A 72089-nucleotide genomic window follows, 5' to 3' on the forward strand; every position below is an offset into this window, starting at 1 on the left:
TTACTCAAGAAGCAAAAGAAAAAGAAGAGAAAGAACAATCTCTGCAACAGCTCAATCAACATTTGTCCGAATTCTGCACCACTCTTCATTCTTTACCTCCAAATAATTATTTAAATGAAGATCCTCCTACAGATGATACACAAGATAGAACCCCATTCACGCTTACACTGTCTATTACAAACCGCATTATACGCATATGGAATGAAAAGCTTAAAGCCAGAAAATTTTCTTTCTGGAATATGATTAAAAACAACCACAAGGCAGAAATTTATGAACGGTGGTTAAATTCTACACCAATAATTTTGCCTCATAAATTCCAAATTAAACGCATTTCAAACGAACAGGACCAACAAAGACAATTAAGGGAGAAACTAACACTGGAAAAAATTAAGACAGAAATAGAACTCCTTAAGCTTAGAGCGCTAAGCAATGAACAGAAATTTAAAAACCTAGATGAGGAAATCTACAACAAATTAAAGGAACATTTAGATGGTCATCGCTTGGAAAGTGTTTTTAAACTTGCGAAGCTGAAGAAACCAATTCCCTACAACGCTGGGAAAGACAAGCCAATTTATTTATTAACTACGAAACACAGTTTAACATAGAAAACGCATCTGATAACTCCTTCTAGAAGAAAAATAGACCAAAAACATACACAGAAATGACCCCACACTTATCTAACACAAACCACAGACGATCTAGGGGACACAACTCCATCGACCTGACCTCTCTTACACCCCAAAATAACTTTCAAACAACAATCAGGAATTCAGTCCACAATAGAAAATCTAGACGTAATCCTCAAGGCATCCTACATACAAATCAAAGGTTCCATCGAAACCTCCAGACTAACCTAAACTTTTGGGAAGCAATACCTACCAATCTACCCCCATCATCTCAGAGTCAATGGAAGAATTTACGTCCGAGACTTAACTCTCAACATGGTTACTTCAATCATTCAACTAGACACAACCTAACTAGACAACATAACTTCTCCTTCCACCCACATTTCAATATCAAAAATAAATTTAACCCAAACCACATCAACCATAGTCAATATAACAACCCTCAGTACAACCATAATCTAGTCCGCTATACAGTCACGCCACCACAAGCATACTACCACAGACACACTTTACACCCATTTTCTCCCCAGCAAACCAAACACAATACAGATTTTCCACAACAATCCACCTACTACAACCAAAATCAGAGAAACAGAGATGTGAAATGGAACAAAATGTTCAAGAACAACCGAAAATAATCAACTTATCAAAGAAAAAGTATTACACAAACTAAAATTCTAGCAAGAGGTTTAAAGTTTACTCCAACCCCTCGCAGATCGAACCCGAATGAAATTAAGGATAACACTATGGATTTCTGCCGAAATTACGCCTCACAGAAGCACTTCACAACTACACCTGCGAAGATGACTCAGTAGTAAAAAAACAAAAGTGAATACTGTCCTACAAAAGGCAGAAATAAAGTACCTGATGCTTTTTGTGAACACAGTACCCTGCTTGTGAAACCCACCGTTTGAGCAACTTCCTCGACATCTTACTCAAACCGTTTCTAAAATATGTGAAAAGCTTCATCAGGGATGACTTAGACATGCTAAACCACCTCCCGAAGACAATAAATGAAGGAACCCTGTCAGTATCATTCGATGTGGTAAATTTGTACACCAATATCCCACAAAATTATGGTATAGAAGCGATCAGCTCCTAGCTAGAAAAATACCCAGAAGAGATCCCAGGACGCATTAACCACAGATTCATAATCGAAGCACTCAAATTCAGCCTACTGAACAACTATTTCATGTTCGATACAGTTTACTATCGACAAAAATGTAGAATTGCAATGGGAACCCGAGCTGCTTCAGTGATTGCGAACCTTGTAATGGGTTACCTAGAGCTTAAAATATATCAATCATCACTACAAAAATATAGCACTTCATTTCATTGCTATTTAAAGGAGAACTGGAAGAGGTATTTGGACGATTGCTTTATACTTTGGAAAGATAGCATGAACAAACTCCTCGATTTCAAAACAATGCTTAACAATATTAATAGCAACATACAATTCACCATGGAGCACAGCAGTAAACAACTCCCTTTTCTTGACATCCTAATTAAAATAGTCAATAACCACATCGAAACAGACATCTTCTATAAACCCACAGATTCTAAACAATACCTATTATTCAACTCATGCCTCCCCAAACACATAAAAATTAATATACCTTATAATCTAGCAAAAAGAATATGTACTATAGCTTCGGACACCTATACTCAGGAATGAAGACTCCTTGAACTCAGATCAATACTAATCAAAAGACATTACCCAATATCATTAATAAATGATGGCATTAAACGAGCTATGGAAATAGATATACGAACATTAAGGGAAATCAACCGAAATACCAAACCAGACTTAAAAATACTCCCATACATCTCCACACATAACCCTAGAAACAATGTAGCCTTCAACATTATCATCCAAAATCTTCCCATCCTCACAGGAGATAAAACAATGAACAAAATTTTAGGCTCACACAAAATTATCAAGAGCAAAATGCAACCTAAATCATTGAAAAAAATATTAACCAGCACAAGACTATATCCATTAACAACAGAACCAAAAGTGAAAAAATGTGGTCGACCTAACTGTGGTACATGCCCCCACTTTTTGAGGGTTCAGAATTCCACTTTAAACAAGCTGAAATATTTAAGAACAAATCAAATTTCGCCTGTGCCTTGGAAAATTCAATCTATGCCATTACATGCTTAGGGTGTGGTAATAACTACATTGGCCAAACAGGAATATCACTCCGTCAAAGAACCACTCTCTACAAAGAACAAATCCGCCACCCACAATACAGACAGATACAGGTTAGTGAACACATAGAAAGGTGTTCTAGGAATCTTAACCATAATTTCCTAATTTTCCCCTTCTATCAATGTTCACAGAACACCTCAGTACAAGAAAGAATGAATAAAGAGGCAACTTTCATCAATAAATATTTTCCACAACTCAATATGAACACATAACATAATACAGAACGCTACTAACCTTTCAATTAATACCACTAACCCCCATACATTCCATACACCATTCACATTACAGATTTATATCTACCCTAATTGCACCAAATCCAGAACTACTTACCTCCCTTACATATAATCGTTTCACTCAGGGACTAGCAGACCTGACACAGTTCATTAATCGGTGTGCATTCAAAGTAATGATTAGTAAATTCACGAAACCGGTATGCTTTTGAATATCTTTAACAATTCACAATAATGACTTTTATTAGTTTTATTCCTACCTCAGTTCATCTAATTGTATATATCTATCGTTACTTTTCATAAAAAGGCCTTTACTTTTTTTGATTTCCAAAGTGCATTTTCGCCTATTTTTCTTCTAACTTTCCCCTTACATTTCCACGTGTACTTTCTATTTTCTTTTTGTAATATATTTCTATTATATACATCGTATGATCGTATTAGATTTCTCTTTCATCTGGCTCATATATATATATATATATATATAGATAACAAAGTTGGTTTGTGAAAGCACGTGGTTGAATATATAGAAAATAGTAAAAAGTGAAAAAACTACAGAAGGCTTAAATGTTAAAAAATATATATTTGCGTCAATATGTCTGAAGAATATTAAAAAAATTTTTGAAGAATATTAAAAAAAATTTTTTTCTCTTATAATGACATAATTTAGAAGAAAGATCGGTTTCGCGTTTAGCTTTTCAAATTTCTTGCGAGAAATTTCGCAAGAAATTTGAAAAGCTAAACGCGAAACCGATCTTTCTTCTAAATTATGTCATTATAAGAGAAAAAAAACTTTTTTAATATTCTTCAAAAATTTTTTTAATATTCTTCAGACATATTGACGCAAATATATATTTTTTAACATTTAAGCCTTCAGTAGATTTTCACTTTTTACTATTTTCTATATATATATATATATATATATATATATATATATATATATATATATATACATATATATTTAATTAGAGGTTGTTAACTTCATGAAGGGATGGTTTCGTCCAAGGAAATACTGGTTCAATACCAAGTATTTTGGAGGAATGAATTTTATTAAAATAATAGCTATATATAAAAACGTATAGTTTATATTCATTCAAAAGAAGAAAATGGATATTGGGAAGTTAATATTTGTTTATTATTAACGCCAAATTAGTCATCTTCACTTACAGAAGCGGTTGTAAGTGAAGATGACCAATTAAATTTTATATATACGAGGGGCGTTCAATAAGTAATGCCTCTGACCCACTTCCTATAGCAGTAGAGCAACGAAACCTGGCACAGTTATTAGACTTTGTCTACATAGGAAACACCCAGAGTTACGCATTTCTCCCTTAGTTTGATGCAGCTCTGGATACCGTTTTTGTAGAAGACCCCAGCTTGGTCCTCCAACCACGACGTGACTTCAGAAATCAAGGCTGCATCATCTGGGAAATGCTTTCCTTTCAAAAACAACTTCATGGCTAGGAAGAGGTGAAAATCAGAGGGTGCAAGGTCAGGAGAGTAGGGGGGATGGGGGTGGAGTTCATAGCCGCACGCCTGTGCTTCTGATCTGGCGACAAGCGAGTTGTGGACCGGAGCGTTGTCCTGCAGGAGGAGGATGCCTTTGCTGACCTTGCCCCGCCTCTTGATTTTGATAGCTTCTCTTAAATTCCTCAAAAGTGAAGCATAATAGGCTCCTGTAATTGTGGTACCTTTTGCCAGGAAATCTGTCATCACTACTCCGTCCTGGTCCCAGAAGACTGTGAGCATGGCCTTGCCTGCGGAGGGCTGCACCCTTGCCTTCTTTGGAGGAGGTGAGTCACGGTGCTTCCACTGCATTGACTGGTCTTTGGTCTCTGGATCATAATGATGGACCCAGGTTTCATCCTGTGTAATCAGTCTTTTGAAAAATTTTGACTCATCTTCTTGGCACATCTCCAAATTCATCCTCGTGCACTCGACGCGTACTTGCTTCTGGAAAGGTGTGAGCAGCCTGGAAATCCATCTTGCAGACACCTTTTGCATATCCAAATGGTCATGAATGATAGTTTCCACAGACCCGGTACCAATCTTGACCTCATGGGCTATTTGGCGAATAGTTATGCGTCGATCTTCCAAAATGGCAGCCTCAACTTGACAGACAGATGCCTCATTAATGGCAGAAGGGGGCGAACAGATCTGGGAGCTGTTTCCACAGAGTTCCGACCATGTTTGAATTCACGATGCCAGCGTTTTACAAGGTCATATGATGGGGCATCATCACCATAAGTTACTTTCATTTCATCAAAAGTCTTCCGTGGTGTGCGTCCTTTCAAATACAAAAACCGGATCACTGCTCGACATTCAACAGGCTCCATTTCATACTTGACTCAGTTCAAACACCTGTAAATCAGAAATCGCAATTAGTCCAGAGCTGTAATTTGCCACTTAATCTATAGAGATATAAATAATTGCACATGCAAAATTCCAGCTAGATCAAATAATTGCAAGTGGGTCAGGAGCATTACTTATTGAACGTCCCTCGTACATATAATCCAGATGAAAGAGAAATCTAATACGATCATCATCTAACAGTTAAATGTAACAACAAACTATCTGAAGGAAAAGAAGCATGCTGATCAATCAGGTTAATATATATAAAATAGATATATCTGAGAAAACATAACTGGATTTCTCAGCAGGACAACTAAACTTAAGCTGTGGCATGTAGCTATATATCATCGAGATCCCGCTGTAAAACGGCTTTTCTTGGCGAGTGAAATTATATTTCTGTTCTGAAAACACAAAGATGATAAGTAATGTGGGGTTTTAAACGTTTTCATTAAACTGCCGTTAACTAAATAGTCTCCAACATACTAGGGTGTGTTTATTGCTTTATATTACTAATTTGGAACTTCAGCGTGGCCGCATGCGCAAAAGAGGAGATTTGTCTCCAAACCAAGCTTTGAAAATCTTCTTTGTTCGGATGGCATATTTAACTTCCTGGTTAAACCAGGGTCATCCAGCGTCACACAGAGCCGTCTTCGTCCACAACATGTAATTATAAAAGAACCGTAAGTAGGATTCTTTAGTCTGTGCCAACTGGCAGAAAACCTAGGGGTAAGCCAAGAACGAAACGGTTGGATAATATCCATATTCTCAGTTGGTCATGCATGTGAATTCAACCGGAAAATGTAATGACAGCCGTCTGACAAGACTCTGGAAGCGGTGCTTGGGGACTCTACCCTCACGAACCATTCTCCGCGGAGAAATATATGAATGGATGGAACTTGAGCGTTCTACAGCTTTTCTGAAAGTCTTTGGCCACGTTGTAATGGTAACCATGACTTGATACCTTTTATTAGTAGCAGTTACAATAAATTTGTACCGCAATAAATTTATCTCTGTTGGTAGTCTTCGAGATGTCGTTAAACTAGTTCTGTTCACACAGTCCCTTTAACGGCTCGTGATCATTCTAAAATTATGATTGGCCCTCTCATGGCTATTTTGACGGCACAACTTCATATTTTTTGACCAACCGACTCTGTCTTTTTGGTTTGTGAAAGTGAAGGAACAATTTGCAATCTGGTATATTACTAGGGAAGAGGAAATTTGCCTATTTTATTGCAAACCAATTTGAATACTAGTGGAGTTGGCTAATAAGTTCTTGAAAGGATTACAACAAGCGTCGAGGCAGCCAAGTTGACTTCTAAGTTTCTCTGACTTATTTTACAATTTCCCTGACTTGCTTTACAAAATAGCTGACTTAACAACTAGTATTCAAAATCTATAACAACTTTGAGCACATAACGCCACCTAACATTTATCAAATTTTCCCCCTTTGGTACCATAAGAAATTTAGTAATCAAGCTAAAGAGTGCAATCATACATGTACATCACTAATGACGATACATGACAGGAACAAGGAACAAATTGCCAATTTCATTTCACCGAAATCTGTTCAGAGATAAGCTTCATTTTGTTAACCAAAGAAACTAGACTCCTACTTTAAATATATAGGTCGTCAACAGAAGCTCAATCATAATTTTCAGTAGATTTCTCATAACGCTAGATTTAGGACTCCGCCAATTTTTCCGCTGGATTGGTTTTAATAAACAATTATGAAGACAACCCTAAAATTATATTAAGCAAAATTAATTAAATATTGACTACAATGAAGTGAACTCGATTTTTAACAATATTGTGGTAACTCCGAACATGCCTTGGTTTTAATTAGACCTTATCAGCGATTATCTGATAACTAGAGAAATAATTTTTATAAATGAACAGTGAGTACTATAATAACTTAAAAGATAGTGTGTAGAGAGCTTAATGCCAGCTAATATAACTATTAGCACGTATAACAAATGTCTTAGGTGCCAACGTACTATGATCTACTGCCGTACAAACACTGTACTACATTTTCTTCCACCAACAACTGACTTTCAATACTGTGATTCAGATTCACCTTTTTCTTTGAAAGAATATCACTATTTTTTCAAAGTTAGCCAATTGGCTCACACGTTCGTCTAAAATTATTCTGATGCCTGAGACTACTGAGAAATAGTTTCATCGTTAGCGTATTTCATGGCATAAAAGACACACAGGTATATAAGACGCGCCTCAATTTTAGCAGTGCATATTAAGGAAAAAAAGTTCTTACTACACTAGAGCATGTAATATAGACCCAACTTTGCATATAGGACCCGGGGTGGTTTTTGAGACATTTGGGGGCGGACGTGCATCTAATATGCCATAATATACAGTGTTTGCTACGTGTTGGATTTCTCGTTTCAATGTGCTATCAACTACAACTGTGGAAGCACTCCGTCGGTTACGACGACGAGGGTTCCGGTTGATCCGAATCAACGGAACAGCCTGCTCGTGAAATTAACGTGTAAGTGGCTGAGCACTCCACAGACACGTGTACCGTTAACGTAGTTCTCGGGGATATTCAGCGTGACACAGAGAGTGACAAGGCCGGCCCTTTGAAATACAGGTACAACAGAAACAGGAAGAAAGTTGTGGTGAAAGAGTACAGCAGGGATCACCACCATCCCCTGCCGGAGCCTCGTGGAGCTTTAGGTGTTTTCGCTCAATAAACACTCACAACGCCCGGTCTGGGAATCGAAACCGCGATCCTATGACCGCGAGTCTGCTGCCCTAACCACTGGGCCATTGCGCCTCCACCTACAACTACAGAGTGTGGTACCTAATATGAATCTACACCTTGCAGTATTCTTAGGTTGTAAATTCACGCTAACAACCTATCGTAATACCACCAATGATTTTATTAGATATTTTAATCACCAACACAGAGCTCTTCCTAAATCTGCCAAAACCCAACGAAATAGATTATATCACTGCTATTAATTTTGCTTGTTATTCGCACTGCCATTTTAGCTTTTACATCAGAACTGGTTTGCGACACCAACCTGTCCTCCAGGTAAAAGTTTTATATCTGACACCAAAATTAATTAAACTGACCAGACCAGCTACGTATTCCAGCAAGTGGAATATACGTCAAATGCGACAGGCTGAACCACAAAAGACGTCACAGAAGCTCTGCACCAACAGGACCTTGCTAAATGTTCCTGAGTTTTTACCTTAAAACAACTACCATAACAGTATCCGTACGCCAGACCAATCAAAGTACTCAAGCATACAAATTAAAAACTGTGGACTTATTCATCTGCTATGATACCGTTTCTCTGGTCACTGGCAAAACACTTCGTTTCGGAAGACAGATACGCTTTCATGCGTAGCTATGTTGCAATGTTGTAGTCAACTGCGATGCGATCACTTTCCAGATCGCTCTTATTGATAGGCAGGATTATATTTTTCTTATTAAAGTTCAAGAAAAAAGCAATTATGTTATTAGTGTATTGATTTCACTGCCTTTAATTTAATTGTTACAAAACAATTTAGTGACTAGTTGACTGAATATTGCTTTACATTTGTAACTAACCTCTAATTACTTCTACTTATTTTTTAGCATTTCTGGCGACACGCTGTACATAACACACATCTTGATTCATTTCTCATAAGCTGAAATTGGTCATGTCCATGCAAAGTAGTCACATAATACATCTTTTTTGTAAATATTAGAAGCAAATATGAGGTACGGTTCCGTTGCGACATTTTAAATGATATACTGAATTTAATCGACTATACACGTCTCCTTATCATCATCATCATTGTTCGACCGTGGTCGAGACAATGGAATTTACCATGCTACGCCAGACTTCGCGGTCCATCATGGCATTACGGAGGTCCTGTTGCTGGATGCCTGTATCCCTGGAGATTACATCAGGGTAGGAGAGTGTGCGCCCTCTGGTATTGCGAGTAGATGGCTTCCAGAGGAGAAGAGTAGAAATTACCTCTTTTTCAGCTCTACAACAATGTCCAGCAAACTGAACTCTCTTACCTTTCACAAGAGATGACACAGACGGTAGTTTCCCATATATTTGCATTTTGGTTGGATGCCGCTTCCACGAGAGATTTTGAGCTCTCATAAGGAGGCGAGTGTAGGTTCCATCCAACCGCCTCTCAAGCTTCTTTGATAACGTCCAGGTTTCTGAGCCATATAGTAGAATTGGTTCGACTGTGGCTTTGAAGATTTCAAGTTTGAAGTCTCTACTTAGATTTGATCACCAGATCTTATGCACGTCTCCTTAAAGCATGTTCTGAGTTCAAATTCCGTCAAGTCGAATTTTACTTTTCATCCTTCTGAGCTTGATAAAATAAAGTACCAGTCAGAAATAAGTGTCGATATAATCAGCAATATTTCGCTCCTAAAATGTGTAACTTTGTCCTTCCTGTAGTACTATCGATAACTTTTCTTTCCGTTTAAAGAGAGATGCAGAGTTTGATTCTTATAGGAATTCGTTGAAACACTTATTATGATGATTCTGAGTTCAAATTCTACCAACTGTTGTGAAGACCATCTGAATTGTAAGAAAAGATACAACCATATTAAAAAAACGATTCCGTTATCTGTACAGCAAACAAGTATACTAAACATGTCTTTTCTAGTGTAAGAAGTAAACCACACTTTATAACACCAGTAAAATTTAAACCAGTTGACAGCTGTGTAAGTTACGTAGGTGAAACAATAATAGATGTGAGGATTGTAAAATATAACACACGTGTTCTAAGAAACAAAGCTAATCGTCAACACTCTAACTCGGTTGAAATTGTTATAATTACAATGAAGTCAATGCAGCTAAGTAATAAAGGGAAAATAATGAAGCATACATTCATATTCTTATCACAATTTGTCAGATTCGTTCAATATATTTTCATTTACTTATTTTTAAAGCTTTATGGGTACATAAGTAAAGAATACGTGCGCAAACGCGCGCGCACACAGACTCACGCACACGCACACACATATATGATTGATCGTTAGCCACTACACACATTTTTTCTCTCCTTGTTTTTTCTATGTCCCTTTCTGTAGAAGAGCGTAGGCTCGAAACATAAAAGACTTTTTCTATTCCTGAGCGTTATACTAATACATCTGCTTGTTTTGTACACCACCTGTTTTCGTCTTTTGTTTTTTTCGCAAACTCTCCATATATATATATATATATATATATATATATATATAAGGTCATTCCATAAGTTCTGTCCGAATTTTGAATAAAGAACTAAGTGATCAAATGTTATATTTAATTGAAATTTAATCATTAATGTACTTTCCCTGATTATCTATGACTTTCTTCCATCTATTTACAAGCTTTTTAATCCCTTCAATGTAAAACTCTTTTGGTTTCAAAGCGAAGAACTCTGAAATGTCAGTTTCGACCTCCTCCTGGTTTGCGAAAGTTATGTCCCCCAAATGATTCTGTAAACTACGAAACAAATGGTAGTTTGAAGGAGCAAGGTCGGGAGAATAAGGTGGATGAGGAATTTTTTCCCAACCAAGCGCCTTGATCTTTTTTTGATGTCATCTTTGCAGTGTGGGGTCGTGTATTGTCCTGATGAAACATCACTCCTTTTCGATTCACTAAAGCGGGTCTTTTTTTCTTCAAAGTTTGGTTCAAATGCTCTAATTGCTGACAGTAGACTTGAGTATTGATTGTTGCATTAGGTGGTAACAATTCAAAGTGAATTACTCCATTGCAATCCCACCAGATAGAAAGAGGATCCTTTTTTTTCCATGAAGTCCCTTTCTCAGTTGTGGTTGAGCTTTTTCCCTCTTACCAAGCCACGACGTTTAACATTTCGATAGAAGATTCATTTTTCGTCACCAGTCACAACTCTATCTAAAAAGGGTGAAATGAGTTCGCGAGAATGGAGAGAAGAGCAGATGTCAGCTCAGGATTTGCGATTGCTTTCGGGCAATTCATGAGGTACCCATTTTCCAAGTTTAGGAACCTTTCCAAGTTGTTGAAGATGACGATGAACAGTTGTATGGTTTGAACTAAGCTTTATTGCCAATTCTTCAACTGATAATGCAGGATTTTCTTCAAGTAATGTCTCAAGGAGCTTATCATCAAACTCAATCTTCAAGGCAGAAATCTTCATCTTCAAGGTAGAAATCTACACTTCTGAAATTTACAAACCATCTTCTGCAAGTTCTTTAATTCAAGCATTCTTTCCCATAAACTGAGTGTATGTTTGAAGACGCTTCCACTGCAGAGTTTCCTTTTTTGTACTCATAAAGCTTTATGTGCCTTAAATGCTCTTTGGATACTTCCATGTTAGAAAGGGTTTTGATCAGAGAAATTTTAATTTATCTGTTGTGTCTGGGGAGAGTCATTTTCTTTTTGTACCTTATAATATAACACACTCACCAGCAAAATTTCCACTTTTTTCAATAGTCTTGACTCTCAAGACTATTGAAAAGTTGTAAGACGCAACGAAAATTTTAGGAAAATAAAAATAAGAAAAAGTGGAAATTTTGCCGGTGTGTGTGTTATATTATAAGGTACAAAAAGAAAATGACTCTCCCTGGACACAACAGAATATGCTTCAACACACGAACTCATATAAAGAATCTTGCAAACCAAATCCAAAAACGAATTTTAATTATATTATTCTGTAAAATAATATTTGATTAGTTTAAATGTACACAAATGCATAAAAATATTTTTCAATTTCATTAGATATTCTAAAATTCTATTAAATTTCATTCAATTTTTAAAAAGGCAAAATCAGACAGAACTTATGGGATGACCTGATAACTCAAGGACTGACATAGTAAACATAATAGAAGGTATTCTACATCTTTCCCTAAAACATACCATTACATGCGGAACCGACTGTTTAAATCTATGTTAACTCATGTGATCTCCGTTGATATACAGTATGATTAACGCTAATATATATATATATATATATATATATATTATATATATATATATAGGTCATTCCATAAGTTCTGTCCGAATTTTGAATAAAGAACTAAGTGATCAAATGTTATATTAATTGAAATTTAATCATTAATGTACTTTCCCTGATTATCTATGACTTTCTTCCATCTATTTACAAGCTTTTTAATCCCTTCAATGTAAAACTCTTTTGGTTTCAAAGCGAAGAACTCTGAAATGTCAGTTTCGACCTCCTCCTGGTTTGCGAAAGTTATGTCCCCCAAATGATTCTGTAAACTACGAAACAAATGGTAGTTTGAAGGAGCAAGGTCGGGAGAATAAGGTGGATGAGGAATTTTTTCCCAACCAAGCGCCTTGATCTTTTTTTGATGTCATCTTTGCAGTGTGGGGTCGTGTATTGTCCTGATGAAACATCACTCCTTTTCGATTCACTAAAGCGGGTCTTTTTTTCTTCAAAGTTTGGTTCAAATGCTCTAATTGCTGACAGTAGACTTGAGTATTGATTGTTGCATTAGGTGGTAACAATTCAAAGTGAATTACTCCATTGCAATCCCACCAGATAGAAAGAGGATCCTTTTTTTTCCATGAAGTCCCTTTCTCAGTTGTGGTTGAGCTTTTTCCCTCTTACCAAGCCACGACGTTTAACATTTCGATAGAAGATTCATTTTTCGTCACCAGTCACAACTCTATCTAAAAAGGGTGAAATGAGTTCGCGAGAATGGAGAGAAGAGCAGATGTCAGCTCAGGATTTGCGATTGCTTTCGGGCAATTCATGAGGTACCCATTTTCCAAGTTTAGGAACCTTTCCAAGTTGTTGAAGATGACGATGAACAGTTGTATGGTTTGAACTAAGCTTTATTGCCAATTCTTCAACTGATAATGCAGGATTTTCTTCAAGTAATGTCTCAAGGAGCTTATCATCAAACTCAATCTTCAAGGCAGAAATCTTCATCTTCAAGGTAGAAATCTACACTTCTGAAATTTACAAACCATCTTCTGCAAGTTCTTTAATTCAAGCATTCTTTCCCATAAACTGAGTGTATGTTTGAAGACGCTTCCACTGCAGAGTTTCCTTTTTTGTACTCATAAAGCTTTATGTGCCTTAAATGCTCTTTGGATACTTCCATGTTAGAAAGGGTTTTGATCAGAGAAATTTTAATTTATCTGTTGTGTCTGGGGAGAGTCATTTTCTTTTTGTACCTTATAATATAACACACTCACCAGCAAAATTTCCACTTTTTTCAATAGTCTTGACTCTCAAGACTATTGAAAAGTTGTAAGACGCAACGAAAATTTTAGGAAAATAAAAATAAGAAAAAGTGGAAATTTTGCCGGTGTGTGTGTTATATTATAAGGTACAAAAAGAAAATGACTCTCCCTGGACACAACAGAATATGCTTCAACACACGAACTCATATAAAGAATCTTGCAAACCAAATCCAAAAACGAAATTTTAATTATATTATTCTGTAAAATAATATTTGATTAGTTTAAATGTACACAAATGCATAAAAATATTTTTCAATTTCATTAGATATTCTAAAATTCTATTAAATTTCATTCAATTTTTAAAAAGGCAAAATCAGACAGAACTTATGGGATGACCTGATAACTCAAGGACTGACATAGTAAACATAATAGAAGGTATTCTACATCTTTCCCTAAAACATACCATTACATGCGGAACCGACTGTTTAAATCTATGTTAACTCATGTGATCTCCGTTGATATACAGTATGATTAACGCTATATATATATATATATATATATATATATATATATATATATATATTTCTTCAACTCTTAAAATAATAATTATATTCATGGCAGTGTGACTAGATACAGAACTAATATTTTAAGTGAGAGGAAGTTTACTAAAGACAAATAGTGAAAACACTTCAACCGAAGACTGAAAAAATCTTTAGTTCTTCGCTTGTGAGGAATTTACTATTGGCTTGTTACATACTGTATTATATATCTATCATTCTTTACACTTTCCTAAGTCGAACCCTGACAAGGGAACATTAAAACAGAATAAGATTAACAGAAATGCTATTATACAACTTCAAATGTTTCTATTATACTTCCTTCAAACGTATGCCTTTATACGTCTTCGAAATGTAATACGCGTATCACATTCCAAGAAATGGAGTTTGCACGGAAACTGTTCTGAAAAGATATTTGTTTCTTGATTTGAGAAAATTGATATTTTGCACTTTAAATTATTTTCTTAGCCTTGACCAGAGTGTATGGATCCGTTTTTAGGAACATAATCTCGTTTTGTTGACTGAAATATATTTAAAAAAGGAAAAGACATACATTTTAACTTCAACTGAATCGATCGTGTTGGTACATGAACATGTACACAGTAAAATATTCAAAAGCTAAAGCGCTAAATTTGCATAAGTTACCACCGAGAAAATTTTACACTTTATCTTTCCTGTTTTTCTAGTAATATGACCGTAGTAGATATATTTTACATGTTTATTCTATATTACTTACAGATGCAGACATTTCCGATAGTTTTCCTTTCACTTGCAGTCCCTGTCACTTATATCTTTACAGCAAACATTTCTTCAGGTATATTTTAATATTCTTAAACTCCTAACCTTTTATCTATATCACTGAACAAGCCATTATCGAAACCGACATACGAAACCGTAATAACTCTCTCCCCTTATCTGTCCTTCAATTGCCCACTCTGATATTTAAAAATTTCCAGATATTGCATTGAATTTTTAAGGAACTGGAAATAAATAAACGGATCTTTACCATTTGACCGAAAGATATAAAAAATAATTTTTTGTAACTAAACACTTTCAAACTTCGAACACTGGTATATATGTGTCATATAAAACATCTTTAACACTTAGCAGTTTTTGAGAAAAACTTATATTTACGAAGTAATTTCGCGTTAAAGTTGTCCTATTTCGGTAATTTCAACCAATCAATGATGTGTATTCGGCTGAATAAAATTACTGCAGTTGTTTGTCAACAAGAACTTCCGGCGATGTATATTTCGTTTGTCACTGTTATTTATGACAACCCTAAACCTAAAACCCTAACACCTTAAAGTTAAAACCAGTATAAACGCACGAACGATGTCATAAATAATTTGTATTTCAGAACAGGATAAATTTGTAATATTTTACGCCTTAATAAGGTGGCCAGTTGGTAGAATCGTTAGCACGCCGGGCAAAATGCTGAGTAGTATTTTGTCAGTTTTTACGGTCTAAGTTCAAATTCTACCGAGGTCGACTTTGCCTTTCATCCTTTCTGGGTCGATAAAATAAATACTAGTTGAGCTCTTGGGTCGATGTAATCGGTTAATCCGCTCCCATGAAATTGCAGGCTTTGTGCCAAAATTTGAAACCAATATTACTTCTGCCTCTTCCGGTTCTTAAGGTTGATGTCAACTTTACTTGTCAACTTTTCAGGATCAATAAAATAAAGTACCAGTCAAGTATTGGGTAGAGAGAGGATGATGCAGTCGACTTGCCCTTTCCTCTCAAAATTGCTGGCTTTGTGCTAAAATTAGAAAGAAGTATTATTCTTCTGCTTTTTCCAGATCTTTACGACCAGCATTCAAATTTCACAGAGGTTGATTTTACCTATCATTCTTTCGTGCTCGATCAAATAAGTACCAGTTGAGCACTGGGATCACTGCAATCGATTAACTTCCTCTCGCTAAAATTACTAGCATTGTGCCGTAGTTAGAAACAATATTACTTAGCTGTTTGTAACTAAGGTTGTGCAGCTTTCAAATAATTTCATGCTACTATTTGGTGGAGGGGCGATGCAATCATGCAATTTCTGCAATGCATGTGACATGTAATATGACAAGTAGAAAATACTTGAGGTTTAAATCTTGAGTCTTACTGTAGACTAATTGTAATGTTTTGCGTAATAAATTTAATTCAACATCAAAACATGACATGGCTCACGGTTTCATTTAGCAGATTCCATGTTGCCGCAAGCAATGGAGTTATAAAAAAAATTAATATTACGCAAACAAAGAATTGTACCCAGGAATTCTTTGCTGAATTCGGACGCAACTCAGCTACTCGATAGATATGTCTCCCTTGGAACAAAGTCACTGAATTATTCTTGCCTTTTGTACGTTCTGCACCTCCTCTTGAACGGCTACACAAGACTTTACTAAAAAAATCTCTTTAACTGTTGACTATCTATAAAGTAAGTTTTCTTTTATGTCTGTAAATACGTTTTAACAATAATTTTCTAAGTCTCTGCAGCTCTAACCTAATTTACAATACACTCTTTCCCCACCTTTATTTTAACTTTTCTATAATTTTTTTTTTGTTATGATTGTTACGCGTCATAACCCTCTTGATTTTTCTCCTCGTTCCCTCTAATATATTATTTACTTAACACCCAAAAATCGAATTTTCACCGCAATTTCAAGTAGAGTAAATCTCAAACTAAACTAAATGCTAATCCACATCTCCAAACAGAGAAAAACGTTTCTCTTTTTACAGAATGTAATGGCTGTTATTTGGACGGAAAATGCTTTTGTAATCATACGATAGGCCTTTTTAGAACACTGTATGAATGTAGGGAAGTAATGTGCATTGGAAAATCATACAGAATTTTAAAGTGGTGTAAGTAAAAATCTAAAATGTTTCCTCCACATAATTCCTATTCCAAACATTTTTATGTTGTCAATAAACTTTATGTAGTTAAAAAAAATCAATTAATTAATAATACCTTTTCAATGAAGAGGGGAATAAAGGGACCTTTTGAAATTGTTTTGCTCACTACATTCATCAGCTCTCGCTTAACTATTGTATTTTATACAGAAGCTAAGTAACTTCTCTCAATTTTTATACAACGTGATCTTGTCATCTCGTGAATTTTTCTTGTACATCAACATAGTGAGCCTTTATTGCTGAATCTTGCAAGTGCTGGAAAGACTATGCTTCACAGAAACGGCTGAGTAAAAGTGAAACGTGCTCAATGTTGTCAGATTAAATCATGTTTTCGGTCCTTCATTCCATGTGTTATTCAAATTTTAATTAAACTTTCTGAGTAGTTTCCCTTACTTTGACCGGTTTGTATTATCACCAGTCTTTGAGACTGATTCCATTTTCATTGCAAAGGTAATTTTAATTCGTTGAAATTTTTGTTTCATTACATTATGTCAACTCTCACTCATTTACATTACCACTATTTTCGTTTTTATATGTAACTAGCTTAAGGTGACCCGCTCTACGTGCGTGTAAGAGTGTGGTTGTTACTTTCTGTTGCTTCCATTTTATCCCCACATTCTCCCTCTCCCTCTTTGCTTCTCTCTCCTTTCTCTCTCACTTTCCCACTCTCTTACTCTTCCTTTCTCTCGGACTCTCCCTAGTTTTCTCTTACTCTCTATCTTTCTCTATCTATCTGTTTCCCATTTATAAACAAAAGATCTTGAGTAAGTTGAGAAAGAAAATATTTTGAAAGATCAATCATAAATCTCAGGCAGTGACAACGGAAAGGTCTGCTTCAAGGCAGACAGCAAAACACTAACATTTAAAAGGGACAGACGAACTTGCGAGCTGAACAAAAATTAAAAAAATATTGGAAAGCAAAGTTTGAAGGATAGAATCTGAGGATAGTAGAGTCAACATGGCTGACATTTCTTAACGACGGACAGCAACGAAGTGGCAGTGTAACGGCTGGCGTAAAATTTTGAACTTGATGTAAAAGAAAATTCCTAAATACCAAGTCTTGAAGCGATTCTTTCTCACGACAGTAGACTCGCCAATGCAAGCATTCAAAACTTCTTCATGATGGACGGCAACACATTGAAGATTTAAAGGCAGGAGCAAATTTTTTAGCCTGATGTAACAGAATTCCTAGACACCCGCTCCTGTAAATTTTAATCCCTTTCCAGCCCCATATAGACCCCTTTTCACATTTGGGTTAATATAAACCTATTTCTTTCAGGTTTACTCGGGCCACATTTTGTAAGATGAGGAATTTTGTCCTAGAGGTTACTTTTCATTTGAGGAAAAAAATAGTTGCCATGCAAACTCGCCAGCACTTTTAACATAGGTGTGCATATTTTCAGCTCAACCGACCACATAATGCACACATTATATATGTATGTATGTATATATACATATATACGCATTATATATATATATGTACATTTATACGCATTATATATATGTACATTTATACGCGTTGTATATATATATATATATATACATATATACGCATTAAATATATATATATGTACATTTATACGCATTATATATATATATATATATACATACATATATACGCATTATATATATATATATATATACATACATATATACGCATTATATATATATATGTACATTTATACGCATTATATATATATATATATACATTTATACGCATTATATATATATACATACATTTATACGCATTATATATATATACATTTATACGCATTATATATATACGTATATATATATAAATACAGATATATACACTTTGTATATATACATTATATATACATATTTATATATAGAACACACACACACATATATATATATATATATATAAATTAACCCAATAAATATCTGATTCATAATATTTGTTCTCGTGATTGTGTGGTGGTTGTGGCGATAATAAAACTGTCTATGAATGCAGACAGACGTAGAGAGAGAGAGTGACAGCGCTGGCGAAGGTAGTGGAGGAAAGATAGACGCTATTAAACGACGTTATAGAGAGAAAGTGAAAGGAAGGGAGGAGAGAGAGAGAGATGGAGGGAGACAGGCAAATAATAGAATGAGAGTAGACTTGTGGTGGTGGCGAGAAAGTGAAAGGAAGGGGGAAAGAGAGCGAGAGAGAGAGGGGGAGGAAGACAGACACATAAAAGAATGAGAGTAGACTTGTCAAAGTGTGCGTTTTTTGCCCTAGCAGCGACACCTTTTAAGATAGGGATTTCTAACCTAGCCTACTCGCATCCTCACCTCATTTTACATGTTCCTGTAAATTTTGGAGTCAATCCGACGGGATCTAGTGCCCTTCAACCCGTTCTCAATGCCAAAACCAGACAAACAAACTTTTTGCATTTGGGAATTATAATATAGAGATTTCTAGAATAGTTCTTGTATCCTATGATTTTAATAACAAATATCTGACTTCCTTCTCGCATTGTATTCTACTTTTGTGAAATTGTTTTATAACCATTTCTTGCACTTATAACTGAAATACATGTGTCAGTGGATGAAGTTCCTATAAGCTCGAAATTTACTAAGAGAAAATTTAGGAGGAAAATAGTTCTCGATCGAAAATACTGTACAAAATGTTTTGTTTGAATACTTGTATTTTTGTAACAGAAGAGAATTCCTTACATGTACACCGCCAATTTATTCACAGGAGAAGAGACTGAAGTAATAAGTACAGAATAGACAAAGAGATCCACTATTAAAGAAAAATAATACCACTTTAACTTCAAGATGGCGGCCAGGATGAAGTCAGGTTGTCTGTGGACAATGTAACACAGAAGTCGTCGTGTGTGGTGCGAAGGTAGTGTAGAAGGACCGCAATAGCACGATACAGATATAGCGATAAATAGGAACAACGAAAAGGCTTTTCGTGATCAGGTTAACCAACAAGTCCTCTTTCAAAATCTAAGAAAGACATAACATCACAGCATTAGCAAGGCACGCATGGTGTTCAAGAAAAATATTTGTCAACTGTGGAAGCACTCCGTCGGTTACGACGACGAGGGTTCCGGTTGATCCGAATCAACGGAACAGCCTGCTCGTGAAATTAACGTGTAAGTGGCTGAGCACTCCACAGACACGTGTACCCTTAACGTAGTTCTCGGGGATATTCAGCGTGACACAGAGAGTGACAAGGCCGGCCCTTTGAAATACAGGTACAACAGAAACAGGAAGTAAGAGTGAGAGAAAGTTGTGGTGAAAGAGTACAGCAGGGATCACCACCATCCCCTGCCGGAGCCTCGTGGAGCTTTTAGGTGTTTTCGCTCAATAAACACTCACAACGCCCGGTCTGGGAATCGAAACTGCGATCCTATGACCGCGAGTCCGCTGCCCTAACCACTGGGCCATTGCGCCTCCACATTTGTCAACTAGAGACTGCTGAAAACGTGCTGACCGTATTTCAATAACAGCAGGAGTTGCAAGCTATTTGGCAAAAAAGAATTATCCTGAACATTTCGCTACACCCTGGAACATTTCTGAACTCTAAAAGCGAAATTTATTCTCTCATGCCCTCATGACTAGAAGAATATTTTATGTAATTGGTCGAGCCCAATTACACTAATCACTGCTGGTTACCCCTTTTCATGTTTATTATAGCCTTTTTATATTCATCCTTTCTTACATACTGTGGTTCACATTCTTTCCTCCCCTCTGATCATTGTTGTAGAACTATATACTTCCTCTTCCCCTATATCTCTTTCACCTTTCGCCTTCCTACCCTCCTTCATATCTGTCTTACTCTCAATCGCTCCTTATGTCACTTCCTTGCTCTCTCGTTATTTTTAAATATTTCCCCAAAATAACAAATACACACAGGCATATATTTAACATTCCTCCACAAACTGGTAAATTACAACCACCCCCCACGTCCCTCATATTTCCTTTCCGATTCCTCTCTTTCATCCTCTCCCTTTATTCCCACTCCGCTCATATATATATATATATATATATATATACATATATATATATATACATATATATATATATATACATATATATATATATATACACACACATTTATACTTTTACTTGTTTCAGTCATTTGACTGCGGCCATGCTGGAGCACCGCCTTTAGTCGAGCAAATCGACCCCGGGACTTATTCTTTGTAAGCCCAGTATTTATTCTATCGGTCTCCTTTGCCGAACCGCTAAGTAACGGGGACGTAAACACACCACCATCGGTTGTCAAGCAATGCTAGGGGGACAAACACAGACACACAAACACACATTATATATATATATATATGTATATATATATATATATATTTATTATACATACATATATACGACAGGCTTCTTTCAGTTTCCGTCTACCAAATCCACTCACAAGGCATTGGTCGGCCCGGGGTTATAGCAGAAGACACTTGCCCAAGATGCCACGCAGTACGACTGAACCCGGAACCATGTGGCTGGTTAGCAAGCTACTTACCACACAGCCACTGTGTATCGAAGACACTGTACATCAGGCTTACAGGATGTAAGTTTGACTTCATAGGCCAATCTGGGGAAAATAAGTCTGGAAAGGCTAAACCCTGAATCGCATATTGCTGAGATTTTTCGATTGGGTTTTAGGATGTGACAAGGTTCATTCTAATTTTTACTACAATCAAGAACTCCGAGTTGTTGACCGAAAACTTTTCTTTCGATCCTTCAGTTCAAAATAGTCCAAACTATATATTTCCGACTGGTCATGTCTAATGATTATTTAATAGAAGCTTAACTATTTGTGGAATATTTGGTCGTATGTGAACCTTAATTTAATAATACTATATAAAATGAGCGCGTGTCTGTTAAGTGAAATCAGTAAAAATATGCATTTCAAGTATGATGATTAATTTTAATTTGCTTTTCAGATTGTAAAGACAATCGAGATAATTGCTTGGAACATGGAGAACATCGTCCTGGTGTTTTAAACAATCAGTGTGTCATGTTTACTTGTATAGTATGGCGTAAAATTCCACGAATGGGTGTACGGCGAAATTTTGGTGAGTAAACTTTAATATTTGACTGTTTGTGCATATACAGTTAAGTTTCACACACACACATACACGGGTAAAATCCAAGCTACATATGTTTCTTAGCAAGCTGATCCCTGATCGTACTCTCTCCACTTTTTGTTTTCTATAACAGTTACAGGCTGCTTGAAGCTTACAAACTTCCTACACTTAGATTGCGGAATCTTGCCCTAATATATATATATATATATATATATATATATATATATATATCACGTGACCGACCAGACAATCAGATGTTGTTACACATCGTTCGCATTGTTTTAGCCTTCAAATGATGCCACCTCGCTGGCTAAGCGAGCAGGCCAACAGAAGAAAGAGTGGTGAAAGAGTACAGCAGGGATCACCACCACCCCCTGCTGGAGCTTCGTGGACCTTTTAGGTGTTTTCGCTCAATAAACACTCACAACGCCCGGTCTGGGAATCGAAACCACGATCCTACGACCGCTGCCCTAACCACTGGGCCATTGCGCCTCCATATATATATATATATATATATATATATGTATGTGTGTGTGTGTGTGTACATACATATACACACGCGCTTGGCTTCTCCACAGCGTCTGTCTATCAAATTCACTTGCAAGGGATGTAGGAGAAAATCCTTGCCCAACGTGCCATGTGGTTGCAAAGTGAACTTCTTAATCCCACACCCATGCCTATGCTTAATTTATAGATAGATAGATAGATAGATATAATAATTCAACGTCTGTTGTCCATGCTGACATCGTTTGACCAGGGCTGGTAAGCTGAGGGTATACACGAAAGTCCAGTCTGATTTGGTATGGTTTCTACGGCTGGATGCCCTTCCTGACGCCAACCACTCCAAGAGTGTACTGGGTGCTTTTACGTGCCACCGAAACTGGTGTCAGTTGCATGACACCAGTATCTGCCACGACGATTTCGCTTGGATCGATGGGTCTTCTCAAGCACGGTATATTGCCAAAAGTCTCGGTCATTTGCCATTGCCTCCGTAAGGCCCAACGCTCGAAAGGTACCAGTACCGTGACATCATCTACGATGTGTTTAAAGTGTGTGAGACATTACTAGTATTGTTAGAGATCTATATTTATGTCACGTTAAAGTCTTATATTTCAAGATCGCACACTTTATCAAGTATAATGTTGCGTATATTTGGGATTATACTTAATCGAAGAAATAAAGCCAAATAAAACTGAAATAACAGAAGCTCTGCTGTACCAAAGTAGAAACATTGGTAAGGTTAGTGCCTCATAGTTGCTTTTGTACTCTTTAGTTTATCATAGGAATTATATTAGAAAACGCTCTTGAATTTGTTTTTTAAAACTGGTTAAAAATAATCTTCTTGGATCAAAATAGAACAAAATATAAGCTGATTGCATATAAGCCGATGACCAGTGGAAACCATTAAGCATACAATGGTCGCAGATAATCTCTAAACTGAAAAAGCATCTTGGTCATCCCATGAGAACAGTAAATCTCTTTAAAGTCGGATACAGTGGATTACAAAAACCATTGCATGAAATTCGCTGTCAAAGATGAACGTCATATCCATGCAGGCCATAACTAGCGTGGATTAATGAGTTGAACCGCAGTTACCAGTTGAACAGTGGCAATCTATTATTACATCAAACCCTGTACTTCTTTAATAATACTTTCTATTATAGGCACAAGGCCTGAAATTTGGGGGGGAGGGGTAAGTCAATTATATCAACCCCAGTGCTCAAAAAGTACTTAATTTATCGACTCTGAAAGGATGAAAGGCAAAGTCGACCTCGGCGGAATTTGAACTCAGAACGTGACAGCAGACGAAATACCACTAAGCATTTCGCCTGGCGTGCTAACGATTCTGCCAGCTCGCCACCTTGTACTTCTTTAATAAATTCCATTAACTGTGATGATCTCCATTGATTTCAAAATGAAGGTTAAGGAAATCTTCAGTATGTCCATTGAAGCATAAAGTGTCAAGTGTTTCATTGCAGTTAAGCATCATCCCTGCAAAAATGTGTGTATTGTATAAAAAAAAGAGATAGCTACACCAGAATTGTTTTTTTTCTTCACATTTCTAAGCTCTAGGTGAGCTAATGATTCTCTGTAGGATTATCATCATGTAGTCAGCGGGCTGGCAGAAACGTTAGCACGCCTAGCGAAATGCTTATCGGTATTTCGTCTGCTGCTACGTTCTGAGTTCAAATTTCGCCGAGGTCGACTTTGCCTTTCATCCTTTCGGGGTCGATTAAATAAGTACCAGTTACGCACTGGGGTCGATATAATCGACTTAATCCGTTTGTCTTTTCTTGTTTGTCTTTCCTTGTCTTTCCTCTCTGTGTTTAGCCCTTTGTGGGTAGTAAAGAAATAGGTATTTCGTCCGTCGCTACTTTCCGAGTTGAAATTCCGCCGAGGTCGACTTTGCCTTTCATTCTTTCGGAGTTGATAAATTAAGTACCACTGAGAGGGGGGGATGAAAGTTTATCTTTTGGCTACTGGGGGTCGATGTAATTGATTCATTGCTTCCCCCAAAATGGCTGCCCACGTGGAAAAATTTGAAACCATTATTATGAAGGCGGTGAGCTGGCAGAATCATTAGCGTACCGGGCAAAATGTTAAGCGGCATTTCGTCCGTCATTATATTCTGAGTTCAAATTCCACCGAAGTTGACTGTGCTCGTCGTCATTTCGAGCTCGACCAAATAAATATCATTTGAGTACTGGGGGGGGGGGGGGGTCGATGTAATCGACAATCCCCTCCCCCAAATTTCAGGCCTCTTTTTTTTTTATTTTTTGTCTGATGAACAAGTTAAATAAATATGACATCGATTATTGATCTATTTTAGTTTGCACGTTGGAGCATGTTTACTCATATTGGAAAAATTCAACCCACAAGGAAATCGATCAATGTTAAATGGAAATTCGATGTTCTATACTCTGATGTTAATAAAATATATGTCAATAATACATTATTAGTGGCTGAAATGTGTGATGCAAGTTGCGCACATGTATATTCTTGCTTGAAACTTGTTATAGTGACTAAAACTCTGCTTATCATGTATACATCTACACTCACACTCTCGTTCCCTTATTTAAAATTTCACATATATATATATATATATATATATATATGAGCAAAACGACCCCCACCCACCCGTCCAATGGACGGTGCTGAATCATATCTGGTGAATAAAAAGCAATCAGTGTTTTCTTTTCATTAAAAAATAATTAAGTATGCCTTTATTTCAATAAAATTTTTGGTTTTGTTAAACAAAGTTAAGGCAAAAAAAAAAACCTTCTTGAGAAACCAAATAGTCTTTCCTTCCTTCATTCCAAGTTTGAAGAAAATATCTCTTTTGCATCTTACTTTTTTGGTCTCTTAAATATACTGCATTTTGTGGCATTATTTCAAGCCAGCCGGCTTTTTTGCGCAAACTGCACGTGCATTTTTCTCGCGTATGCGTAGCATCGATCGCAACAGCTGATGTACTTGCGCGTACAAATGCACGTTCCCATGGCTTTATCAATCGCATTCTCACCTGGAATCGATTTTGGTAATTTTTTCAAGACTTACACACGCCCTGATACCTTCGGTATCTACATATCAAATTTGAGAGCAATCGGATGGAGGATGCCCGAGATCCTAGAAGACACACAGACAGAACGGATTTTATATAATTATATATATAAACACTAAAACTGGCCTGCCAAAAACAATACATTTCTCCAAAATGATTATTTTTCTATTTGAAAAGAGGAATATCATAGGGTCACTAAATTATACAAGGTAATAATCTTTTGTTTTCCTTTGACATCACCTTGCATATTTTGCCTCACTTTTCTCCCTCTATCACCACTGTCCTCCCTTATACTCACCACCATTCCTTCCATGTCACCAATTCCTTCACATGCATCTGCAACCATCTCATTTACTGCAGCTTCTCTTTTAGCTTTTCCCCTTGGACAAACTAGTCAATATATGATGATATACACAATTTTGTTAACAGAACCCAATCTCAATTTTAGCATACGTTCAATTGTTTGATCTGGATATTAATTTTAATCTTGCTTATAGGAAATTAATATTAATTTACTTCAATTTTATTAACGTAATGGAGAAAATTTATGTTTTTATTTGAGCAATATCTCCTTCCCCATTAAGCAAATTTATGCACTGTGATACATGTCAAAAGATCATGTGGAATTCAATACGTCTATCTACATCACACATTCAGAATTCAAATCCTATTACACTCAACTTTACTCTCTCTTTACTCTTTTACTTGTTTCAGTCATTTGACTGCGGCCATGCTGGAGCACCGCCTTTAGTCGAGCAAATCGACCCCGGGACTTATTCTTTGTAAGCCCAGTACTTATTCTATCGGTCTCTTTTGCCGAACCGCTAAGTGACAGAGACGTAAACACACCAGCATCGGTTGTCAAGCAATGCTTGGGGGACAAACACAGACACACAAACACACACACACATATATATATATATATATATATATATTATACACACATATATATACGACAGGCTTCTTTCAGTTTCCGTCTACCAAATCCACTCACAAGGCATTGGTCGGCCCGGGGCTATAGCAGAAGACACTTGCCCAAGATGCCACGCAGTGGGACTGAACCCGCAACCATGTGGTTGGTTAGCAAGCTACTTACCACATAGCCACTCCTGCGCCTATAGTCACTATTTATCTTTTTGATGAAGGAATTACATCGGTTGAATTTTTTTTTTTTTTTTAGTAATCTTTTAATTTGGGGACATACAAAATTGAAAATGAAAGAAAACAAAGTAAGGAATGTAGAAAACTAAACTTCGCTATGCAAAGTAAGTGCAATGAGCAAATGAATGCTTAAATGACTAAGTAAATGCTTGTTATGATTTAAGTGGAATACTTCTGGTTGAAATACTTGAAACTTTATATTACAACCCACCTAGCAGCCAGTTATTAAAAATTACAAAAATTACTTTTTAAAATTTATATCAATAGTTTTAACCCCTTCAGCGAATAAGTCTGAATTCTTGACACAGATTCAAAACAAAAAGCATATGTTGTTTAGCCCCAGCTTAACTCTGATTGAGACAATCTATGATCCAATCATGACAGTCTCCCCATTTCAGAATACTCCTAGGACTCATCCAATGAGTTCTTTAATACAACAGAGTGTGATTTGAGTGATTTGACTTATTTCCTGTGAGTCAAGTGACTATGTTGTGACTCAACGATAGTAGAAAGTGGTTCTTGGAATTTATTTCAAAATTAAGACAAATACAGAAGACATAACTGTCGTAAATAGGATCACAAAAGTGTTTATTTCACAATGCTCAATTATTTTGAAAATTAAAAACACAAAAACAATAAAAATGAAGTAGAATTCTGAAAATAAATATACATGATGTAAACACGTTCATTTCCAGAGAATTTTCTCCTTAGACATGTTCTCAAATAGCCACGAAGCACATAAATGAGACAATTATTTTTAAATTTGTCTTTTTGTCACACAGATTCAACATGTTTTAAAAATAAGCTTAGCGAAATTACTGAGTACCAGTGGCATGCATTTGAATAACAGACAAATAAAAGTATATCAAATACTACACAACACAAATCTCTTAATTTAGTAAAATTATCTCCACTGCTACAGGATGCATCATAATTATCAAATGGCAATTGAGAGCCATTAAGGAAAAGGACAGTCATAGGTTTCTGATTCAATAACTGATCAGAATGACAATTGCCCAACCTTATTGCCAGTAGCCAAAAGATAAACTTAAAAGAGCAGAACACGTTAATTGAATCTGTCAGATTCGGGCAGTGATTCAATTTGGTGAATATACTCATTCCCAGTCGAGTCTTGAATACATTTTTTAATTATTGGGTGTAATGTGACTTCACTTCTATTGAAAACATGGATCATTTTCCTGTTGCAAGTCCAACCATTTCAAAAATTCTCTTCCATTTTATGCATAGAGATTCACTCCACAACCAGCAACACTCATTACTTAATTTTGATTGAATAAATAAATATTGTAGTTCTTTCAATATGACTCAAATATGGTAGAAATATTGCCCATGTATAATTTAAGGCAGATTCATTTTTTGCCACAATAATAGGTTAAGAAAACAATTATATTAAAAAGCAAGTTATGCCCAATGCAAATTCCAAGTATTGCTACCTTCATATATATATATCAGTGGTTTCTAGATTTACCTGTGACCCACATCCCAAAGAAATTCTTAATTTTTAAAATCCTATAAAAGTAATATGCTTGAATGAGTTAAAGTCAATTTACTATTTCTTTTCTTTAAATTGAACCACATACATAAAATGTAAGTGGATTAATAAATATTGTAGTTCTTTTAACAGGACTCAAATATCAACAGGGATAACACAACCTTTCCACAAAATGAATGAAAATTTGAAATATAATGATACAAATAGTAACAATTACACAAAAGATAACAACACTAAAGACCCCGATAATACTAATATAGATAAACATAAGCTGAAGTGCTTAATTAATAAGTTTGGATTCTCAAGTAAATAAACAAAAATCAATTTTAATAAATGAAAACTTAGTTATATCCTTTGGATCAAATTTACTTTTACATACCATAATTTAACATTACTAGAATGCAATATATAGCCATATTAAAAAATAACATAATGTTGATAATTTCAGTTATGGTAAATTTAATTAATTAAATTACTTGAGGAAGCACTAAGAACAACAACGGAAGCAGTAATATTCTTCACAAGAGGAAACAAATATGGGACAGTAGTTGTCCAATTTAAGTCGGAAGAAATTGCACAGAGAATGGCTGTGATGACTATAAAAACGGACAAAGTACTCCTTCTACCCATGTATCTTGGAAGGAGAACATCCAGGATCAGGGTAGAAGGAATCCCACCAGATGAAGAAGCTGCGTGGATCGTGGCAGCCGTTCTCCTTGGTAATGAGGAGAAAGTGAATATTCTCCAGGCTACGACAACGGAAGTAGGAAAATGGAGAGGAGCAACGTTGGAGATGAGCATCCAAGCAGAAACGGAAATTTTAGAATGCTTAGGAGACCTAAGTTTAAGAGTATGGGTGGAGGGCAGAGTTCCTCGTTGCTTCAAATGTGGCCTGAAAGGTTACATAAGAGTGAATTGCCCTCTACCAATACAAGAACCTACAGAGGAACCAACAAAAGAAGCGGAAAGCTCCCAAGAGCGTCAAGAACAGGGAGAAGCAGAAAAGGTAGAGAAAATGACGGTTGGAGAGGAGGAAGCAACTGAATGAGAAACAAACGGAAAGAGGAAAAAAAGAAAAAGACAAGTTCCACATACACTGAACCCCAGCCTACCCCATCACCACCCACACCCTCTTCGTCCCACCCCTCCCTTGCAGACACGAAACCTACCCACTACCTTCCAACAAGAAAACAAAAAGCAAACATACATGATAAACTACAAAACCCCTGTCCCACAAAGTATTATTTAGGTGTGTTGGCAAAGAATGAACAGGAGAATTTGCTTGAAATATTAAAGGATTGGGGTAAGATAGATTTGCCAGACAGCTGCGATGAGGCTGGAGATATGAAGGTGTTACTAACGAAAAACCAGGTAAATGAACTTGATGTACTTAGAAACAGTTATACATTGGTGAAGTCGGAAGTAAAACCGGACAGTAAGTACGAATTTGAGAAACAGTACGGGGTGGAAGTGGATGAATATATTTTTGGGAACTGTACGAGGAGGACATAAGGAAAGAAGGCGAGTAAGTGAGGTTAATCGATGGGGCGGTTAACATAACTTTCATTTTTCATATTTCTTCATCTTCTCATTTTATCATACGTTATGTTTTATTTTAATTTTATTTAATTTTTGTGTTATGTGTCCCCATGTGTTGTGTGTCCCTTTTCTGTGTAAGCCCGTAATGGGTAATAAAGAAATACCTTCTAATATAAATTAGATTCAACTTAAATAACATCAGAATTTTTAAGAATAGACTGAACGGTTTTGGCAAGATGGAGACATATTTTAGTTTTGATGGGAGGAAACTGAAAAACATAAGTTAACACTCGATTTGTCCATAATTTTTACTTTTTACATTCTATTTTTATTTTTTTATATTACTTTATTAATTTTTTCGTATTTTTTAGTCGTAATTTTTATCCAGATTTAGTGAAAATCCATGGATAGCTTTAAAAGACCATAAGGATAATTTCTATGCAGACCCTAAAGTCCGACTAATATGCCCATGTAAGTCGGACTTAGGGAAATTAAGTAAAATAATATTAGACAAATATATAAATAGTTTAGATCACCTAAAATTATGGGGTAGTACAATGGAAACATTAGAATGGTTTAAAAATATTAAAAATAGTAAGGAATATAAGTTTATACGAATAGATATTGATAATTATTAAAAGTAACACAGGAAATAATTTCGGTCAAAAAAAACGAAATTCAACTGTTATTTGGGAAAATAACTGAAAACAACGGGAAGAGCAAATTCCCCCACCCCGCCTGAATTAATCACCTACAGAAAGGAAAGAACAGTTATATACAAAACTTACTGTTTGAAAAACAAAGCGGTAACGCATTTTGAGGAGAAAGATATTGAAGAGTGCCTCGGGGCAGTAATGAAGGACATTGTCTTCCTGACTCGAGGCAATAGATATGCAACCGCCGAAGCAAGGTTCGAGACGACCGAAAAGGCAAAAGAATATTCTGCTCGGACCTTGCAGAACAATAAAATGGCATTATTGCTATTATATCTAGGACGTAGGACGTCCAGAGTTAAAATAACAAATATCCTTCCTGATGTTGAGGTAGCGTGGGTTATTGCCACGCTACTCTTTAATAGGAAGGATAAGCTAGAAATGATACAGGTGAAACGAAGTGTTTCACAGAATTGGAAGGGACAATCCCTGGAAGTCTTAGTCCAAGCATCCCCTACAGACCTTGAAGAACTTCTGGATAGGTTGCTGATAGCAAAAGTGTCAGCACTAATTATCCATGCGGAAGGACGAAAACCAAGGTGTTTCCGATGCGGCAGGAAGGGACATCAGAGGTCCGAATGTGGATCTCCGAAGAAAAAGAAAGCGGTGACCCCGGCCAAGGAGGCCATTGCACTGGGGGCTACCGCCAACAAAGAAACAAACAGCGAGAAGGTGGTAGCCTCGGCCAAGGAGGCCATTATCCAGAGGGCTACCTCCAGTAGTAGTAGTAGTAGTAAAAAAGCAACCAGTGAGGAAGAGATAGTAGCCCTGGCCAAGGAGACCATTAACGAGGGGCTACCAACAGCAGTGTAGGGTTCCACTGAGTGTTTATCTCCTCCTTAGTAAGCCTACAAAAACAATATACTGACATATATCATCATCAACCCCCTGGACTGACTGTCTCAAGTCCTAGATCTCGTAGGTTGAGTTACCTAATTACCCCCGAATAGTGTGCCAGCCTTTCACAAGATTGCTCCAAGTCGTAAATAAGTAATGTGACCAAGTGTTTTGCTCGAAAACAACATACTGCCTGATCTGGTAAACAAAACCACTGTTGTATAATTCTTAGTACAACACACTTTCCAACAATCTTATTTAGATGACCATTAAAATTTTTCAAAACAGTCAAGTTCCTAATATATGGTTAGCAATCGTTTACAGGCCTTTGTGCAATATAAAATGAGAGAAACAGCATAAGATTTTCAAACAAATGGTGTTAGATGGGGGACAAAATGAATAGTTAGACTTTCAAGAATATGCTACAGGGATGCTAGCATTATAGAAGGATTGGAAATGGGTATCCTTCCCGGTCTGAGACAAATTTGTTTCTGCATCAAGTGTACAAATTTGTATTAAATTTAGAAAACTGAAATGTCAAAAACCGAGTTGGTAAGGTATTAAATGTTTTAAATTTGAAAATATTGAAATTCAAAGTCCAAATTCAATTACTAAAAAATTTTTTTATTTCAAATTGGCCAAAATTAAATTTTCTTGAATTTCTATTCTAGTTAGCATTTCAAATCCTCAACTATTTTTTCTTTAACCTTCATTCGTGCAAGCACATGTGTGCATATGTGAGCGTGCACGTGCGCATATGTGAGAGTGCACGTGCGCATATGTGAGAGTGCACTAGTGCATATGTGAGAGTGCACGAGTGCATATGTGAGAGTGCACGAGTGCATATGTGAGAGTGCACGAGTGCATGTGTGTGAGTGCACGAGTGCATGTGTGTGAGTGCACGAGTGTGTGTGAGTGCACGAGTGTGTGTGTGTATGAGTGAGTGAGTGCACGAGTGCGTGTGTGTGTGAGTGCACGAGTGCATGTGCGTGTACACAAACATGCTTGTGTTCTTGCTTGTAATGGAGCAAATTTTGGGAGAAGTATAAATATAAGTGCAGGAATCTCATAGGCTTATGTGACCTGCCACTGGTACCATGTAAACCAGTATTATCTTTTCCATGGTCGAGTGGTTGACAACTAAACTGCTCCCCAACCTGAGTAGCTTGTTGCTCTTGTGAAGAGAGTATCTAGACCAGCAGGCCTAAAAGCAAAACTTGCCAAAAAGGCAGATGATCTCCTTGTGAGCCAATAGCCATCCAGTTGGGGAAGGCAATAGCAAACAACCCCAATATCTCTGCTAAGAAAATGCTATGAAAAAGTTTGAACAAAGCAACATTATGGTTTCATACAATGGAAGAACTGACTTTTGATGTAGTGTCATCAATGCACTGCAAATGCGAACAATACATGTTGACAATGACAAATGTAAGCAATGATGTTACTATTATTTATTCTGCCAGTGGGCCATTTGCTAGCTTTGCACCTCAAAGACATGTAAGAATGAAATATCCATTACTTGGAAAAAAATAAACCAGATAAAGATTAGTGACAGCAAGGGTATTCGGTCATAAAACAATGCCTCGATAATATATTCATCTAATCTATACTAGCATAGAAAAATTGGATGTAAAACAATGAACACATACACGCACTTATGATGAAAACCCCATTCAATTAACCTTTAGCAGTTTGAAATGGGGCATTTTGACCCATGAAGGTCCAGTTCTCCCCCATAATTTTTGTACTATTAGTTAAAATTGTCTATCGTTTCCTCTAGCTGCCTCTCTTAGAGGAATAAGTATGTGGTAAATTGGAAAAATTTTTTTGGCAGTTGTTCTCCATTGTATTAGGATTTATGTGTCTGTTGGATCATTTTGACCCATTTAAACTCTGAATGTTAAATTCTTTTACTTTCTCAGGTTCAAAAATGGCATCAAATCATATGCTAGAATTGCTGGAAAGCAATTCGGACTTTTCTGATTGAAAAAGAGTTTATAAATTCCGAATCTGAATTGATTGAGGAAAATGACCTTGACTCCAAGTCAGAGCAAGAGTATCAAGATCTGATGAGAATAGTGTAAGTGATGTTGGAGAAGGTGTCTTGCATGCAAAGTCAAGAGATAAGTGGAAGGAAACCTCTTTTCGTGTCAATGTGTGGCATGGAGCCAAGAACATAGTAACAGAAAAACCGGGTCTGACTGGAGTTGCGAGGAATCCAAATACTCGCTTGGAAATCTTTAGCCTATTTATGCATTGAGATTTGATAAACGAAATTCCTGATCATAGAAACCAAAGAATTGAGAAAGTCTAGGAATAATACAAGTCCAAATATGATGCTGCTGAAACAGTTCAGAAAGTTTGGCTGTTTGAGGAATTATAGTCATCTGTGGAGCTCAGCAAGCTTCTCGTCATGACTGAAGACCTCTGCAATTCAGATGGAACTGGAATGGACTTGTTGCGATCTGCGATGTCTTCCAGATGCTTCAAATTTCTCTTATGCATTTCAATGACAGTGCCACAAGGGATGAATGACAAGCAACTGAACACCTAGCACCAATTTGAGACATTTTTGAAAGGGTGGTAGCAGCTTTTTGTCAGATGTACAACCCTACAGGGTATTTGACTAGATGAAGCATTTCAAGGCAGATGTAAATTAGTTAAATAGATGCCTCTGAAACCAGTTAAATATAGAATAAAGCTGCAATGCGTATGTGATGCCAAAACTAATTACATATGCAATATGGAAGTGTACCTTAGAAAACAGCCTGATGGTCTGTCCCAGCTTTCCAATAAACCACAGACATTCTGCTGCACTAGCTGTGCTAATCTTTGGCACAGGTCACAACCGAGAATTGGTGTACTAGTGTACCACTGGCTGAAGATCTCTTGAAAAACAGTAACTTGTTGAAACGATAAAGAACTGGACATTCCGCCAGAAATGATGCTGAAGATCAAGAGGTTTACAGTTCCAAGTTCGCATTCTGAAAAGATATGATGATGGTTTCATATGTGCCTAAACCAAAAAAGGCAGTTATTTTGCTGTCTACGATGCAAGCATTGACAAATCGACCGGACACAAGCAGAAATCTTCAGTAGTGACATTCTACAATGGCACTAAAGGTGGTGTGGACACCACTGCTATATCTTGCTCCAGATGTATTAACCAATGGTCAGTGTCGTCGTTCCATTCCCTTATGGACAAAGTACGCTGAAATTTCTTTGTGATATACATTTGGAATAAGGAAAGTCTACAATCTTAAAGAGAATTTTTGAGATCACTCAGAAAAGAACTTCTGAGGGATCAACTTTAGTGGTATCCTCCACAGGATCCATTTGGTTTATCGGGTCTTTTCGCACCGTTTTATATTCAGTTCATTATTTAAACTGCTTGGTTCGATGAGCATTTTCTTCACATTGTTTTTGTGTTGGTTATAATGGTTAGTTGCATTATTTCTGTTATATTGTTGAACATTTGTTATAGTGTTTTATAAACACTGTTTTCTGCTTGTGGCAGATTTTTAACATTTTCACCCTTGTGTGAAGCGGGGATTTATAATTACTGTGTGGTTTCCAAATGGATAAATCGTCTATCAAAAACAGGACCAGCGACGAACCTGGGACTAGCACAAGGAAAAAATCTGGTAAACTGTGAAAACAGTTCGGAATTAAGTATGCCATAAGACGAAGATTGTGTAAAAGGAAGAGCAACGAGTTGATAAAGTACAAGAGAATGCTGAAAAGGGAGGGGAATGAAACTAAAATTACCATTCCCAGCGAAACTATACACAGAGGTGCACCGTGATTTGTAAATCGTTCATAGCTAAAAATAAAAAAACTAGACAACGCAAGCAAAGAAGCTGCAGAACTGTACCTGAGGCCAGTATGGAATGACGTGGCATCCATCACTAGGGGAACGAAGTATTCCACGATAGAGGCCTGTTTCAGATTAGAAGAAAAAGCCAAGCAGGCATCAACGAAGCCTCTTAAAACAGCTGAGGTGGTACTCCTACATACTTATCGTGGAAGGCGGACATCCAAGATTAAGATAGGAGATATACCACCTGAAGTAGACCCTGCTTGGCTGGTGGCAGCCATAACTATGGGATTGGAGGATAAAATAGCTATCCTCCAAGCCACTGCTTTAGAACTACAAAATTGGCACGGGAAGGAGCTCGAAATGCTGATTCAAGCAGCTCCTGTCAACCTAGAAAGCATAATAGAGACAATACAGGCGGAGGAAAGCAAGCTGCGAGTGATGGTCGAGGGGGGGAAGCCCTGTTGCTAGAATCGTTCGAGTGAAGGGTTTCTTCTTGAAACTGTTCAACATCAAGCGCTTGTTTCGTCAAGGGTGTCCCCTCCCACCATCTGTATGTGTTGGCTCTGAAACTTTTTCTGCGGAAATAGGAAGGCTTGAGGAAGACGGTTTCCAGGCAGCGCAAAAGGAGCCACGACAACAATCCGGCCAGATATAAAGAGAATAGTTATGTTAAGCTAGACACTAACGACTTATGACAAGGATAAGAGAAAGTTCCTAAAAAGTTATATTAGATGGGGACAAGCATGATGGGTGCCCTATTCCCATGCCCGCTATAGAATCCTTCTATAGTGGTAGGCTCTCACAGCCAGGCCCTGAAGTGCATCTTAGTGCCTACCTGCTACCTCCAAGGTGGATAATCAGGCGCTTTTGCCACCGTTTACTCTGGAGGAGGTTAAGATCAGCAAAAGTCGAATGAAGCTAGCTTCAGTGGCGGGTCCTGATGGACTTACTATTAAAGAGATTAAGTCCATGAACCTAGTAGTCCTCACTAATATATTTAACTGTATGTTACTGGTGGGGAAAGTTCCAGATATCCTGAAGGTGGGAAGATCCGTCCTTATTCCAAAAGGGATGGACGATCTCATGACCATCTCTAACTGGTGGTCGCTCACTATATGTTTCACTACATATTGACTTTTTTCGAAGATATTGGCCATATGAATGTTCAGGTAACTCCCCTGAATCCTGCCCAATGAGGATTCATTAAGGCTGACGTTTGTAGTGAGAATACGTTTATCTTACTGCAACTAGTCGGCCAAGCTATGGGGACACCAGCGCGGTCAGGGATTCAATGGCTGGAAGTCACCTTCATAGATCTTGCAAAGGCCTTCTCCAGTGCGCCTTTCTTGCATGGCAATCTCTGCAATATTCCAGCTGCTTCCTGATGCTCCATCAATGTTACCCGACAGCCGGTGCAAAGTTGTCAACCATGCGCATCCACGTGGAGACGACCACAGCCAATGGTTCGGTCGATACTACAACACAGTCCGTCCAGCAAACGTCAAGAAGCTGGTAGGGGGACCGCCACACTCTAGGTGACCGTCGCACCCCAAGGGGGACCAGACAACTGACGCCTGCAGTATTGTGCATTGAGAATTCATCCCCAAATCCAGACCGTCAACTTGGATTTCTACTGCAATGTTTTGAAACGTTTGAGAGAGGACATTTAGCAAAAGCAACCAGATCTGTGGAGTATGAAGAATTGTATTGTGACTTCACAGGTAGCTGCGAAGGTCATGAGGGAGAACGACCTGTTCAGGATAATGGACTCCTTCTCCAAAGATACCTACAGATTTATGCTAAATTGGCCCGTTTTGGAGTTGTCCTGGTGTTTAGCTGAGGCGAGAAGTCTGGTCGGCAGGAAAATTGTTTCATTGATTCATAAATTGACTTGTGTAAAAGGTTTATTGCCTCACAATGGCTTTGTATGTCGTAAATATAAGGGGTCTATTGCCTCCTTAATGTGTTATATAAGAGGTTTGTTGCCTCAATATGTTTTATAAAGAACAATGTGTTCGGGTAAACAGCAATCGGCGGGCATTGCTGTTGCCCGCATTATTATCATATCGTCAATCATTACATCTCACTATGTCCATGTCCAGCCCGCAGCCTCCTTACTTTGTAAGGCCTACGTGGCCAATTGAATGAATGAATGAAGAATTGGATTGTTCATGACAACAATGCACCCTTTCATCGAGCTCTCCTCACTCTTGAGTTTCTCACCAAAAACATTACTTCTGCACCTGTCCTATTTGCCAGATTTAGCACCTGTAGACTTCCATTTCTTCCCAAAGATGAAAATGCAGCTCAAAGGTTGCCGTTTTAACACTAATATTGAGACCAAGAGTGACTTGCAGGAACGCTGGGACTGGTTGTGTACAAGATGACTATTTTGAAGCTGATGTTAAAAATTGTTTACCCAAGTTACTTTTAACTAGTCCAAGAACTTTTCAATCCCACCTACATTATATATAGGTTGAATGGTTTGGCCAGGGCTGGTAAACTGAGGGGCTGCACCAGAATCCAGTCTGATCCTGCCGTAGAAACCATGCTATATCAAATTGAAGTCTGGTTCAGCCCCTCAGCTTACCAGCCCTGGTCAAACTATTCGACCCGTGCCAGTATGGACAACAGATGTTAAAAGACAATAAATATGGACAACAAACGTTAAAATGATAATGTGTGTGTAAACAACCAATGTGGTCAATTCTAAATCTAACATCTCATTTTAAAACATAATACATCCTCAATAATGTAATAGCCAAGAAGACAAGAGGCAAACAACTTGAAGATAATGGGTCCAAATCTACCACAGATAGATTCCTTTCTCATTTCACCTCTAAATCTACTTTGAAATACAATAGATACATGGTTTAGAAAGCCGACCAGCCTTGTTATGCTAACATTACATACTAATAATTCAAACAAATGTCAATTTTCAGACATATGAAAACCATGTTAGAACAGATGCAGCAAAATATGCTGAAACCAAATGAGTGCTGACCAAAATTAGGGAATCATGCACTACAACAATGAAATACGATCCAAGAGGGTTAAACAAAGTAAATCTCTGCTAGGTGCAATCAATGAGAACTTACAATTATAATTACAAAAATGACTACCAGATAGGACTACTGATTCAATAGAATACAAAGATTGTTATTCTCATTATGAAGGTAAGAAAGCAGCTTGGTGAACTATAAAGACAGAAACTGCCATAAAATATTATTCAGTATCAGTAATTTACACAAGCAATGGTAGTCCAATCATAAGAGGTACTAGGTTAGCAAATCTCAAAAATTCTATTTGTGTTTCAACTATTTTAAGAAGATGAGATTGTCTTACCAAGCATATGTTATGAACAATGTAGAATGAAGGCTCTATTTCAATGAGTTGCAGTTTGAACATTAGCTATTTTGTTTGGTGAAAGGAATGTAAATCTTACGGTTAAACTGCAATTCAACTTTTGTGAATTACAGATACATATTTCATCAACCTTGTAAGGATAGAAAATTAAAATGAAAATGCAATCTTCAAATATCCAGTATTAGGTATTGCTCTTTATATTGATTCAACATCCAAGATTATGTATTTTTTAAAACTACCTAGCTTTCTATACTATCAACTATTATTTACCAGGATATGTCTTAAACGATTCATGCAAGATGTCTGTAATTAGGCTCAGATTATGTTAAATGGTGGGAGCAAGTGTTGCATTAATAGAATTTAAAAAGGATGTCTTAGATCAGGGGCTTCAGTTTAGTTTTCATCCCAGTTCAAAATCATTAAAACAAATCTATTCTAATTCCATTCTCATCTAGGATGATTAATATGAATATTGAATAGACCTCAGTACTTTAACTGGTATTTTATTTTATCAATCCTGGATTGACAAAGGCAGGATTTTAACTCGGAATGTAAAAGGTCACAACTAAATATTACTGGTATATAGTCCGACTATATTTAAAATTAGATGGCCCAAACACATAAGCAATATGGAGGTATGTCAAAGAACAAATCAAGTTTCGATTAGGGAGCAAATATTTTTTTAAAAAGTGGCAGTGGATTGGTAGCACAATTAGAAAAGACACACCAAATGTAGTGAAAAGTGTTTTACAGTAGAATCCGGATGGATAGAGAAAGAAAGGTAGATCAACACAAAAGGAACTAGAGAAAGGGGGACATTCATGGCAGAGTATAAGTACAGAAGCGAAAAATTATGCGACATGGAATTCAACTATAAGTGGCCTATACTCCGCGTTGGAGGGTTAAAGGCAAAATATATATATATATTTTGTGCAGGAGTTTGTGCGCTCCTATGCACTTATAAGATCGCACATTAACACGCTGGATGCCATCTTTGACAACGAACAAAGTAAAGATGGCAAGGATGGAGACGCAGGTGCTGATGAAAAAAGTCACCCCCACCTGGTAGACACCCAGGAAGAAAACTCCAGTGAGAAACCTGCCCGGGAAATAAACCCAAGTGCAAGTGCTCCTACCAGCACCAAAAGCCATGGAGATGAAAGAACCAAAAGAGGAGGAAAAACTAAAAGAAAAACTCAAACAAAACTAAAAAATGAAACAGCCAAGAATAGAAGTGAAACTGACTATCCATATACCAAAAAGGGTGGAAACAAACAGCGCGCACGGGTGTGTAGGTTCTACATGAGAGGTACCTGCTGGCATGGAGAGGAAGGTGCAGGCTGCCGTTTTGCACATCGGGGACCCTGCCGCAGAGACACGAAACAGATCAGAAAGAAACCAACAAAAGGAAAAGGGATGGACCACGCACCACCTGCCTCAAAACAGAGGTACGCAGATGTGGTGCGTGCCACAAATGGCCAACATGATGTTGTTGAAAGGGCAGCTGCTGAACAAGAATCTTTTTTGTGCATGGCACAAAAGATTGTACAGCAGCTAACCTGGCTTCATCAAACCTAAGCTCGCAGATGGGACTACCCACAATATACAAGACCACCACAGCAAATAGACCCAAGGTGGACACAGCCGGCAACAGCATATACCTCACCTCGATGCTCCTACTGAACATCAGAGGACTGCAAACACTCAGTAACAGGACAAAAATCCCTTATGCATAACACTTACGGAAACGCACCTGAAACCGGACATAGCAGATGCGGAGTTACACATACCACAGTATGTTGTACTACGGACTGACAGAAAAGAAAGGAGTCATGGAGGAGTTGCTATGTACATCCGTGAGGACCTCACACCCCAGGTCCTTTTGTCATACTCAAACTCGGTGTGTGACACACTAATTGTACATATAAGGCAACTTGATGTAGTTGTGTGTGCTACATATCGCCCTCCAGATGCCCCAAGCCATGTAGGCAAGTTTGAAGACTGCCTTATAAAAATAGAAGAAGTTCTAATCACATTAGAACAACACATAAGTGTACTTCTTATGGGAGACTTCAATCTACCCAATGTCAGATGGCCCGAGGGCCTTTCTCTCCCAGGAATGACAAGATGTGAACGAGGACAGGCGAGGTCCCTCCTGAATCTCATCAACACCCTGTACATGGAGCAAGTAATACTCCAACCAACCAGGGCAGGTAACACACTGGATCTCTGCTTCACAAATAATATGGATCTCATCCATAATGTGAAAGTGACACCGACACTACTCTCGGATCACAACATGGTAGAGCTGACCATATACAGGCCAAAGGAAAGCATAGACATGCAGCCTACAAGAAACCCTCAGAATCTTTCCAGCTTGAACTTCCATAAGGCAAACTGGAAACAAATTGAGAAAGAGATCCTCAAACAAAACTGGCCTGAGTGTCTCTCCTCGCCAGACATCGACGTGAAACTTCAACAATTCATGTCTGTAATGCAAGCCATATGCTACAAATGTGTCCCAGAGAGAAAGGCCACTGTACACAAGAACAAAATTCCCAGAGAGAGGAAAATTCTAATGAGACGGCGTACAAAAATTTCAACTCGCCTAAACAAACAAATTGAAAGCAGTGAAAAGACCCGCCTGAAAATGAAACAGTTGGAAATTGAAAAAGGTCTGCAACTCTCCCATGAAAAGGAAAGAGCAGACAAAGAAGCCTGGGCTATAGACAACATAAAATCTAACCCCAGAGCTTTCTACAGGTATGCCAAAGAAACAGCTACGGTGCACTGTAGGATAGGGCCACTCCTTGAAAGGGATGGCACACTCACAGGAAATCCAATGAGGGTAAGTGAAATACTAAATGAGCAATTCAAGAGTGTTTTCACCCCACCCCTTGGGAATTTCCAAATCAGCAATCCAACTGACTTCTTCACCACTGCAGATATGGGGTCAGAGGCGGCGATGATTGATTACATCAATATAAAGGAAGACGATGTAATAAAGGCTATAGATGAGATGAAAACAAACTCAGCTACTGGCCCCGATGGATTCCCGGCAATCCTTCTAAAAGTATGTAAGAGAGTCCTAGCAAGACCACTGCAGTCTCTCTTTCAGAGCTTCCTTGCAACTGGCAAACTTCCAAGAAAACTGAAGGAAGGTAAAATATGCCCCATTCACAAAGGGGGTAGCAGAGCGGAGGCCAAGAACTACAGACCTATCTCTCTGACCTCACACATCAGCAAGGTCATGGAACGAATAGTCAGAAGGAAACTAATCACCTTCCTTGAAGAAAATGACTTGCTGCCTGACACCCAACATGGTTTCTGACCAGGAAGATGCTGCTTAACTCAGCTCCTACAACACTATGACTGGGTGCTGAAACGACTGCTCAACCACTCAAATGTGGAAGTGATATATCTCGACTTTGCAAAGGCCTTTGATAAAGTCGATCATGGAATGATATGTCACAAACTGCATGATCTTGGCATAGTTGGAAAATTGGGAGAATGGCTTCATGACTTTCTGAAGAATAGAAGTCAGGTGGTAGTAGCCAATGGGGCCACTTCCATTAACACGCAAATAGTGAGCGGTGTTCCGCAGGGCACTGTTTTGGGACCACTACTGTTCATAATGGCCTTTTCAGACATGCCCTCAGCCACGCAGAGAGCCACGATCACAAGTTATGCAGATGATACAAAAGTTTCACAGGCAATACAGAACCCTGAAGACACTAAGCACCTGCAATGTGAGCTGGACAAAATATACAAGTGGGCTGAAAAGAATAGCATGCAGTTCAATGCTGAAAAGTTTCAAGCTTTATGCTATCAGCATGCAAAACTGAATGCAATACCCAATGAATACACTGGACCCGGAGGGATTGCAATCCCAGAGACACAATCAGTGCGTGACCTGGGTATTCACATGAGTGATGACGCGACCTTTCATGTACATGTTGCTAAACTGGCAATGAAATGTAGACGGCTGGCCGGATGGATTCTTAGAACCTTTAGAACAAGAGAACAAGAAATCATGATGGTCCTCTGGAAGACACTTGTCCTAAGCCACTTTGACTATTGCTCTCAGCTATGGTCACCATCCAGTGTCAAGTTGATCACAGAACTTGAGGCGATCCAACGAAGCTACATGAAGAAGATAGCCTCTGTGCAGCAGCATATAAGCTACTGGAAAAAAGACTCGAGAAGAAGAAGGATTAAAACTATTCTTGGAGCGTAGGCGATTAGGAAAGATAGAAAAGATATGCCCATACATAATATATCTGGAAGGACTTGTCCCAAACTTTGGCATCGAGAGTAGAATCAGGATGCCACAGACAGGGCCAGAACCAGGGCGCGCCTGACTGCTGTGGTACCAAGGACTCCAAATTTGCCATCAAGATTGTAGGACAAGATACTGTGATGCTGGGCTTCAGAGGCCCACAGCTCTTCAATATCCTCCCGAAGAAACTGAGGGACCTGCATGGTGTAGATGCGGATATATGTCTTTAAAGTAGGACTGGATATATTATGTCAGGTGTCCCGGATGAACCAACTTCACGGCAGCAGATAGAGGAGATGCAGATGAGGCAGCTGCGCGAACTCTCTCATGCACCAAATGGCAGTTGCTAAAAAGCATTCGTGAGGTAAAATCATGTAGCAAACCAAATGACGGTTGCCCCAGCATGGCCACAGCTCATGAGCTGATGAAACTGGAAAAATCAAATATCTATATATATATATATATATATTATATATATACCCTCTTCTCGATTCTACATCTTGCTGACAAAACACTGACTCGAAAATGACCAGCTAAGCGAATTTAACTTACAACCTGTCATTCATATTCATTTTTTAAGCGTTGATTCGTAACTCTAAATCCGTTTTCTATTATTTGTTCGCCATCTTGTATGAGGCTTCCTGTCTGTCATGCATTTTTAAATTCCTCCTTAATTCAGTGTCATCGTTGTTATTCCATCCCCAGAATCACTACAATATTCTCTCTCTCTCTCCTATTTATATTATGTTTATCGAACCCCGAAGTTCCTAGAGTTCAGTAATTTCTGTCGCAGAAAATTCCCTACGTATTAACTTAAAACCTGTTGTTCCTTCGTCGTTATTCCTTCCCCAAAGATACCCTAAATTCCCTACGAAAATATTTTCTCTCTCTCTTATTTATATTACGTTCTTCTCGAACCCCGAAGTTCCTAGAGGTTCAGTAATTTCTGTTGCAGAAAATTCCCTACGTATTAACTTAAAAACTGTTGTTCCTTCGTCGTTATTCCTTTCCCAAAGATACCCTAAATTCCCTACGAAATATTTCTCTCTCTCTCTTATTTATATTACGTTCTCCTCGAACCCCGAAGTTCCTAGATGTTCAGTAATTTCTGTTGCAGAAAATTCCCTACGTATTAACTTAAAACCTGTTGTTCCTTCGTCGTTATTCCTTTCCCCAAAGATACCCTAAATTCCCTACGAAATATTTTCTCTCTCTCATTTATATTACATTCCTCTCGAACCCCGAAGTTTCTAGATGTTCAGTAATTTCTGTTGCAGAAAATTCCTTACGAATTAAACCTGTTGTTCCTTAGCTCTCTCTCTCTCTTCCTTCCCCCCTCTCTCTTTCCTCATGCTTCCACCTGATAATCCCCCCCCCCCAATCCCTAACTCTTTATAAAGCAGTGTTCGATTTATCTCGTCCCTCTTCTCAATTCTTCTCATTATTGCTTTCTTTTTCCGTCTGCGTTGTGAGAAAATTGCTGCCTCCATTTAAGAGAGCTCGAATTTGTGATACTATTGTTTGTGTTAACTGTTTTGAACAGTGCCCGTTGTAAAACGGTAATTTTCGCCCTACGGGGCAGAAAATTTGTATTACCTGCATTTTTGTTACCTTGGAGGTAATTTTTTGAAATGGAGTTCGACTTGACGTCGAAGGAAGATTTCCCCGCAATGGGAAAAAGTGAAAATAAGGATAACGAAGTACCCAAACAGTCATTCTCGGCCGCGGTGGGCGGCGCCATGATGGAGGTCGAATTTAAAATCGAACAACTGTATGAATACAGGAACCTAGTAAAGGTGGAGGGAGGCGAGATAAGGCTTGTACCGCCGCAAGCAAAAGTACAAGAAATCAAAGAAAGAATTGTGATCTACAAAGTCTACAGCTTTAAAGAAAAAAAGATTATGGACGTAAAAAATGAAATTGTCGAGAAGTGCCTGTCCCCGGTGTGGGACAAAATTCGTCATGTCGTGAGAGGTGCACGCAGTGCTACGGTCGAGGCGCACTTTGACACGGCAGAGGTGGCGAAAGAGGTGTCGTCGTTGACCCTAAAAAACGACGACATCATGCTACTACCCTCGTATATGGGGAAGCGAACTGCAAAATTAATGGTAGAAGACATACCCAGAGGGTACGACATCATGTGGGTAGCAGCGGCAGTCCTGCACAACATGGAACGCGAAATAACAATACTGCAAATGAGAAGGAAGGAGGTGGTACGGTGGAAGGGCCAGACCCTGGAGCTCCTCGTGCAGGCGGAGAACAAAATCCTGGAAAACCTGCCCGACAGAATATTTAATGAGGACGGCACGTCCATGAGAGTTTCGGTGGAGGGACGTAGACCCAGATGCTTCAAGTGTGGAGAGAAGGGTCACGTCCGATCCAACTGTATTAAAAAGGGGAAAAAAACAGAAGAAGCGCCTCCTCAAAGTGTCCCTATCACTGAAGGGGAGGAAACAAGCAAAAACAACAAAATGACGAAGACAAGTACGGAAACAAAAACAGACCATACAGAACTAATGGACTACACACAAGTCACTCATAAAAGAAAAAAAGAGAATACCCAGGACTCCCCTCCCCAAACAAGAAAAAAAACAGCAAACACAGCAGACACACACATCAAGCAAATCCCCCAACCCTACCCCCATGGCACTGTTTTCATTGGAAAACAGTTTGCCAAGCCCCTCCCCATAAAACAAGACATAAAAAAGTGCATACAGAAGAACGAAAGGATAATAGCTTTCGATGAGAAAAATGAGAAAGTTTTTAAATGTTGCAAACTTTCGAGATTTATACTGTATAGTAGAACCTCAGATGGGAAAGCAACCGCTCGCTTCGCGAAGGTAGGGGAGAACGAGTGGAAGGAGGAGGTTCTTCAGGAACACCTGAGGAACCGTCTAATAAGAGATGTGACCAAGGAGGTAATGGAGGGCAAACTGACAATAACCCCGGCAACCACACCCACCCAGAGCCCAGTGGCAACGCCGGTCAAGAGCCCTGCAGCAGCAACTACAAGGGAGGAAGAAGGGGAAGCAGGCAGATCCAAACTGTCATGCTCCCTTTCCCAACCGTGAGTACACTTATCCTTCTCTCTCACCCACAATGGCTAAGCTGGGTTGTATAAATGTACGTGGAATGGGGTCGAAACGGAAACAAATTTGTTTCCTGAACGACCTCACGACACATGGTGTAGATATTGCTATTGCAACCGAGTCCAAGATGAGCGAGACCCAAGCGTTCTCGCCTCTTCTAAATGGTTTCGAGAATTTATTTCTCCTAGCCGAGGAGGAGGCAGAGGCGTGGCAGTCTTCATCAGGAAGAGCTTGGACTTGCAGGTAAGTACTGTCTTTCTGGACCCAGAAGGCAGGCTGGTTGTCCTGGATGTGACTCACGTAAGTAAACAGTCCTTCAGGTTGGTAGCTGTCTACGCCCCGAACGAGGGTAGACAGACGGGTTTTTTTGGGAACCTGGAGCCCTTTTTAGCGACGTCGAAAACAGTAATCCTAGTAGGGGACTTTAAGTCGAGCGCCACACAGCGCGAAGCATAGAGGGAACCTAGCCATCGACAAGTTGGTCAACAATAGGAAGGGGAACCCTAGCCTCAAGGGTCTACTAGAGAGTTTGATCTAGTGGACGTTACCGACTGGATGAGCCGAGCGTTCCACAGTGGACGTGGAGAGTAGTAGAGTAACAACGACGGCTCACACAGATCGTATCTAGATAGGATATTTATTAAGAAAAGAGATAAGGATACGTTTAGTTGTCCACAATTTCATATTGTACCTTACTCGGATCACAAATTTGTGACGTGTGAGGTGCAATTAGACAAGTGTCATAGACAGGGACCCGGGTACTGGAAGCTGAACAAGGCTATTTTGAATTGTGAAGACTTCCGTACCCGGATTAAGGTGTTAGTTCAGAGGGCATTGTGTGGCACCATCATTAACAATAGATGGTGGCACGCCCTCAAAAGAGCCATTCGTTTAGAGTCCGTTAGATTTAGCAATCAGCTAAGGATAGATAGGGCTAGTCTAGAGGGCGATTTAGTTAAGAATCTAGACGAGGCAATGGAAGCTGGCTCCGCATCCGGAGTGTTGGCGGCAAGGACGGTATTGTACCGTCACCTTAACTCCAAACACGAAGGTTGCAGAGTCAGAGCTAAGCTGCGCGCTGGGAAACGAGAAGGTATTAACGTGGCCGGATGGGCCCGTCGTGTGGAGAGTCAGAGAGGCAACAGAGCCTCAATCAAATCTTTGACTGACGAACAGGGACAAAAGATCTATGGACAGGAGAGATGCAAAAGTTTCTTCACCAGCATTTCGCTCGCGTGTTTGGGGGTGGTGGTCCGCTGGATCGGGGGAGGAGCCTTAAAGGACTTCCTAGCCGGCGGGCCGCGGCTCGCGGGCGCGTGAGGTGGAGTGCTGTGAAGGAACGATCACTCCCGCAGAGATAAAGGAGATGCTGGCCGAATGCGCCGGGGAGAAGTCGCCGGGGTGGTTGGTCTGCCCTACGAGTTTTACCAAAGTATGCCGGACTTGTTCGGGGGAATACTGGCAGGCGTCTACACGAACTGGCAGCAGAATGGGAGAATTCCCAGTTCTGTAAGCCGGGGAGTGGTGACGCTAATCCAGAAAGACCCGAGCAAGGGGGATAATATTAGTAACTACAGGCCCATAACTCTACTTAATGTAGAGTTAAAGATTTTGGCCAAGGTATTAGCAAAAAGGTTGACGGTTGTCGTGGAGAAACTTGTAGGGAGAGCACAGACATGTGCAATTCCAGGCAGGTCGATCCAGGACAATCTTCACCTTATACGCTACACCTTAGATAGGGTGGGTAAATTAGCCGGCAAAGGCGGGGTAATGGTCCATTTAGACCAAAGTAAAGCCTTCGATAGGGTAGACCATGGGTACCTGGCGACGGTCCTCGAAGCGGCTGGGCTGGGCCCTGAATTTCGCGGGTGGATCTCCGCTATGTATAGCGGCATCAAGTCCACCGTCCAGATAAACGGTTACCTAACTGAACCGTTTTCGATCGAGTGTTCAGTGCGTCAGGGGTGCCCCTTGTCACCACTTTTGTACGTATTGGCCTCGAGCCACTGCTGCGAAAGTTGGAGAGGCTAGGGAGAGTAACTCGGATGAAATCGGAGGTGGGAGGACGGTTACTGCTTATGCGGATGACGTCACCCTCATCGTGTCCAAAGAGGCCCAACTACCTTGTGTAGAGGAGGCTATCAGAGGATACGAGGCGGTGGCAGGAGCAAAGGTTAACAAGGACAAATCGGTTGGCTTGCGCCTCGGCACCTGGAGGAGCAAGTCGATATCGTCCAGTGTCGTGGGACACTGGACGGATGGCCCTGTTAAGTTGCTGGGAGTTTGGTTTGGACCAGACTCCCAAACGGAGAAGAACTGGAGTGAGGTGACAAGCAAGGTGGAGGCCATAGTACGGACCTGGTCCGGAAGGTCTCTGTCCTTGAAAGGGAAGGCGGAGGTGGTGCAGATGTTCATTGCATCTGTAATCACCTACCGCCTGACCGTTGTCCCTTGCCCCGATTCATGGCTTAACAAGTTGGAACGAATCCTTTTCCGCTTTTTGTGGAAAGGAGGAAAGCCACTTGTGAGGCGCTCCGTTTGCTGCCAAGAACCGTTAAAGGGTGGGTTAGGGATGCCTTGGTTGATGATGCGCAGACATGCGTTGAGGCTAAGGCATCTCTGGCACCACCTGGAAGGTGATAAGGTGTGGAGTCCGCTGGCAGGGGGATTTTCCCGAGACCGGCCTCCTTAGTGAATTTTAAACCCGGTTACATCAAAAGATGGAAACTGACTCCATGGCAAAAGGAGTGCCGACAGGCACTCACGCTGATCCACAAGGCGGGCAAGGCCGGCTGCGGAAATACCACCTCGGTATTTTATAGAGGGCTGGTAGAGGCAAAAAACGACGACGTCCTAGGAGGGGCTCTGGGGTTTGATGAAGACCAGCTTGCCAACCTGTTTAAAAAAACTTTCAGGTCGGGGTATTTGGATAATTTCCAAAGATCCCTGGCCTGGCAGTGCTATAGGAATGCTTTACCTGTTCGCGAGAAGTTATCGCGGCACGGAGTTTCAGTGCCACCGACGTGTCCAAGGTGCGGGTTGGACGATGAAACCGTCCAGCACGCTTTTGTTCACTGTCGGAAGTTGTCCGACTTGATAAGTTACGCAGAACACGTGTTATCGCATCTGGGACGAGTACAGCTGTCGGCTGAGTCTATGATTAAGATGATACCGCCAACTGGACTCTCGAAGGAAGGTGAGGCATGTTTTCACTGCACGGTTGCAGTAGTAAAGGAATGCATGTGGAGAACGAGAATGGAAGGAGCCGCGATAGGATCCTTTGTCTCCGGCCCCAGCCTGCTCACTTACTTCAGATATCATCTGAAGAGCAAAATGGGGCTGGAAAAGAGGATCTTACCACGGCGTGTGTATGAGAAAAGATGGAAGGAAGTAGAAAAAAAGGTGGGTGTCAGAAACCCAGCTTGACCATGGAGGAGAGAGGAAGTGGAAGCTGCAGGGCCTCATAAATTGCCGGGGTGTAAAAGCTCCAGTAAGACTACAAGTTCATCTACTGTTATTTGTTATACTGGTTATGCAAAGGATATTATTTTATAATGAATGTAAACAAAATTTTTAATCGAATCTCTTAAATGTTTTTTGTATGTATGTCCTGTATTTGTCCTTCTATGTTTGATTTTTATAATCATAATAAAGAAATACCTCTTCTCAATTCTTCTCATTATTGCTTTCTTTTTCTGTTCGCGTTGTGAGAAAATTGCTGCCTCCATTTAAGAGAGTTCGAAGTTGTGATATTATTGTGTGTGCTAACTGTTTTGAACAGTGCCCGTTGTAAAACGGTAATTTTCGCCCTACGGGGCAGAAAATTTGTATTACCTGCATTTTTGTTACCTTCGAGGTAAATTTTTTGAAATGGAGTTCGACTTGACGTCGAAGGAAGATTTTCCCGTGATGGGAAAAAGTGAAAATAAGGATAAAGAAGTACCCAAACAGTCATTCTCGGCCGCGGTAGGCGGCGCCATGTTGGATGTCGAGTTTAAAATCGAACAGCTATATGAATACAGGAACCTGGTAAAAGTGGAAGGAGGCGAGATAAGGCTTGTACCGCCGCAAGCGAAAGTACAAGAGATTAAGGAAGAATTGTGATTTACAAAGTGTACAGCTTTAAAGAAAAAAAGATAATGGATGTGAAAAATGAAATTGTCGAGAAGTGCCTGTCCCCGGTGTGGGACAAAATTCGTCATGTCGTTAGAGGTGCACGCAGTGCTACGGTCGAGGCGCACTTTGACACGGCAGAGGTGGCGAGAGAGGTGTCGTCGTTGACCCTAAAAAACGACGACATCATGCTGCTACCCTCGTACATGGGGAAGCGAACTGCGAAGTTACTGGTAGAAGACATACCCAGAGGGTACGACATCATGTGGGTAGCAGCGGCGGTCCTGCACAACATTGAAAGAGAGATAACAATACTGCAGATGAGAAGGAAAGAGGTGGTGCGGTGGAAGGGTCAGACCCTGGAGCTCCTCGTGCAGGCGGAGAACAAAATCCTAGAAAACCTGCCCGACAGAATCTTTAATGAGGACGGTACGTCCATGAGAGTTTCGGTAGAGGGACGTAGACCCAGATGCTTCAAGTGTGGAGAGAAGGGTCACGTCCGATCCAACTGTATTAAAAAGAAAAAAACAGAAGAAGCGCCTCCTCAAAGTGTCCCTATCACTGAAGGGGAGGAAACAGGAAAAAACAACAAAAAGACGAAGACAAGTACGGAAACAAAAACAGACCATACAGAACTAATGGACTACACACAAGTCACTCATAAAAGAAAAAAAGAGAATACCCAGGACTCCCCTCCCCAAACAAGGAAAAAAACAGCAAACACAGCAGACACACACATCAAGCAAATCCCCCAACCCTACCCCCATGGCACTGTTTTCATTGGAAAACAGTTTGCCAAGCCCCTCCCCATAAAACAAGACATAAAAAAGTGCCTACAGAAGAACGAAAGGATAATAGCTTTCGATGAGAAAAATGAAAAAGTGTACAAGTGTTGCAAACTCTCAAGATTTGTATTGTACAGTAGAACCACAGATGTAAAAGCAACCGCTCGCTTCGCGAAGGTAGGGGAGGACGAGTGGAAGGAGGAGGTTCTTCAGGAACATCTGAGGAACCGTCTAATAAGAGACGTGACCAAAGAGGTAATGGAGGGCAAACTGATTATAACCCCGGCAACCACACCCACCCAGAGCCCAGTGGCAACGCCGGTCAAGAGCCCTGCAGCAGCGGAAGAAGGGGAAGCAGGCAGATTTAAACTGTCATGCTCCCTTTCCCAACCGTAAGTACATTATTTTTCTCTCTCACCCACAATGGCTAAGCTGGGTGTATAAATGTACGTGGAATGGGGTCGAAACGGAAACAAATTTGTTTCCTGAACGACCTCACGACACATGGTGTATATTGCTATTGCAACCGAGTCCAAGATGAGCGAGACCCAAGCGTTCTCGCCTCTTCTAAATGGTTTCGAGAAATTTATTTCTCCTAGCCGAGGAGGAGGCAGAGGCGTGGCAGTCTTCATCAGGAAGAGCTTGGACTTGCAGGTAAGTACTGTCTTTCTGGACCCAGAAGGCAGGCTGGTTGTCCTGGATGTGACTCACGTAAGTAAACAGTCCTTCAGGTTGGTAGCTGTCTACGCCCCGAACGAGGGTAGACAGACGGGTTTTTTTGGGAACCTGGAGCCCTTTTTAGCGACGTCGAAAACAGTAATCCTAGTAGGGGACTTTAACACTGTCCTTGAAGCGCACATCGACAATGTTGGCTCAACCAATAGGAAGGGGAACCCTAGCCTCAAGGGTCTACTAGAGAGCTTTGATCTAGTGGACCGTTACCGACTGGATGAGCCGAGCGTTCCACAGTGGACGTGGAGTAACAACGACGGCTCACACAGATCGTATCTAGATAGGATATTTATTAAGAAAAGAGATAAGGATACGTTTAGTTGTCCACAATTTCATATTGTACCTTACTCGGATCACAAATTTGTGACGTGTGAGGTGCAATTAGACAAGTGTCATAGACAGGGACCGGGTACTGGAAGCTGAACAAGGCTATTTTGAATTGTGAAGACTTCCGTACCCGGATTAAGGTGTTAGTTCAGAGGGCATTGTGTGGCACCATCATTAACAATAGATGGTGGCACGCCCTCAAAAGAGCCATTCGTTTAGAGTCCGTTAGATTTAGCAATCAGCTAAGGATAGATAAGGCTAGTCTAGAGGGCGATTTAGTTAAGAATCTAGACGAGGCAATGGAAGCTGGCTCTGCATCCGGAGTGATGGCGGCAAGGACGGTATTGTACCGTCACCTTAACTCCAAACACGAAGGTTGCAGAGTCAGAGCTAAGCTACGCGCTGGGAAACGAGAAGGTATTAACGTGGCCGGATGGGCCCGTCGTGTGGAGAGTCAGAGAGGCAACAGAGCCTCAATCAAATCTTTGACTGACGAACAGGGACAAAAGATCTATGGACAGGAGGAGATGCAAAAGTTTCTTCACCAGCATTTCGCTCGCGTGTTCGGGGGTGGTGGTTCGCTGGATCGGGGGAGGGCCTTAAAGGACTTCCTAGCCGGCGGACCGCGGCTCGCGGGGCGTGAGAGGTGGAGTGCTGTGAAGGAGCGATCACTCCCGCGGAGATAAGGGAGATACTGGCCGGATGCGCCGGGGAGAAGTCGCCGGGGTTGGATGGTCTGCCCTACGAGTTTTACCAAAGTATGCCGGACTTGTTCGGGGGAATACTGGCGGGGCGTCTACACGAACTGGCAGCAGAATGGGAGAATTCCCAGTTCTGTAAGCCGCGGGGAGTGGTGACGCTAATCCAGAAAGACCCGAGCAAGGGGGATAATATTAGTACACAGGCCCATAACTCTACTTAATGTAGAGTTAAAGATTTTGGCCAAGGTGTTAGCAAAAAGGTTGACGGTTGTCGTGGAGAAACTTGTAGGGAGAGCACAGACATGTGCAATTCCAGGCAGGTCGATCCAGGACAATCTTCACCTTATACGCTACACCTTAGATAGGGTGGGTAAATTAGCCGGCAAAGGGGGGTAATGGTCCATTTAGACCAAAGTAAAGCCTTCGATAGGGTAGACCATGGGTACCTGGCGACGGTCCTCGAAGCGGCTGGGCTGGGCCCTGAATTTCGCGGGTGGATCTCCGCTATGTATAGCGGCATCAAGTCCACCGTCCAGATAAACGGTTACCTAACGGAACCGTTTTCGATCGAGTGTTCAGTGCGTCAGGGGTGCCCCTTGTCACCACTTTTGTACGTATTGGCCCTTGAGCCACTGCTGCGAAAGTTGGAGAGGCTAGGGAGTAACTCGGATGAAATCGGAGGTGGGAGGACGGTTACTGCTTATGCGGATGACGTCACCCTCATCGTGTCCAAAGAGGCCCAACTACCTTGTGTAGAGGAGGCTATCAGAGGATACGAGGCGGTGGCAGGAGCAAAGGTTAACAAGGACAAATCGGTTGGCTTGCGCCTCGGCACCTGGAGGAGCAAGTCGATATCGTCCAGTGTCGTGGGACACTGGACGGATGGCCCTGTTAAGTTGCTGGGAGTTTGGTTGGACCAGACTCCCAAACGGAGAAGAACTGGAGTGAGGTGACAGCAAGGTGGAGGCCATAGTACGGACCTGGTCCGGAAGGTTTTGTCCTTGAAAGGGAAGGCGGAGGTGGTGCAGATGTTCATTGCATCTGTAATCACCTACCGCCTGACCGTTGTCCCTTGCCCCGATTCATGGCTTAACAAGTTGGAACGAATCCTTTTCCGCTTTTTGTGGAAAGGAGGAAGGCCACTTGTGAGGCGCTCCGTTTGCTGTCAAGAACCGTTAAAGGGTGGGTTAGGGATGCCTTGGTTGATGATGCGCAGACATGCGTTGAGGCTAAGGCATCTCTGGCACCACCTGGAAGGTGATAAGGTGCGGAGTCCGCTGGCAGGGGGGTTTTTCCCGAGACCGGCCTCCTTAGTGAATTTTAAACCCGGTTACATCAAAAGATGGAAACTGACCCCATGGCAAAAGGAGTGTCGACAGGCACTCACGCTGATCCACAAGGCGGGCAAGGCCGGCTGCGGAAATACCACCTCGGTATTTTATAGAGGGCTGGTAGAGGCAAAAAACGACGACGTCCTAGGAGGGGCTCTGGGGTTTGATGAAGACCAGCTTGCCAACCTGTTTAAAAAAACTTTCAGGTCGGGGTATTTGGATAATTTCCAAAGATCCCTGGCCTGGCAGTGCTATAGGAATGCTTTACCTGTTCGCGAGAAGTTATCGCGGCACGGAGTTTCAGTGCCACCGACGTGTCCAAGGTGCGAGTTGGACGATGAAACCGTCCAGCACGCTTTTGTTCACTGTCGGAAGTTGTCCGACTTGATAAGTTACGCAGAACACGTGTTATCGCATCTGGGACGAGTACAGCTGTCGGCTGAGTCTATGATTAAGATGATACCGCCAACTGGACTCTCGAAGGAAGGTGAGGCATGTTTTCACTGCACGGTTGCAGTAGTAAAGGAATGCATGTGGAGAACGAGAATGGAAGGAGCCGCGATAGGATCCTTTGTCTCCGGCCCCAGCTTGCTCACTTACTTCAGATATCATCTGAAGAGCAAAATGGGGCTGGAAAAGAGGATCTTACCACGGAGTGTGTATGAGAAAAGATGGAAGGAAGTAGAAAAAAAGGTGGGTGTCAGAAACCCAGCTTGACCATGGAAGAGAGAGAGGAAGTGGAAGCTGCAGGGTCTCATAAATTGCCGGGGTGTAGAGGCTCCAGTGAAGATCATAAGTTATATACTGTGGTTTATACTACTAGGTCATGTAAAAGACATTTATTTTTATTTTTATAAATGAATAATTCAAATGTAAACGAAAAATTTTTAAAACGAATCTCTTAAATGTTTTTTGTATGTATGTCCTGTATTTGTCCTTCTATGTTTGATTTTATAATCATAATAAAGAAATACCTCTTCTCGATTCTTCTCACTATTGCTTTCTTTTTTCGTCTGCGTTGTGAGAAAATTGCTGCCTCCATTTAAGAGAGTTCGGATTTGTGATATTATTGTTTGTGCTAACTGTTTTGAACAGTGCCCGTTGTAAAACGGTAATTTTCGCCCTACGGGGCAGAAAATTTTATATTACCTGCGTTTTTATTACCTTCGAGGTAATGGATTTCGACTTGACGTCGAAGAAGGATTTTCCCGTGATGGGAAAAAGTGAAAATATGGAAAAGGAAGTACCCAAACAGTCATTCTCGGCCGCGGTGGGCGGCGCCATGATGGATGTCGAGTTTAAAATCGAACAGCTATACGAATTCAGGAACCTGGTAAAAGTGGAAGGAGGCGAGATAAGGCTTGTACCGCCGCAGGCAAAAGTACAAGAGATCAAAGAAAGAATAGTAATCTATAAAGTATACAGCTTCAAAGAAAAGAAGATTATGGATGTAAAGAAGAATGGTAGAAAGTGCCTGTCCCCGGTGTGGGACAAAATTCGTCATATCGTTAGAGGTGCACGCAGTGCTACAGTCGAGGCACATTTCGACACAGCCGAGGTAGCGAGAGAGGTGTCGTCGTTGACCCTAAAAAACGACGACATCATGCTGCTACCCTCGTACATGGGGAAGCGTACAGCGAAGTTACTGGTAGAAGACATACCCAGAGGGTACGACATCATGTGGGTAGCAGCGGCGGCCTGCACAACATTGAACGAGAGATATCAATACTGCAGATGAGAAGGAAAGAGGTAGTGCGGTGGAAGGGTCAGACTCTGGAACTCCTCGTGCAGGCAGAGAACAAAATCTTAGAAAACCTGCCCGATAGAATCTTCAATGAGGACGGTACGTCCATGAGAGTTTCGGTAGAGGGACGTAGACCCAGATGCTTCAAGTGTGGAGAGAAGGGTCACGTCCGATCCAATTGTATTAAGAAGAAAAGAACAGAAGAAGCGCCTCCTCCAAGTGTCCCTAACACTGAAGGGGAGGAAACAGGAAAAGACAACAAAAAGACGAAGACAAGTACGGAAACAAAAGCGGACCATACAGAACCAATGGACTACACACAAGTCACTCATAAAAGAAAAAAAGATAATACCCAGGACTCCCCTCCCCAAACAAAGAAAAAAACAGCAAACACAGCAGACACACACACCAAGCAAATCCCCCAACCCTACCCCCATGGCACTGTTTTCATTGGAAAACAGTTTGCCAAGCCCCTCCCCATAAAACAAGACATTAAAAAGTGTTTGCATAAGAACGAGAGGATCATAGCTTTCGACGAGAAAAACGAAAGAGTTTACAAATGTTGTAAACTTTCGAGATTTATATTGTATAGTAGAACCACAGATGGGAAAGCAACCGCTCGCTTTGCGAAGGTAGGGGAGGACGAGTGGAAGGAGGAGGTTTTTCAGGAACATCTGAGGAACCGACTGATAAGAGACGTGACCAAAGAGGTAATGGAGGGCAAACTGATAATAACCCCGGCAACCACACCCACCCAGAGCCCAGTGGCAACGCCGGTCAAGAGCCCTGCAGCAGCGGAAGAAGGGGAAGCAGGCAGATTTAAACTGTCATGCTCCCTTTCCCAACCGTGAGTACATTATTTTTCTCTCTCACCCACAATGGCTAAGCTGGGTTGTATAAATGTACGTGGAATGGGGTCGAAACGGAAACAAATTTGTTTCCTGAACGACCTCACGACACATGGTGTAGATATAGCTATTGCAACCGAGTCCAAGATGAGCGAGACCAAGCGTTCTCGCCTCTTCTAAATGGTTTCGAGAAATTTATTTCTCCTAGCCGAGGAGGAGGCAGAGGCGTGGCAGTCTTCATCAGGAAGAGCTTGGACTTGCAGGTAAGTACTGTCTTTCTGGACCCAGAAGGCAGGCTGGTTGTCCTGGATGTGACTCACGTAAGTAAACAGTCCTTCAGGTTGGTAGCTGTCTACGCCCCGAACGAGGGTAGACAGACGGGTTTTTTTGGGAACCTGGAGCCCTTTTTAGCGACGTCGAAAACAGTAATCCTAGTAGGGGACTTTAACACTGTCCTTGAAGCGCACATCGACAATGTTGGCTCAACCAATAGGAAGGGGAACCCTAGCCTCAAGGGTCTACTAGAGAGCTTTGATCTAGTGGACCGTTACCGACTGGATGAGCCGAGCGTTCCACAGTGGACGTGGAGTAACAACGACGGCTCACACAGATCGTATCTAGATAGGATATTTATTAAGAAAAGAGATAAGGATACGTTTAGTTGTCCACAATTTCATATTGTACCTTACTCGGATCACAAATTTGTGACGTGTGAGATGCAATTAGACAAGTGTCATAGACAGGGACCCGGGTACTGGAAGCTGAACAAGGCTATTTTGAATTGTGAAGACTTCCGTACCCGGATTAAGGTGTTAGTTCAGAGGGCATTGTGTGGCACCATCATTAACAATAGATGGTGGCACGCCCTCAAAAGAGCCATTCGTTTAGAGTCCGTTAGATTTAGCAATCAGCTAAGGATAGATAAGGCTAGTCTAGAGGGCGATTTAGTTAAGAATCTAGACGAGGCAATGGAAGCTGGCTCTGCATCCGGAGTGATGGCGGCAAGGACGGTATTGTACCGTCACCTTAACTCCAAACACGAAGGTTGCAGAGTCAGAGCTAAGCTACGCGCTGGGAAACGAGAAGGTATTAACGTGGCCGGATGGGCCCGTCGTGTGGAGAGTCAGAGAGGCAACAGAGCCTCAATCAAATCTTTGACTGACGAACAGGGACAAAAGATCTATGGACAGGAGGAGATGCAAAAGTTTCTTCACCAGCATTTCGCTCGCGTGTTCGGGGGTGGTGGTTCGCTGGATCGGGGGAGAGCCTTAAAGGACTTCCTAGCCGGCGGACCGCGGCTCGCGGGGCGTGAGGTGGAGTGCTGTGAAGGAGCGATCACTCCCGCGGAGATAAAGGAGATACTGGCCGGATGCGCCGGGGAGAAGTCGCCGGGGTTGGATGGTCTGCCCTACGAGTTTTACCAAAGTATGCCGGACTTGTTCGGGGGAATACTGGCGGGCGTCTACACGAACTGGCAGCAGAATGGGAGAATTCCCAGTTCTGTAAGCCGGGGAGTGGTGACGCTAATCCAGAAAGACCCGAGCAAGGGGGATAACATTAGTAACTACAGGCCCATAACTCTACTTAATGTAGAGTTAAAGATTTTGCCAAGGTGTTGGCAAAAAGGTTGACGGTTGTCGTGGAGAAACTTGTAGGGAGAGCACAGACATGTGCAATTCCAGGCAGGTCGATCCAGGACAACCTTCACCTTATACGCTACACCTTAGATAGGGTGGGTAAATTAGCCGGCAAAGGCGGGGTAATGGTCCATTTAGACCAAAGTAAAGCCTTCGATAGGGTAGACCATGGGTACCTGGCGACGGTCCTCGAAGCGGCTGGGCCCTGAATTTCGCGGGTGGATCTCCGCTATGTATAGCGGCATCAAGTCCACCGTCCAGATAAACGGTTACCTAACGGAACCGTTTTCGATCGAGTGTTCAGTGCGTCAGGGGTGCCCCTTGTCACCACTTTTGTACGTATTGGCTCTTGAGCCATTGCTGCGAAGGTTGGAGAGGCTGGGGAGTAACTCGGATGAAATCGGAGGTGGGAGGACGGTTACTGCTTATGCGGATGACGTCACCCTCATCGTGTCCAAAGAGGCCCAACTACCTTGTGTAGAGGAGGCTATCAGAGGATACGAGGCGGTGGCAGGAGCAAAGGTTAACAAGGACAAATCGGTTGGCTTGCGCCTCGGCACCTGGAGGAGCAAGTCGATATCGTCCAGTGTCGTGGGACACTGGACGGATGGCCCTGTTAAGTTGCTGGGAGTTTGGTTTGGGCCAGACTCCCAAACGGAGAAGAACTGGAGTGAGGTGACAAGCAAGGTGGAGGCCATAGTACGGACCTGGTCCGGAAGGTTTCTGTCCTTGAAAGGAAAGGCGGAGGTGGTGCAGATGTTCATTGCATCTGTAATCACCTACCGCCTGACCGTTGTCCCTTGCCCCGATTCATGGCTTAACAAGTTGGAGCGAATCCTTTTCCGCTTTTTGTGGAAAGGAAGAAGGCCACTTGTGAGGCGCTCCGTTTGCTGCCAGGAACCGTTAAAGGGTGGGTTAGGAATGCCTTGGTTGATGATGCGCAGACATGCGTTGAGGCTAAGGCATCTCTGGCACCACCTGGAAGGTGATAAGGTGTGGAGTCCGCTGGCAGGGGGATTTTTCCCGAGACCGGCCTCCTTAGTGAATTTTAAACCCGGTTACATCAAAAGATGGAAACTGACTCCATGGCAAAAGGAGTGCCGACAGGCACTCACGCTGATCCACAAGGCGGGCAAGGCCGGCTGCGGAAATACCACCTCGGTATTTTATAGAAAGCTGGTAGAGGCAAAAAACGACGACGTCCTAGGAGGGGCTCTGGGGTTTGACGAAGACCAGCTTACCAACCTGTTTAAAAAAACTTTCAGGTCGGGGTATTTGGATAATTTCCAAAGATCCCTGGCCTGGCAGTGCTATAGGAATGCTTTACCTGTTCGCGAGAAGTTATCGCGGCACGGAGTTTCAGTGCCACCGACGTGTCCAAGGTGCGAGTTGGACGATGAAACCGTCCAGCACGCTTTTGTTCACTGTCGGAAGTTGTCCGACTTGATAAGTTACGCAGAAACGTGTTATCGCATCTGGGACGAGTACAGCTGTCGGCTGAGTCTATGATTAAGATGATACCGCCAACTGGACTCTCGAAGGAAGGTGAGGCATGTTTTCACTGCACGGTTGCAGTAGTAAAAGAATGCATGTGGAGAACAGAATGGAAGGAGCCGCGATAGGATCCTTTGTCTCCGGCCCTAGCTTGCTCACTTACTTCAGATATCATCTGAAGAGCAAAATGGGGCTGGAAAAGAGGATCTTACCGCGGGGTGTGTATGAGAAAAGATGGAAGGAAGTGGAAAAAAAGGTGGGTGTCAGAAACCCAGCTTGACCATGGAGGAAGGAGAGGAAATAAAAGCTGCGGGGCCTCATAAATTGCCGGGGTGTAAAAACTCCGTGAGATTATAAGTTCATGTACTGTTGTTTGTTCTACTGGTCATGTAAAGGACATTTATGTATAATGAATAATCCAAATGTAAATGAAAATTTTTAATCGAATCTCTTAAATGTTTTTTGTATGTATGTCCTGTATTTGTCCTTCTGTGTAATCGATTTTTATAATCATAATAAAGAAATACCTCTTTCGATTCTACATCTTGCTGACAAAACACTGACTCGAAAAATGACCAGCAAGCGAATTTAACTTACAACCTGTCATTCATATTCATTTTTTAAGCGTTGATTCGTAACTCTAAATCCGTTTCTCTATTATTTGTTTCGCCATCTTGTATGCATGGCTTCCTGTCTGTCATGCATTTTAAATTCCTCCTTTATTTCAGTGTCATCCCGTGTTATTCCATCCCCAGAATTCACTACAATTCTTCTCTCTCCTCCTATTTATATATGTTTTAATCGAACCCCGAAGTTTCTAGATGTTCAGTAATTTCTGTCGCAGAAAATTCCCTACGTATTACTTAAAACCTGTTGTTCCTTCGTCGTTATTCCTTTCCCCAAATTACCCTAAATTCCCTACGAATATTTTCTCTCTCTCATTTATATTACGTTCTTCTCGAACCCCGAAGTTTCTAGATGTTCAGTAATTTCTGTCGCAGAAAATTCCCTACGTATTAACTTAAAACCTGTTGTTCCTTCGTCGTTATTCCTTTCCCCAAAGATACCCTAAATTCCCTACGAAATATTTTCTCTCTCTCTTATTTATATTACGTTCTCTCGAACCCCGAAGTTTCTAGATGTTCAGTAATTTCTGTCGCAGAAAATTCCCTACGTATTAACTTAAAACCTGTTGTTCCTTCGTCGTTATTCCTTTCCCCAAAGATACCCTAAATTCCCTACGAAATATTTTCTCTCTCTCTTATTTATATACGTTCTTCTCGACCCCGAAGTTTCTAGATGTTCAGTAATTTCTGTTGCAGAAAATTCCCTACGTATTAACTTAAAACCTGTTGTTCCTTCGTCGTTATTCCTTTCCCCAAAGATACCCTAACCCTACGAATATTTTCTCTCTCTCTTATTTATTTACGTTCTTCTCGAACCCCGAAGTTTCTAGATGTTCAGTAATTTCTGTTGCAGAAAATTCCCTACGTATTAACTTAAAACCTGTTGTTCCTTCGTCGTTATTCCTTTCCCAAAGATACCTAAATTCCCTACGAAATATTTTCTCTCTCTCTTATTTATATTACGTTCTTCTCGAACCCCGAAGTTTCTAGATGTTCAGTATTTCTGTCGCAGAAAATTCCCTACGTATAACTTAAAACCTGTTGTTCCTTCGTCGTTATTCCTTCCCCAAGATCCCTAAGTTCCTACGAAATATTTTCTCTCTCTCTTATTTATATTACGTTCTTCTCGAACCCCAAGTTTCTAGATGTTCAGTAATTTCTGTTGCAGAAAATTCCCTACGTATTAACTTAAAACCTGTTGTTCCTTTCCCAAAGATACCCTAACTTCCCTACGAAATATTTTCTCTCTCTCTTATTTTATTACGTTCTTCTCGAACCCCGAAGTTTCTAGATGTTCAGTAATTTCTGTCGCAGAAAATTCCCTACGTATTAACTTAAAACCTGTTGTTCCTTCGTCGTTATTCCTTTCCCCAAAGATACCCTAAATTCCCTACGAAATATTTTCTCTCTCTCTTATTTTATTACGTTCTTCTCGACCCCGAATTTCTAGAGGTTCAGTATTTCTCTCGCAGAAAATTCCTACGTATTAACTTAAAACCTGTTGTCCTTCGTCGTTATTCCTTTCCCCAAGATCCCTAAATTCCCTACGAAATATTTTCTCTCTCTCTATTTATATTACGTTCTTCTCGAACCCCGAAGTTTCTAGATGTTCAGTAATTTCTCTCGCAGAAAATTCCTACGTATTAACTTAAAACCTGTTGTTCCTTCGTCGTTATTCCTTTCCCCAAGATACCCTAAGTTCCCTACGAAATATTTTCTCTCTCTATTTATATTACGTTCTTCTCGAACCCCGAAGTTTCTAGATGTTCAGTAATTTCTGTTGCAGAAATTCCTACGTATTAACTTAAAACCTGTTGTTCCTTTCCCCAAAGATACCCTAAATTCCTACGAAATATTTTCTCTCTCTCTTATTTATTTACGTTCTTCTCGAACCCCGAAGTTCTAGATGTTCAGTATTTCTGTTGCAGAAAATTCCCTACGTATTAACTTAAAACCTTGTTCCTTCGTCGTTATTCCTTTCCCAAAGATACCCTAAATTCCCTACGAAATATTTTCTCTCTCTTATTTATATTACGTTCTTCTCGAACCCCGAAGTTTCTAGATGTTCAGTAATTTCTGTCGCAGAAAATTCCCTACGTATTAACTTAAAACCTGTTGTTCCTTGGAGGTGACCCCGCCCTCCCACCCATCCACCAGAACCAGAAGTTTCTGTTTTCTATCTTTCTTGACCCCCCCCCCCGCACCCCTATGTAGGGTTTATTGTGATCATATAGCGCAAAAACTTTGAAATTTATGCAGGTTGTAGTCTAGAGTCTCAGTATGATATCTGGCAAATGCAAGCTTTCTTTTCAGGTACAGAACACTGCGGCCCCTCATCCCAGGGTCTCAGAGGCCCACACCTCCCACACTCTCAGGGTGGGCACCCTCAACGTTGGCACATTGAAAGGTAGGTCTGGCGAGATAGTCGAGATGCTTGAACGGAGACGTGTTGATGTATGTTGTATGCAAGAAATAAGGTGGAGAGGAGGATCTGCTAGGGTCCTCACAGGCAAGGAACACAGGTACAAGATTTTCTGGGCAGGGAACACTGACGGGGTTGGTGGCGTGGGTATACTTATCGCTGAGAAATGGATAGATAGAGTAATTGAGGTAATCAGAGTAAGTGACAGAATACTTAAGATTAGAATAGTGCTTCATAATAGATTAGCAACCATTATATCGGCCTATGCTCTCAGCCAGGGCTACCGATGGACAGAAAGAAGTTTCTATGACACCCTACTGCAGACCACCTCATCGACGAACGACAGGGACCTGCTTCATAATAGATTAGCAACCATTATATCGGCCTATGCTCCTCAGCCAGGGCTACCCGATGGACAGAAAGACAGTTTCTATGACACCCTACTGCAGACCACCTCATCGACGAACGACAGGGACCTTCTCTTTGTGGCTGGTGATTTCAATGGGCATGTTGGACGACATGCTGGGGGCTTCCATGGCGTACATGGAGGCTACGGTTATGGTTCCCGCAACGAGGAGGGAACCAGGCTGCTGGAGTTCTGCGATGCGAATAGTCTTATGGTCTGCAACACTAACTTCAGGAAACCAACAAGCCACCTGGTCACCTACCGATCGGGCCGGCATACTAGCCAAATCGACTACATCCTTGCCAGAAAAAGGGAAAGATGGCTGCTTAAAAATGCCAAAACCTTCCCAGGCGAAGAATGCACCCCACAACATAGACTGGTAGTTAGTGACTTTAGGATCAGGACTAAGAGGGCGACTAGAAGACGACCAACATGGAGAAGAAGGGTCTGGAAGCTTAAAGCCCCTGCGAATGGACAGAGATTTAGAGATATGTTACTTGAAGCCTTTGACGAAGTGGAAGCGGGTATAGCTACACATGGGGTAGAAGACAACTGGACGTTTCTGAGGGACAACCTGCTGAAAGCCGCTGACCAGATCTGTGGCTGGTGCAAAGTCCCCTTAAGACCCAAAATAACGTGGTGGTGGAACAATATTGTTGACAGGGCTATTAGACAAAAGAAACAGGCTTGGAAGGCCTGGAAGAACGGTGGTAGCAGGGAAGGGTATCAGACTGCCAGAAGGGAAGCTAGGAGACAGGTCTATCTAGCCAGAGGGGAAGCAGATAAGAGAAAATTTGCCAATGTCCTGCGCCGTGAGGATGAAAGACTTGAGGTATTTCGTGTTGCAAGACAGTGTGTGAGAGAGAATCGTGATGTGGTAGGAGAGAAATGTGTTCGCATGGAGGATGGTTCACTTGCGCTAAATGAGGATGCAAAGAGAGAAGCTTGGAGACGCCACTATGAAAGGTTACTGAATGAGGAAAATGAATGGGATAAAGAGAGTCTGCCGAATGTTGACCCTACAGAGGGACCAGCTATCCGAGTTGATAGTTCCGTGGTAGCTAAGGCAATTAGAAGCATGAAGACAGGGAAAGCCCCAGGCCCATCAGGAATTACTGCAGAGATGCTCAAAATATCTGGCAGTGTCGGCTATAACCTAGTCACCCGTATAGTCAACCAGGTGATACACGAAGGAGTCATACCCAATGACTGGTGCAGCAGCATACTAGTCAACTGCTACAAAGGTAAAGGTGATGCCCTAGATACAAATAATTACAGAGGTATCAAGCTGTTGGATCAAGTAATGAAGGTTACGGAGAGGGTCATAGCCCAACTAATTAGAGAGAGAGTTAGTTTAGATGAGATGCAGTTTGGGTTCGTGCCAGGGAAAAGTACCACTGATGCTATATTCCTGGTAAGGCAGCTGCAGGAGAAATACCTAGCCAAAGATAAGCCCCTGTACCTGGCTTTCGTTGACATGGAGAAAGCTTTTGATAGGGTTCCCCGATCCCTTATCTGGTGGTCAATGAGGAAACTAGGGATAGATGAATGGCTGGTGAGGACTGTGCAAGCCATGTACAGAGATGCCGTAAGTAAGGTTAGGGTTGGCAACATGTACACAGAAGAATTCAAAGTAGAGGTTGGGGTCCACCAGGGTTCAGTACTCAGCTCCCTCCTATTTATCATAGTACTCCAGGCAATTACGGAGGAATTCAAGACAGGCTGTCCCTGGGAGCTCCTCTACGCTGACGACCTTGCTCTTATTGCTGAGTCACTATCAGAACTGGAGGAGAAGTTCCAGGTGTGGAAGGAGGGTTTAGAATCAAGGGGCCTTAGAGTCAACCTAGCTAAAACCAAAGTACTAATAAGTAGAAAGGTAGACAATCCACAAATATCTTCAGGAAGATGGCCCTGCTCGATCTGTAGAAAAGGTGTAGGTAGAAACTCTATAAGATGTACCCAGTGTAAGCTATGGACACATAAGAGGTGCAGCAATGTCAAAGGTAGGCTAACTGGGAAGATAGTTTTTGTATGTGGCAGATGCTCGGGAGCATTAACCTCCGAAAATCTGCAGAAAACAACTTCCGTCACTTTCCAGGGGAAAAAACTAGAAGTAGTTGATAGCTTCCGTTATCTAGGTGACCAAGTCAGTAGTGGGGGTGGGTGCGCTGAAAGTGTAACTGCTAGAATAAGAATAGCCTGGGCAAAGTTTAGGGAGCTCTTACCTCTGCTGGTGACTAAAGGCCTCTCGCTCAGAGTAAAAGGCAGACTGTATGATGCGTGTGTACGAACAGCCATGCTACATGGCAGCGAAACATGGGCCGTGACTGCTGAGGACATGCGTAAGCTCGTGAGGAATGAAGCCAGTATGCTCCGATGGATGTGTAATGTCAGTGTACATACTCGACAGAGCGTTAGCACCTTGAGAGAAATGTTGTACCTAAGAAGCATCAGTTGTGGTGTGCAAGAGAGACGATTGCGCTGGTATGGTCATGTGGCGAGAATGGATGAAGATAGGTGTGTGAGAAAGTGCCAATCCCTAGCAGTTGAGGGAACCCGTGGAAGAGGTAGACCCAGGAAAACCTGGGACGAGGTGGTGAAGCACGACCTTCGAACTTTAGGCCTCACTGAGGAAATGACCAGAGACCGAGACCTTTGGAAATATTCTGTACGTGAGAAGACCAGGCAGGACAAGTGAGCCCAGCCCACTTATGAATGCCTTTCCTCCCTTGGACACAAAGACCAGTTGAGGCAAGCGAAGTCGATATAGAACCTCATCCGACGACAGACACCCATGCCAACCCCCCATGCTTGCGAAGACATGTTGGGGCAAGCGAAATCGAAACCGAATTGAACCAGCCAGGATCCCTGGCCTGGTGGTACGTAAAAAGCACTATCCGACTCGTGGCCGATGCCAGCACCGCCTCGACTGGCTTCCGTGCCGGTGGCACATAAAATACACCAATCTGACCGTGGCCGTTGCCAGCCCCACCTGGCACCTGTGCAGGTGGCACGTAAAAAGCACCCACTACACTCACGGAGTGGTTGGCGTTAGGAAGGGCATCCAGCTGTAGAAACATTGCCAAATTAGACTGGAGCTTGGTGCAGCCTTCTGGCTTCCCAGAACCCCGGTCGAACCGTCCAACCCATGCTAGCATGGAGAACGGACGTTAAACGACGATGATGATGATGATGATATAATTTTTTAGGGAATAAAAATTCCGTAATAACAGAGGTTCAAATTATTCTCAATGAAGAAATATCTTTTAATTTAGAGATAGTAGGCTCCTACATTCATGGAGATATTATGGGCTAAAACAGAGCTTCTTAATGCTCAGGATGAACGTAAAATTAAATGTAAACAGACTAAAATGCCTTATTAACAACACATAACCCTAAATTTTAGTGTAAGTATTGTTAATACTATAATTATATAATTATTTAAGATGAATAAAAACTTACCATTAGATGGGGGGGATGAATAATAACTAGTGAGTGATTAAATGGGCAGAATAATATGGAATTATCCAAAATAAAAAAAAGTAATATTCCCATGATGCATTTTTGAAGTTTCGTGAACCATGTTTTACTATTTAGACAATTTGTTAATTAAATAATAGTTTAAAGTAGCAGGAAATAGAGTGTGAGTACTTCGCTGGACTTTGCAATGTCAAGCCATAATTAAGACGTAGGATAATGGAGCTATCAGTGAATTGCATATTTTCTTTACATTACCATCAAGTTATCTTTATTTTATTTTACTTTGTAAATTTTTAGCAGTTCGTATTGGAACTATAGATTTTATTTGAAATAAATTGCCTCCATGTTTATTAATTTTTATTTGTGTATATTTTCCTTGCCATCCCTTTAGATAAATGATTAGTTGACAGAGAAAAGCTTTATAGAGTAATAAAAGCTCATACAACTCATTTTTCAGTATTATATTACTCAAACTAATAAATGAACAACAGATCCATGTGTAACTGACTATTAGACATTGTACTTCTCTTGTGACATGTAGGAATTTCATGTGCAAAAGAGATAAAAATAATTTTATGTAATTCAACTTGTAAACCTCACCAGTCTCAGAGAACCTACAAAGCATAGTCACAATCCCACTCTACCAGATAAACATCATCTTAAATAAAAATGTTTAGAAACAAACTGAACTAAAACTGATCAGTTTTGATATTTAAATTTATACTATCATTACCCAGTCCATGATAGGCTGAGTGACCATAGTAATTGTAATAAAAATTGCTAAACAAATATCTGTCATAAGATGATATAATATCACATCAGAGATGAATTGAAACAATTACAGGCCATTAAATCTTGTTTGTTGGAGTAAATTATATTGACTTATTGTGTTTGTCTTAAGTTTAGATAATTCATGTTAGAAATGGTAGTCCAGCTGTAAAACAATTGAGCCAAATATTCCTGTAGTATATAACATTTGCACAAACATCCAACTAATGTCAACACAAAATACTACATATGATAGTGGCAAAAACCAATACAGAATTTCTTGAGTTAGGGAAACAATTCAAAAAAGGATGAACCAACAAAGGAGCTTCTGAATAGTTACTAGACCTACTAGAAATAACAGTATTATCTCCACCAAATGATACAGTGTATGAAAAAAGATGAGATGGCCATGACATGAAACCCTTTTATCATAGATCTTGGTCAGGACTAATCTAGAGTGAAAACATTAACATTATTTTCAGAGGGAAAGAAAGAAACTGTCATAAGACAGGATTTAATCTGCAGTCAAAGTAAGGTAGACCTGAAGATGATTCCTAAAAGTTTGATAGTTGAGTGTATATTCTTTTATTGATTTCAACCATTATGCAGTGGCCATGCTTGGGCACCACCATCAAATGTTTTAGTCATACCATCCTCAATATTTAGTCTGTTACCTTTTTTTTTTTCAGTTTCTTTTTATCAAACAGCTAAATCCCCAAATGTTACATTACTTTAAAGAGTTACTTTACAGTAAGGAAATAAACACACTATTTACAGTGGTGTGCACACACACACACACACAAAATGATCTATTAGATTCCACTTAAGACTTATTAATCTAAAGTAATGATAGGCAGCTGACCAATTAACCAGGAAAATATTTACCATCCCCATGAAATATTTTGACATGCAATTTAAATTAAAAATTACTAGTTAAACAACTATACACAAACAATGATCATTCAATTTTATAGACTAAAGCTATAGTTTCAAAAATATTACTCTCTTCTATGGTTCTCTTAATGAACAGTATCAGTAATTGACCAATAACCAGAATATCTTTTAAAATATTGTGCTATATGACCTATTACGTGTTGGTTGGCTATGAACCCAGAGCTGATAGCTTCAAATATTTTTATGGACAATTGTACCATTACCTCAAGTCAACTGATACAGAATTACACATCAGCATGCAGCCAATTTAGTCGTTTACCAATTAATAACCCTAATCTATCCCACAGTCATTTATGCTAATGAGAGTTGGCAAATCACTACCAAAACTTTATTACCGAGGCTGAACCTATTCCAAAGACTTAGGAATCTAAAACACACACACACACAAGGACAAAATTACCAATGAAGAAATCCTACGACAAAGAGCAGATTCTCAAACATCAAGCTTACCCAACTTTACTTTGTAAGGCAAGCATTGTGCATGCCAGACAAACTCTTGAAACTTCAATTTACTAGCCACCACAATAGTAATAGGATGCAATGAAGACCATTCAGAACTTAAACACATTCAGAGGTGAACTAGATATGATGTCAGAAGCTTGAGCAGATAGAAATTAATGAAGACCCATCAATCAGTGTACACTCCAACACAGATCCAAGTTTATGGCATTTACAGCACTTATTTGTCACCACCCAAATCTGTTTTAAATAAATCAACAAAACAATTAAACAAAGATAAGCAAAGTACAAGTCACTGGAAAGAAACACAACATGGAGTCTTCAAGCCAAGCCGCCAACAAGCAGAAACCTGGGGATAGACCAAGAATGAGATGGCTGGATAAATCCATAGTTGGTCATAAGTGTAATGACGGTTGTTTGTGACAGGACCCAATGGAAGAGGTGCTCAAGAACTTTACCCCCACGATCCTCCCAGGAGGGTTGTTAGGACAGAGATTTGAGCACCTCTTCCAATCACCATATTATTACAGAGATTGCAATTAAACCCTTGATAGATTTGGTATATTACTCTAATTCATTTCAGTTGATACTGTTTTGTATCTAACATTCTTTTACTATTCACACAAAAATATTGCCATATAACTGACAAGAAAATATATTAAAAGGATCCAATACAGATATCAATCTACTTATGAAAGCAAGTTTATTATATTGCAGTGATTGCACTCGAATTAGCATCAAACAGCATTCAGCTTTAGTATTTAACATTCACAACACTATCTTATGACATCTATTGCAGCAAATGGCATTTTATTGACATCAGCATCAGTGAGGTTGCTTTGTGTCTTACAAACTAAAGCATTTTAACTGTTGGCCCAGTTCATTCAGGGGAATGTGGAAAAAAAAAAACATCAATAGAAGAGATAGCAGTGACAAAACTAGAGTGGGAGAAAGAGTTGAGAGTGTGACAGGGTAGTAGAGGAGGAAGAAATGGAAGAGACATTGCCAGAAGGAGCAACAGGAGAGAGAAAAAAGAAACAATAGCAGGGTGAATAGAGCAATCTCTTCATTCTGAGAAAAAAACCCATTGTTAGTAGCAGAGTTAAGGGCTCTCTAAAACTTTTTGACTCTTTTCTTACACTGGCTGCTATATTTTCAGAACACTCATCGCCACTGCTAATTGGGTAACCTAGGTAACAGGAGCTTTCATCTACAAGTGAAACTTTCAAGCATTTGAGAGATTTCCTTTCATATGTATTCTTACAATTAATTATTCTTGTGCATCTGTTACACATGAAGTCTACCTTCTCTTCTATCAGCCTACCTATTTTCCCCTCAACACCTCTTCTGCATCTACATTTTAGACTGGATACACCATATGAAATTTCTACCAATATTTATACATTGCTATTTTCCTGGTCTAGAATTTCTACAACTCAATCTAAAGGGATATGTATCAGATAACCTCTCCATACAAGTTTCCATGAACAGCCAGGATAAAATTCTTATGGTTTGCAGAACTATAATAATGGTGGGACTAATGCCTGAATCCTGAAAAGACACTTAACTCACCAAACACAAATTGAAAGAGTAAAATGAACTCCTGGATAAAATTGGAAAAGTCAGATTCTTAGAGAAAACACCATTTCACACAAAGAAGATAAATGCATTATGAGTAATCTCCTACACAATAAACTATGACAAAAAAGTTCCTAATGAATTGCTTTTATATACCTGCTCCCATTCTTTTTGCTAAAATAATTTTCTCCACCTTTTATAATGAAATAATATGGTATAATTATTAAATCTTTGTTTCATATTGATGAGATTCAAGTATATCAAAATAGCTATATTACTAAGGACTTACTAAGGATTTCATATTCAAATATGAAGAAATTATAGTTGAAATAAAAAGATTAAAGACTTCAATTAGATACATATGTTTCCAATGAAGATCTGCATGTGTGTATGCATCAGCTCCCCCCACTTCATAGCCATCCATCACATGTGCTGGTACAGGCATGTCCTTCACTTTTCACCAAATAATTGTACCAAAGCCTTACTCTCATTTGTCACAGAAGCTGTGAGCTGGAAGAGGAACAGTGGCAGGCCTCACACCAAATAGCTAGACGTTATTGAAGAAGATCCTCTGAGGCTCAACATCTTGGAGGATGCAGAGGGGTTAGCATGAGACCACCAGTAATAGGGGGGGTCTGGTTGATCTGGTTGGCACTACACCCAATGACATCTCTGGGACTACCAACCTGAGATGACTCCTAACTTCATCTAGCCAATGTCATAAGATTCCCAATGACCAGACTTGCCAACAAAGTCAAGTGAAACCCTTAGGAGACATCCCAAGATGAACAGACACCAGATGATTAACAGGAACCTTCAGTTGGCAAACATACAATGAAATGATGCTAACTGATCCTGCTGGGGTACTTCGATTGCCTCAATGCAGAAGTATTTAAGTCTAATTTTTCAGCAGAAGACATTCAGATTATTCTTGAACAACTTCATGAAATTGGAATTCTCCAACAGTTTGGGTTGGTTGGGGTAACAAAAATGTGTCTATGATGTCTGAAGTATATCTGGCAGTAATTACTCAAATTCTACAGTTGTCAAAGTAAATCCTGCTGAAATACAAGTCTTGGAATGTTTACAAAAGTTTTTGTAAATGTTCACAGTTGCAATTGTATCACCTAATTCGATTCAAACAAGTTCATTCTGAATATAGGCATCTTTAGAATCAGATCTTTGTAAAATAACTGCATCATTACCAAGGCAAGACAGCAGTTTATTAAACCACTGTGATGCACACTTAAATTAGCATCAAACAGCATATGGCTTTAGTACCTATCACACTTCTGTTTATGTCATCTATTGCCACCTATAGCATTATCTGCATATTTATGTTGGATTAATGTGACAAAGTTGTTAAAACTATAAGTTGATGAAATTAGGTATTGGTTGAACAAAACAACTAGAATGCAAAAGTTAGATCCAATCAGTTGACCAACTTTTAAAAATTAAGATAGGCCACCTTATACTAGAAATGGTATAGCTATATAGCTTTTACAGATTGTTACTAAATTGGGTATCTTTAAATATTATGATCAGTTATACCAAACAAAGCACACAATTGTATATCTAGACAAACTAATAAAGCAAAACGGAACCATTAACAAAATTTAGAAAGCTAAAATATTCTAATATCTGTTAGTCTGTTAGTTTGCTGCATAAAGAAAAGAAAATAATCAGGATATTAATACTAAGGTAATATGAATTTAATGTTGCT

At 40.3% G+C, this 72089-nt stretch overlaps 1 protein-coding gene and 1 long non-coding RNA gene across 2 annotated transcripts in view; one reads left to right on the forward strand and one right to left on the reverse strand.

Annotated features, from left to right (window-relative positions):
• LOC118763829 overlaps window positions 1-1712 on the reverse strand; it is a 17808-nt gene extending 16096 nt beyond the window's left edge. Inside the window, exons 1-2 of the long non-coding RNA XR_004999582.1 lie at window positions 1530-1712; window positions 722-726 (exon numbers count right to left, since the gene is read on the reverse strand). This is a non-coding gene — a long non-coding RNA (uncharacterized LOC118763829). The remainder of the gene's footprint in view (window positions 1-721; window positions 727-1529) is intronic.
• Window positions 1713-14862: 13150 nt separating this feature from the next.
• On the forward strand, window positions 14863-24991 carry LOC118763715. Its single transcript, XM_036503493.1, has 4 exons — window positions 14863-14941; window positions 16858-16980; window positions 21939-22070; window positions 24913-24991. The coding sequence occupies exons 1-4, from the start codon at window positions 14866-14868 to the stop codon at window positions 24978-24980; spliced, it is 399 nt and encodes a 132-aa protein (XP_036359386.1). The 5' UTR covers window positions 14863-14865; the 3' UTR covers window positions 24981-24991.
• The last annotated feature ends 47098 nt before the right edge of the window (window positions 24992-72089 follow it).

Source organism: Octopus sinensis, linkage group LG6 (genome assembly GCF_006345805.1).
Source record: "Octopus sinensis linkage group LG6, ASM634580v1, whole genome shotgun sequence".
NCBI classification, from domain to species: Eukaryota; Metazoa; Mollusca; class Cephalopoda; order Octopoda; family Octopodidae; genus Octopus; species Octopus sinensis.

Coding starts and splice junctions, on each gene's coding strand:
- LOC118763715 (XM_036503493.1), top strand. CDS start 14,866: ATGCAGACATTTCCGATAGTTTTCCTTTCACTTGCAGTCCCTGTCACT. Junction 16,981..21,938: donor ATACAGAATTTTAAAGTGGT/GTAAGTAAAAAT, acceptor TTTGCTTTTCAG/ATTGTAAAGACAATCGAGAT. Junction 22,071..24,912: donor GGGTGTACGGCGAAATTTTG/GTGAGTAAACTT, acceptor GATCTATTTTAG/TTTGCACGTTGGAGCATGTT.